The 54,060-nt window shown below is 41.6% G+C and overlaps 4 protein-coding genes across 7 annotated transcripts; 1 reads left to right on the top strand and 3 right to left on the bottom strand.

Moving 5' to 3' along the window:
- Positions 1-6,750: 6,750 nt before the first annotated feature.
- On the bottom strand, positions 6,751-16,972 carry LOC108616870 (sphingomyelin phosphodiesterase). 3 transcript variants are annotated; one of them, XM_089469343.1, is made up of 9 exons: positions 16,491-16,972; positions 10,665-10,820; positions 10,436-10,587; positions 9,071-10,373; positions 8,772-8,980; positions 8,460-8,539; positions 7,997-8,211; positions 7,746-7,931; positions 7,291-7,520 (listed from the first exon to the last, which is right to left on the bottom strand). In XM_089469343.1, exons 3-9 carry the CDS (start codon positions 10,533-10,535, stop codon positions 7,433-7,435), a joined length of 2,181 nt encoding a protein of 726 aa, XP_089325469.1. In that variant the 5' UTR covers positions 10,536-10,587; positions 10,665-10,820; positions 16,491-16,972; the 3' UTR covers positions 7,291-7,432. The 3 variants fall into 3 exon arrangements, with proteins under 3 accessions (XP_017867870.1, XP_089325469.1, XP_017867869.1); XM_018012381.2 differs by lacking the exons at positions 7,291-7,520; positions 10,665-10,820 and adding an exon at positions 6,751-7,248; XM_018012380.2 differs by lacking the exon at positions 10,665-10,820 and having other exon boundaries at positions 16,491-16,971.
- Positions 16,973-17,824: 852 nt separating this feature from the next.
- On the bottom strand, positions 17,825-22,192 carry LOC108615060 (uncharacterized). The gene is made up of 3 exons (XM_018009293.2): positions 20,587-22,192; positions 20,224-20,526; positions 17,825-18,866 (listed from the first exon to the last, which is right to left on the bottom strand). Exons 1-3 carry the CDS (start codon positions 20,881-20,883, stop codon positions 18,033-18,035), a joined length of 1,434 nt encoding a protein of 477 aa, XP_017864782.1. The 5' UTR covers positions 20,884-22,192; the 3' UTR covers positions 17,825-18,032.
- A 748-nt stretch (positions 22,193-22,940) lies between these two features.
- Positions 22,941-38,570, bottom strand: nord (neuron derived neurotrophic factor nord). 2 transcript variants are annotated; one of them, XM_089469344.1, is made up of 8 exons: positions 38,266-38,570; positions 36,490-36,829; positions 26,481-26,566; positions 26,169-26,412; positions 25,103-25,796; positions 24,891-25,024; positions 23,528-23,662; positions 22,941-23,471 (listed from the first exon to the last, which is right to left on the bottom strand). In XM_089469344.1, exons 2-8 carry the CDS (start codon positions 36,750-36,752, stop codon positions 23,294-23,296), a joined length of 1,734 nt encoding a protein of 577 aa, XP_089325470.1. In that variant the 5' UTR covers positions 36,753-36,829; positions 38,266-38,570; the 3' UTR covers positions 22,941-23,293. The 2 variants fall into 2 exon arrangements, with proteins under 2 accessions (XP_089325470.1, XP_017867874.1); XM_018012385.2 differs by having other exon boundaries at positions 38,310-38,570.
- Positions 27,863-32,447, top strand: Ir60a (Ionotropic receptor 60a). The gene is made up of 2 exons (XM_018009040.2): positions 27,863-28,894; positions 30,466-32,447. Exons 1-2 carry the CDS (start codon positions 27,863-27,865, stop codon positions 31,639-31,641), a joined length of 2,208 nt encoding a protein of 735 aa, XP_017864529.2. The 3' UTR covers positions 31,642-32,447.
- Positions 38,571-54,060: the final 15,490 nt, after the last annotated feature.

Raw genomic sequence — 54,060 nt, 5'->3', positions numbered from 1 at the left:
GGGTTGCTGCTGTTCCTGCTCCTCCTCCTGCTGCTGCTGCTGCTGCTGCGGCGGTGGCTGTGGCTGGCAGCAGCTTTGACAGCAAAGGGATCTATGCGTAAGCGAGCCTTTAAGGCATTGCGCATACGCCGTGTACAACGAGTCGTCAATAAATTTTATCAAATATTTGACAATGTTTTTTACAAGCCATAAATAGTGTGTGTGTGAGTGTTAGTGTGAGTGTGTGAATGTGTGTGTATGTGGGCAGCTGCAGCAACACTGACAGCAACATCAGCAGCGCTCGCATCAATTTTTTGTAACATGTTGCCAAACATGGCTAAGCTACGCCCACGACGCCCACTCCTCACAGCTGCGGTGGCCACTTAAATGTCGTTATGTTGTCGGGTCACGCATGGCGCCATGTTCCATGTCCGAGAAAGGGAGCAGCAACAGCAGCAGCAACAGTAACTTTATTGCCGCAGCAATTATGCGTACCTAATAAAAATGTGTGTGTATTTGTGTTTTTATTCATTTATTTTACACAACTATAAGCAGATTTGCCAAGAGAAGCCATCGCCATCCATTCGCTCCTATTGACCTCAACCATCATTGTTAGATAGCATGTGGATTTGTGTGTGTGTGTGTGTGTGTGTGTGTGTGTATGTGTGCATGAGCAGAAAAACATTCAAATCGACTTCGACAGCTTAGCGATTTACGAATGTTAAAATAATTAATGCGTTCGATTATTTCAAAACGTGTTTCGGCATTCAAATGAATTCACGAAATTCGTCGCCTCATGCGGATTAACCCATTGAGGACTAGAACAAACAACAATGCAATATAATGAAGCGAGTTATGCTTTTTATCTTATCATATCCAGATAACATATTATTAGCATAGCATCTCACTAATTATTTCATATTTAATTAGATACTACTCGGAGTGCACTGGCCAATTAGATTTGGTATCGAATCAGCCAATTCGAAACTGAAAGTTTAATTTGATTTGTATTACCAAAGCTCGGAGCAGACGTCGATTAAAGGAAAGTGGAAGGGTTTACGGGAAGGGGGAGCAGTGTCCAAACTGATTTACAAATGGAGAATATACTTTGCTTTTCAATTGATTGCTTACATATGTAAGTATTTACCTTTCATCTCACTTTTCGTCTTTTTCTAATTTCGAGCCACTTTTTATACCCTGAACCCATTTTCAATAGGAAATCAGGGTATAATTGTTTTGTTGAATTGTATGTAACAGGTATATATATTCTTGATCAGGGCGACTAGCTGAGTTGATTTAGCCCTGTACGCCTGTCTGTCTGTCTGTCCGTCTGTCAGTAGGTTTGAATGCGTCGATTTCAGAAGATACAAGAGCTAGAGACCTCAATTTTTTTTTTTTTTTAAATGACCGTGTATACCACTTGGATATCGAGTTTTGCTTTAAAAATCGATAACTTGCCCCATTATTTTTTTATCAATAAAAAAACCTTATCGAAAATCATTATAAAATTATATCTCCTACATTTTTAAAGCTATAGAGCTTGTAGCTTAAAGAGTTTCGATTTTTGTCAATATTTACCCCCCCCACCCCTATATTCACCCTCTCACCAACATATTTGTAAAAAGCGTATTTCAAATACTAGAAACTTGTGCTTTAGCAAATACATGAATATCCATGTTATAATCATATATTATATTATTTATTTATTTTTTATTGAAGTTGTGTGTGAATAAAGCTTTACTCTTGCAATTTATTGTTGATATTTTGCAATCTTGCTGTCTGGTTAACTGTCTGGGTTGACAGTTTACCAGTTTATCTGTTGATTGTCTGCCTGTCTCTGTCTCTGTCTCTCCCCTCTTTTCCCTGTCGCATGTCCAGTTGTCTACCTGTCTAAGCAGGGACAGCATGCTTAAACAAAAAAGTATGTATTTATATGAATACAACTGTTGAATAAGCAAGAATCGCAGTACATAAGGGCTCTGCTGATTGGAGAAAAACCAATTGCAGCTATGAAATCTACATATATGATATGAGGTCTATACAATCAGTTTCATTCATCGGAATCTATAGTTGCCAAAGGGTTAATCTGTGAGCGAGTGTCGCTCTGTCGATTCGCAAATCTATTTTTCAGCAACAACGGCAAACGAGCAAACTGCGCAAACAATGTGGACAACAACAGCAAAACATAATAGAAGAAAGACTGAAAAAAGATGAGAGAAACCAAATATGTTAAGCGCCATTTAAGCGGCATCGTCCTGATGCCTGCTGCCTGCTGCATGAGATAATACCCTGCTCTGAGCTGATGTGTGTTTGTATATTTTTCTAAAAATTTGCACGCATTTCATTGTTGTTGTTGTTGTTGTTATTGCTGCTGTTGCTGTTGTTTGTTTGTTTGTCGCACATGTGTGCGGTTCCCAGCAGCAGCGCCCCAAAAAGTGTGCAAAGCAAAAAAGCGGCGGACGCCACAAACACACCCGCACACCCACTCACACATATACTTATGTACAATTGTGTGAGTGTACTGGAGGGTGAGAAATGTGGGAAATGTAAACGGAATTGTTTTGCTTGCTCAGCGTGTGTATATATATGTGTGTGTGTGTATGTGGGTGTGTGTGGCAAAGGGATAATGACAAGCTAGAGGGGAAGCATACAAACTCCCCCATACACATACATACGCACACACACACATTGCATTGGCAGGCGCAAGGTGATGACGTCGACGCTGACGTCGACTGCGCTACGTTGCGTGTCTTATCTACAATGCGGGAAAACACGCACGGAACCGAAGCAGGCGGGTTGACAACAGCAACAACAAGAACAACAACGAACGGAAAGCTGATTCCTGATGGTCCTTTTGCACTCAGAACGGGCTGCGAGTATGGGCGACTGTTTAGTTGAAGCAATCACAAAGGACTTGCATTGTGGTCGAAAAGTGTTGTGCCATTGGCATTGTCCTTACCGCCTTGGTGTTTGCCATCGCAAATTAACTGAATGTCGAAAGTGTGCATTGTAAATGTGCCTAATAAGACAGATAATGCATGACTCCATCCCCAAAGCACACACACACACGCACACACACATCCAAATTATCCCTCTCTGTCTGCCGTGTCTTGGGGCTCAGTTTTGTTCTTGAACTGAATGGGTGAATGAACAGCAAAGTGGGCATTCCAGTTAGCAGCAATCATTGGGAATAATCTGTACAATTCAAGGATTGATTAATCCTTGTATTTTGGAATTATAAATATAAATGAATGTCCTAAGGGGACTCAGCTTTCATTAGCCCCAATAAAAGCTGACTCGAGTTGCCATACATATGATATAAGATAATACAATGATAAACTAGTTTAACATTTCTAAAGCGTTGAGCTCTGTAAGGTATATCCTTTTTATACCCTGAACCCATTTTCAATGGGAAATCAGGGTATAATGGTTTTGTTGAAATGTATGTAACAGGGAGAAGGAGGCGTGGCAGACCCCACAAAGTATATATATTCTTGATCAGGATGACGAGCTGAGTTGATTTGGCCCTGTCCGTCTGTCTGTCCGTCTGTCCGTCTGTCCGTATGTATGAACGCGTCGATTTCAGAAGATATAAGAGCTAGAGACTTCAAATGGTTTTTGTTAAAATTAACCCCCCACCCTTAAATTCACCCCCTCACCCTCACTTTTGTAAAAAGCGTATTTCAAATACTAGAGACTTGTGCTTTAGCAATTACATGCATATTCATGTTATAATCATAATCTAAAAGTTTCATGAAGATCGTACGTCCACAAAAAAAGTTATTAAGCAATTAAGTTCTCATAGTAAGCGCTCACTGCCGCCCATGCGTGTTTATGCGTGGGTGCTTGTGTGTGTATGTGTTTGTGTATGTGTGTGTATGTGTGTGTTTATGTGTGTGGTATGTGTGTGTGTATGCGTTTGTGTATGTATGCGTGTGTGTGTGTGTATGTGTGTCTGTATGCGTGTGTGTGTATGTATGCCTGTGTGTGCGTACGTGCCTGTGTGTGTGTGTGCGTGTCTCTTGTATAAGCTAAAAGACGCGAAAAATTATTGAAATATCTATTGCTCCAAGGGTTCAGGGGATCTCGTAGTCGAGCAGTCTCGACTTGAGCTTTCTTACTTGTTTTTTTTTTTGTTTTTTTTTTATACCCTGAACCCATTTTCAATGTGAAATCAGGGTATAATGGTTTTGTTGAAATGTATGTAACAGGCAGAAGGAGGCGTGGCAGACCCCACAAAGTATATATATTCTTGATCAGGGTGACGAGCTGAGTTGATTTGGCCCTGTCCGTCTGTCTGTCCGTCTGTCCGTCCGTCCGTCTGTCCGTCTGTCCGTATGTATGAACGCGTCGATTTCAGAAGATATAAGAGCTAGAGACTTCAAATTTTTTTTTAAATGTCCGTAATTATAGCGCGCATATCAAGTTTATCATTAAAAATCGATAACTCATCCCGATCTTTTTTTATCGATAAAAAACCTTATCGAAACCCAGTTATAAAATTATATCTTCAACACCTTTATTGCTAGAGTCTCCAAATTTTTAATGTATGCTTATATGCAATTTATACAATTTCGGTTTTTGTTAAAATTAACCCCCCACCCTTAAATTCACCCCCTCACCCTCACTTTTGTAAAAAGCGTATTTCAAATACTAGAGACTTGTGCTTTAGCAATTACATGCATATTCATGTTATAATCATAATCTAAAAGTTTCATGAAGATCGTACGTTTACAAAAAAAGTTATTAAGCAATTAAGTTCTCATAGTAAGCGCTCACTGCCGCCCATGCGTGTATATGCTTGTATGTGTATATGTATGTAATTGTTTGTGTATGTGTGTGTGTGTGTATGTATGTGTGTGTATGTATGCCCGTGTGTGCGTGCGTGCGCGCGTGTGTGTGTGTGTGTGTGTGTGTGTGTGTGTGTGCGTGTTTCCTGTGTAAGCTGAAAGTCGCGAAAAATTATTGAAATAGCTATTACTCCAAGGGTTCAGGGGATCTCGTAGTCGAGTAGTCTCGACTAGAGCTTTCTTACTTGTTTATATTAATCTGGAAGCTTTCAGATATACATATCTCTCTTCACTCTGTATTCCTTATTAGTATAAAGAGGCCAACAGAAGTGAATCACTGAGTTAGGTGATCCTACGAGGACTATATAAATCAATAACGACTACGACAATTATTCAAACTGGGCAATCGAATAGAATATTACGTTACTGCTTATCACCAAACAGTTTTTCAACTTGATTAATTTATGTTTGATTAGCAGGCAACAATGCCACGAAAACGCAAGGAGGCGTCGAGCACTCAAATCTAGAGGCATGCAGGATGGAAGAGCACAAAGATAAGATGAAGAAAGGCATCAAAGCAATGCAGACATCCGTGTAACCATGGCAAGAAGCACGAGATGAGCCAAACTAGCAAAGACAATTAGGATGAAGAGAAGCGCGCAGATTCGTAGTCAAAAGCCGTAGAGGAATGTACCGACATGTAGGAACGACGTCAACAAGTAAATCGAGTATTTACAGCACATTCCAAAGTGGTCATTGGTACATTGGACAGAAATGCCCGCACTGCCATGCCATCAAATTTAAAAATGAGCCGATCGGGATGTGCTGCTCAGCAGGAAAAGTAATACTCCCAGAAATTGAAACACCGCCGGAACCATTGACGGCTTTTTTATTGGAACTGATCCAAATTCTTCGCTGTTCTTGCAGTCAATTCAATTCATGTTATCAAATGACATCTTTGGAGGAACGGAAATAGTTAAAAATGGTCAACAATTTAATTCCACATTCAAAATCAAAGGCCAATCGCGGGCATGCCCGTTGCAACTATAATAACTTCAATTCACCTTTTGCAACGCGCATCGTCAGCGAGCTGGACTCTCTGTTCGATGAGCACAATGATTTGTTCAGACCTACGCGACCTGCACACAAAATTTCGTGAGAATCGGTCGAACCGTTTCGGAGGAGTTTGGCAACAAACACCGCGACACGAGAATTTTATAAATTGTATAAGATAAAATATACTCCGGTTGCTTGCAACGGTTTCGACTATAACTGCATCCCCACACACTTATAGTTAATGAGATATTTTGTATTTAAGTACAAAATATCCCCTCGAAATAATGGATAGGGCAAAGCAACGTTTGCCGGGTTAGCTAGTCTAATATAATCTATTCAAAGGACGTTCAAAGCGAAAGATTACCCAAAAATGCACGTCTATGTGCTTCAGTTCCAAGCATTTGAGCTCGATATTTCTTGGCGGTCCGCCAGCAAATTCATCGAGTTGGAATACTCAGCTGATTGGCCGTCAAGGTTTTACTCATTTTGGCACTGTAAGTATAAATCTCTAATTTGCCTAATATTCAAATGTATAGGTTATGAAAATTGTTTCTAGTAACGGCAAAATTGAGATCTCTTTCAAAAATACATTAATTTAGAATTTATACGTACTGGAAATTTTTTGCCTAGCGGAATTATAGTCAATCACAGCTCACAATTGCCTTAACAGAGAGCTTTTAATTTACAACAAGCAACTGCTGCTGTTGAAGCAGTGCTGTTATGCTGCTCAGCTGATTCTGTAAACCACTAAAACTGGCTTTTACAACACTGCATTCATTCAAAATACATTTTCGTTAGCATTTAAAACCAGTGCCAGTGGCTTTTGTTTTGGTTTGAATCAATTTTATTAATATTGATTAAATTGATGAAGCAGTAAACATATTAATTTTGTGTACAATATTATAGGGCAGTAAAACAAGAAATGTGTGGATATTATTGAAATAATTGCACTTTATTTACTTATTGTGAACTAGTGGAATATATGGACTATATCTAATACAACGGCCACGCCCACTATTAAGGACGGCAGCAGTGATGATGCGATATTGATATTGATATTGATGCGACTAATTTAATGACTATTGTTTATTGACTCAGTTAAGAAGCGGAAGAACGGGCTGTTATATATATATATATATATATATATATATATATATATATATATATATATATATATATATATATATATATATATATATTTCTGTGTGGGTGTATGATACGGCAGGGACAAGTAGAATATGTTGCTAACTTAGTTTAAGTACTAATTATCACATAGTAACCTTTCTGTGTAGGCGTTGAAATTTGCACTGATTTGCGCTTTGACTTTGCACTTGACTCGACTTTGACCTGGCCAAGAGGCATAGGTCAGCCATAGCCCAGCAGGTACTTGGGCAGGTAGGTGATGGACGTAATCAGACTGTAGCTGTGGGAAAAGAAGCAAAGCCACAAAACCGAAGTTTGCGTATTCTTTTAATGTTACCAAATTTTATTTTCATAGCTGATTTTACAGTATATTCACCAGTAACCAGTTCAGTCGGCTTAAATACTATATATAGTTATGTGTTGTTAGATACAATATTTACAGAGTTTGATGTGTTTGTTTGGCCTCAACCGAATACACCATAAACCACATCAGTGAAACCCAAGGCATTTGACTCTATGCCTTCCCGCTCCTCGGTGTGTTGCTCCCCAGTGCTGCCATTGAAATATGCCAAAGCAGAGAGAATGAGAGTGTATATACAGTTATATTGGGTACTGTGTATATTACAATTACAACAACAATATGACATCAATATAACAAAAATGAACACCAAATGCTAGACAATGAATCATCGCATGATCATCGCATAAGCAGCGCATGAGCATCGAGCCAACACCAAGCAGAACAAACAGTTAGCAAACTACATTAGCGATACATACGAGTTGGTGAGTCCTCGATAGAACCACGACTTCCACGACTTAGAGGACCCCTCATCGATTTTCGACTCGACATCCGCACAGAAGTGCCGGCGATCGTGGGAGCGTCCACTTTTGCAGTCGCACAACATCCGCTTCTTGCACTCCGCATCGCACGTGGGTCGCGCCGGAGAGTTTTTCCAGTAGTTCCTGAATAAAAACAAATAAATATATATGTATACATTTGTATAATGATATTTTACATCTATACTCACTTATAGTAAATTTCGAAAAGCTCCTGGTTGTCCGTCAGATCGTTGAGCAGCTTGTCCCAGTCGCTTGGTCGCAGAGCCTTCATATTGTACGCAGCCCTGGCTGTATATAGCTTATACCAAATCGGATAGCCGTAGAGATTTGCCTCCTTCAAGTTCATTATCCATGATTCATGGTCGATGACAAGACGAGTCGTTGTATCATGATCACCATCCACCTAGGGATTACATTGTACGACGAGTCATTAGTACATATACTAACTTAAGTAACTCTAGGGCTCCCTCAATAGTTTATACTGTCAAAAGAACATGTTTTACATAAAACCTCAACAAGGTTGGAATTGGCAATTTATAGTGCCAAGGAATATTGATTATAATAATAAAAGATAATAAATTATATATCTTAATTTACTTTATCGCTTGTAGTCATATTTTTCGTCAAGAGTTTCTATTTAAAATTACTTACATAGTAAATACGATATCCCGGATTTAGATCATAGTAGGGTGACACGGAGGGTCCAATATAGGCAATGCTATTTGAATGTGCTGAGGGAACACAGAAAATAATTTAAGTTTTTGTATTAAGTTTCAATTATGAATATTCCGTGTTAATAAATAGAGGAAGACATCATTGTTAGATGATATTTTTGACAGATGATATTATATTATTTTTGGTTAACATCCTCCAAGTAGACTTGTAAGAGCCGCATATATATATACATATATTACATTAAGTCGGACAGAACATGCTGACTAAAAAATAACTCCATAAACATACTCAAATCATGGGGATCGTAGAACATTTCGAACTCGTCGAAGTGGGTGTGGCCATAGAATTGGGCGGTAATGGTGCTCTCATAGCGCGAGATGATCTTATAAAAATTGCGTGACCAGACCTTCAGGCAGTCCGAATGACCCGGCGGAATGTGTCCAATTACATGAACCTTCTCATTGGAAAACTCGGCGCTCTGCAGCTCATAGATGAACCTAAATAGGATAAGAGTTTCGATTGATCAATCAATCAAATCAAATCGAGTCGAAAATATATCTAAATCGGTAGTTTCAACTCGAACTCACCACTGCAACTCCGTTGCGGGATCTGTGGAGTTGAGGAGCAGCCACCAGTTCTTGTTGTTGCAGTAGTTCATGTTGAGTGAAATGATGCGGAAGCCGGGGCGCACAAGGACCGAGTAGAAGGCGCCACGCCGTACCGTGTGCGAGACGCTCTGCGGCAGCCAGCGACGCCACTGGACGTCGAGCTCGTCGTAGAGCCAGTTGATGGAGATATCGACCTGGTTGACATACGGAGGCGGGAAGCTGTTAACGGGCGCGCTCTCGTGGTTGCCCAAGGCCGGAAAGATTGGCACTCCGGGGAACTTCTCGGTCATTTGCTTGACCGTCTCTTTGATGATCTCGAGGTTCTCCTGCTTCGTTTGGTTCCACACATCGTGCGGCGGCAGGTCACCCGTCCAGAGGATGTAGTCAATGTCCTTGTGGGTGTCTGCAATGTGGGCGAGCATGTTGTCCACCGTCCGCTTCGGCGTGTCGCACTTGCGGTAGTCGCCCCACTTCCCGGCAGCGGCGTTGGGGCTGGCAGGCCGCCCGCTGCTCAGTCGGCAGCACAGCGGCTCATTGCAGTCCGCGTTCGCGCCCTCGACGTAGTGCGGATCGTAGTGGGTGTCGGAGATGTGGAGCACCTTAAAGAACGGGGCCGCCTCCAGCGGCACGGGCAGCTCAGGGAGACGCGGAGGCTTGGGCACCGGCGGGAAAATGACCTCCCACTCGTGGTACGGGTTGTAAACATCGCCGCAACCGTCGCCTATGATGAAGCTACACAGCTCGTCGGGGCCCAGGTTGACGCGCTGCAGCACGTAGATGACTTCGCTACCAAAGAGCTGGGCCACCCCCTCGCAAACGCGCGGGCTCTGGATGCTCAGGTTCGTGCAGTATTGCGCAATCATCTTCATGAGCTCTGCGTCGGTCTTGCCGCTCTTGATGTAGTGCTGGAGCAGACCGGCTCCCGCCTTGCACGCGGTGCAGGAGACCTTGGACAGGACGCTGTTCTCGATCTCGAAGGCTACCTGCTTCAGATTAAACAGCTTCAGCGCTTTGTCCACGAATGGGGGATACGTGAGTCCATCGCCAGCTGCCGCATCGTACCACAGCATTCGCGCAGAGCTGTGGTTCTGGCGCAGAGCCCGCAGGCGCTCCAGAAACTCCTCATCGCTGTCGGCGGTCTCGGTGCTAGTGCGGTTCGCGTGATACTTGAGCTCCACGTGCGGCACCACGCTGCGTGGCTGCACCTCAACCTTCCAGTCGTCCAGCTGCGGCTGCGTCCAGTTGATGGGCGCCCGCGCATTCGTGTAAAGAAAAGGTAGAGCTGCCCCAAGAGCGCATAATAGTAAAAAGGGTTCTGCTTTCGGGTGCATTTGCTCCACTTACCATCGCTCGCCGCCAGCCCGGCCACGGCCAGAGCCGCCATGAGCCAGCAAATGTGCCGACTCGGCCTGGGCCACGTCTGCTGCGACGTCGTCTGTGTCATAACTGTCGCTCAGCCACCACTAGCACCACCAGCGGCTGCCTGTCCACTTGACCTACAAAAGTCCAATCAAAAAGAAAATATGTACAGTCATTATTATGTTCAACTTGTTTCAAGTGCAAATACACATACAAACAATGTGGTCTTTACGTATGCGCAAGATATGGGTGCGTGCTCTTCTTCTTATTGCTCAGTCATCGGACTGCGTTTCACGGATACTGAGACATAATTTGGGACACATTTAGGGCACAGAATAAATTGTACGGCTTTTCGTTGTTTATTTCCAGCCTATTATCGAATTTTATATAACTTTCATTATTAAAAAACAGTACAAAAATTGTTCATTTGTATTGAAAGTACTCAAGACATGAATGAACAAGAGTCAAAACGAGTTTTCAGAGCAGAGGGGCATTAAAATATATAAAAGTAGATGTATCGATTACTTTCTGAGGTTTTCATAATGATTCGAATATGCGCTTGTAGAATTTTTTGATGAAATGAAATCCAATTTATTTTAGTAACAGTAAAAACAAGTAAGAAAGCTCTAGTCGAGACTGACCGACAACGAGATCCCCTGACAAAAATCTAAATTCTATAAAGTACATATTAATCTACATTAAAAAATCGACTCTAAATAGTGAATCAAGACAGGATTGATGCTGGGATTTAAACTGCCAATTAAGATCTCAACCTTATATTTTTCCTGCTATCAGGTTGTACTCCTCATCTTGGCTTATCAAGTTTTTATACAGATCATGTTTCGAATTCCACCAATGCGCATTTTAATCACAAAATATTGCTGATAACAGTTAATTGGCTGATAACACTTTAAGCATAAGTAGAACAGCAAAATCAAACTGAAAATATTTCAAATGAAACGGAATAGATTTAAAAAACAAACATGTTTTTCATTTGATGTGAGGATCCAGTCTACGCTGCTGTGCGGTAAATGACACTAAAAAGACGCCGAAAATAGCCAAAAAAAAAAAAAAAAAAAAGTTTAATAAATATATATAAATAAGCCCGCAAGACAAAACTAAATAAGGCTGCTCGACTAAGAGATTCCCTGGACATATGAAGCTTGTTAAAATAATTAACGCCGCAGAATCCCTGAGTTGATATTCCTAAGCAAAGGATCTAGGAATTTTAATTAAAAATAGGAAATACGCGTTCCACGCGGTGCTGTCACTTATTAGACTTTCTGACGGATTTTCACAAAATATCAGCAAGTATAATTCTTAAACGAAAAACAAATCTCTCATTTAACATCAATTTCGTAACTTTATTTACCGTAATTAAAAGATTGCATTATAACATGACTAGTTATTGCTATTTTACAACAAATTCGATTTGCACGTGTTGGGCTAAATAAATTATTTCTGACAGTTGTGCAACGTTCTTACTTTACGGTCTATTTGTAAAGGAAGGTTTCTTCTTGAAGCTAACGGATCGAATTATCGCTTCTGAGCTCTGCATCATAATTTATCGGCATCATAATTTACAAGTCCCACTCTTAGGGTTAAGCTGACACAGATTGAAAAAAATAATTTAATAATTCACCACAGAGACAATATTACGTGCTCTTTTCCGTATTTGCATTCAACGTAAACATGGCACCTATTGTCACACATTGTAGTTCCTAATCACCTAGTACTCCAATGTGCTTTTGTTTATCGATCGGACAGCTATAAACAAACCCTCAGCTTACATTTTCTCTCAATAATAACTGTATACAATGCTGGCTTTGATTTGCATTAACCCCAGTACTATCAAAATTCGAGCAAATTGAATCACAGAACATTTAAACCTTTTGTGAATCAATATTTACATATCAATTTGTCCATTCTTGGACTCTGCGAGTGCATCCCAAAACTGACGGCACTTAAAAAGTCGTTAACTGTAAAATGTATACCATGTTTAAGCGCCCACAGTACACTAGTCAACGTTGTGTCTGTGTGTGTGTATGTGAGTGGAAGCTGTCAACTGTTAGTGGCCATTAGAGGCAACAGCACCTGCAACAGCAACTGCAACAACTAATTAACGCGATTTATCTTCGACTGTTGTTCATTGGTATACCCTGAACCTATTGAAAATGGAGAATCGTGGTATAATAATATAATGAAGGGGCAGCAGGAGACCTGGGAAATCCCATAAAGCACATAAATCATATATATATATATATATATATATATATATATATACAAATATACAAATGTATAAAGTGTATTTACATATATATGTATATGAAGTATGGGATTCGTTTGTTTTGGCATCTGGCGGTTAACCTTAAGACCGTTTGTGTGTGCCCATTATGCATAAATTCAATGTAGTCACCGATAAAGTGGGGCCATCGTGGGGCCCGGTCGACTGGGGCTAGCAGCGGGTGTTGATGGTTGGCGCGCTGCTCAATGCCGCGCAGCATTTGCGCAGCTCGCATGGTAATTGCTAATTGGTTGCTCATCGCAGTTGCGTTATGCCTAACGGACTGGACACAGACACAGAAAGAGAAAGGGGGAGGGAGGCGGGATGGTGTTTTAAAGAGGGAAAAGAGATACGCCAGTACATTGGCCCCTTCACAGACGGAGACTCGTAGACTCTGAGGCACGCAGACTCGCAGTGAAATCGTCAACGAGATGGCGTGTATTGAGAAATAAATAAGTAAGTAGGGTTTGCCGGCAGAGAAAAAGAGGAAAATCACAAGATGAACAACAACAGCGGGCTGAAAAGAAAATGAACCGTATCTGTTATTGTTGCAAATTGTAAACTGTGTTTTGCTGTTCATGTTGTGATTTCGATTTATGCGAAAATCGAAAGTGTCTGCGGCAAAACAAAGCTAAATACAAAGCCAAGTTCAGTGGGCTCCGTGAAAAACGTAAGATTTCCACAAACAAAAGCATCAATATATATATAAAACCAGTTTGAACTTTGAATATATTTTTTTGAGTAAGGTTATGGCCTCCAGTTCAAAGAGTTTCTTTAGCAGGGCAAACCTCTGACAAATGTGTATTAAGGTTGGTTCCGTTCCTCTCCAACTCTTGCTCCCTAACCGTTTGCATTCCCCTCTTTGTCTTCAGATTTTCATTATTAATTCAAAGTACTCGACTTTGAAGCTCAGGCAATTACTCACAAAAATCCCATTGAGCCCACAAAGACCCTCTAAAAGGCCGCAACGCTATCAAATAACTTGCGCGCCCCATAAAAAGAAGCCAACACCAAAAACTTTCACTTTCTTCAGAAATTATATACACATATATATAAATACATTTTTTCTTTCCAAAATATGTTTTGGAGAAATGTGCTAAATACCTATATAACCCAGTGCCAGACTCTCTCGATTATGCAGCCGTCTTATCATCATTATTATTATTTTTGTTTTTGTTTTTACTTTTGTTTTGTTGCTATTAAATAACGGTGCAGTCGTCACGCTGCTTGTCAAAGCATTTTCTTGGTTTATAATTATGAAGAGCCAGTGAAAAGGAAAGTGATTTCCGTGGTGTGGGGGATGCTCAGCATAATGTGCCTCTCCTTAACTAGAAATGCATTCTCTAACATTAATTTTATTTTCACATATTATGAAATCAGATACATACATACTTATGATATTCGTATTCAGATCGACAAAAGTAAACATCCCACAAAAGAAGGTTATTGATGTACATTAAGAATTCTACCGAAAAAATATAAATGTATATTTATATATTTATGAGCGTAAAAATTTAAAATTATTGAGTTATCCCTATTATATTGTTCAAATGTTCAAAATGTTATTTGTATACCAAAAAAGGTTAATCTAGTAATTCTAAACAAAAATATATTAATATAATAATTCTCAACTTATTCGGAAATCGCAAAGAAATAAAGTTGTTTAATACATATTTATTTTAGTTTTGTTTGAAATTACAAAAAAAAACCTCCCGCATTTATTTAAACAGAAAAAAGTGTTATATTTTAAAAGTCGCAGCAGATAATTGATAATTGAAACTCACAACTCAGCCCAGTTGTGTAAAAAAATATATATAAGTGATAGATTATTTAAAAAAGCATCTCTAATATTTAATTTGAATTCTCACCTATGAATCTAATAAGCTTATTAAAGATGTAAGAGTCCAACAGTGTAACGTGTCAGTAATGCATAAAAACTTGTAAGTGGCTCGTATAATGAGGTTAAACTATTCAGGCTTAAAGTTTTTATTTAAGAGTACACAGACGTAATAGCATTAGTCCCCATCAGACATTCTTTATATATTTGATATTTGACTCACGTATTGTAGACTTTATACTCTACAATCTATAGTCTACACTCTGCAATTTACAGTATAAAAACAAGCAAGAATGCTCGACCAGAAGATACCCTAAACCCTCTAATCATTCTGCACTTCTTCTATGCAAAAATACAAACACATGCATCTACACGCACGCATAAGCCCGCGCTGGTCTGCAGTGCGGGCAATACTATGAGAATTTACTTGTTGAATAGTTTCTCCTGTAGTGGGACTATCTTTATGAAACTTTTAGAGCGTGATCATGATATTCAAATGTATGTATATTCCGAAGCACAAGTCTGTAGTACTTGAAATACAAATTGGGAGCGAAGGGAATTCTGTAAATACAAAATCTTCGTATTCATCAAATGTATATACGCAGTAATTGTTAAGTCTCTAGCTCTAATAGTATTTATATTGAAACAACACAGCCAAAAGCTGAGAAACCAAAATCAATTTATCGCTTATTCTCGATAAAAACGTTATCGGATGAGTTATCGAAAAAATAAGGTAAATTTAAAAAACTTCAGCTCTCTAACTCGTATATCTTTTGAGGTCGGCTTGCTCATACGGACAAACGTACGGACGTACGGACGGACAGACAGACGGACAGGGCTATATCGGCTCAGCTTGTCGTCCCGATCTGGAATATATGGGGTCTGCGATGCTTCCTTCTGCCTGTTATATACTTTTCCGCAATATACAGTAAGAATTTCCAATAATATACAGTAAGAATATATATGGGCTTTTGTTCCTATAAAAATATGTAAAGCATAGAGGACGTGGAAAGCCTTACAAGTGTATAGCTTTCACGATTTTCTAGTTATTAGCTTAAAAATACCCCTTCGTTTATAGATTGTTGAAATTTCGTTTGGGTGGCCGATTCTTTAAAAAATCGGATGGTTGAGTTAGTGCAAACTCCTTCTCGACGTATATTCAAACGTGTCTTGAAGGAGTATTATGCAGTCAGTAGCTGTCGACTGTAATCGTTTCTGATATAGTTGATTTCAGTTAGCATCAGCTAATTATGCAGGCGGCCACTGAAAGAGAAGTAACACACGGCTGATATAGAAAGAGAAACAGAAACGGAAAAATGAAAACAGAAAATAAATCGAGAGACAGACGGCAACTGACCGAAATGCCAAAGGCGGCTAAAACAAATGAAAGCGCTGCGTAACCAGGCCCGAAGACGTCTTGCGTACGCTTTGTACGCTGCATGACAAACGGCACTTGGCTGGCAGAGTACCGTGCGAGTGAGAGCGAGAGGGCGCGAGGAAGCTTTAGAATGTCAAGCCAAACAATACGGTTGTTTGACAGCCAAAGAAGAAAAGTGAAACAGTTGCAGCAGCAGCTACCATAGCTTCGCGACGCCAGTGCCTCTGCCGCTGTTAACATCGCCGTCGCCGTCGACGTCGACGTCGGCATACCGTAATTCAGATTTTGCAAGGCGTCGCCAGCGCTAAAAAGTTTCGGCACGACAGCTGCGCATGCGTGTGGCTGGGTCGGCAGGCATTGGCCAAGTGAAACGCGGGAACGTGTTTTGGTTTTATTACTTCTTTTTTGATTTTTTGTTTTTACTTATTCGGACCATGTTTTATTTTGTTGCACTGACAAAATGTGAATCAAACGCAACTGGTTTGTGCTTTGATTGGGGTTCACGCTTGCAGAAGTGGCTTACTTGAATTGGGTATTTTACCTGACACAAATTGAATTGAATTCAATTTGATAATTGAATGCCGCGAGCTTTCGTCGCTTTTCGTTCTCGTTCTCGTTCCTCAGGCTTTGTTTTTCTTCCTTTGTTTTTCTTTCCTTGGTTAGCCCCCTCTTGGGTATTTATAAACTGGTGTGTGCCATAATACGCGAATCTCTTTTGTCGTCTGGCCCTATTTATTCTCATTTACATTTCGCTTTGTTTGATTTTGTATTATTTATTATACTATTTTCTCACTAATTTTCGTACACTTTTAGCATGCATTCAAATAGCGAACGATGAACACCGATTAAAGAAGACACGGCAAGTTCACCGTTGTTGTTGTTATTATTATTGCTATTGTTGTCGTCGTCGTTGATTTCACCCGACTGGCTGCCTTTTATCTGTCAACGGTCTAAGCGCGCCAAAGATTCGTACCAACTGCTCAACCCGAGACGCCATCAACAACTGAGCAAGAGAACTGATGCAGCTTTTGAGTCGAGCTTGCGAGCAGCACAAGCAGCTGTTCACAGCGACCAACAGAGAGAGTGAGAGAGAGAAAGAAAGAGAGAGCAAGACCAAGAGAGAGCGCGAGCTTTTGTTATGCTCTTGCATTGAATTCACAATAGGAGCGTGATAGATCGTTTTGCAGCTTGTGTTCGCTTTTTGACATTAATTAGAGTGATGTTATCTAGAAACAAACCCAGAGCCGCATTGTTCTAAAACGGAAATCGTATTAAATGGAGATGTATATGCACGTACAATTATATTAATTAATCAGTTATATTGGGAATATAATTTGGCTGAGACAAAATACAGAGTCACAACCAAACTGAGTTAAATTTGTTTCTAAAAGTAACTCTTTATTTAACTTTTGCTATTTGTGCAACTTACTTTCATCTAGAATAGATATTCAATAGTTCAATATTGCACTTGTTTGCAAACTCAATTAGATTAATTGGGAAGCATAATTTGTCAGAGCTAAGATATACATATTCTTGAGACGTGTATGGGGTGACATAAGGGTTCTACAAATAATTCTATTTATTTATTGTAATATATAAATTTAATAATATGCAAGAGCTATTTTCATATATTATGTGCATGGAATATATGAATTCAATTTTACTCAATATATACTCATTCACTAAGTGAAAAGATTATATACAAGATTTTGTAAAATATCAATTTTGATGACATGGTTAGCTTGAGCTAGAATAATTATGTTTATATTATTTAAATAAATAAATTTTCCAAGAATTAAAGCTGTTAGCATCATACAATATATGTAACACAGTTTACCCCTCATATTGAGCCCCTCACATTGAAAATACGTGCACTTCAAGTGCTGTATCAGTAGCTTTATTTAAAATTTATTACAATTGCCGAAGTACGAGCTTGCGTTAAGGCATATCAGCAGAATGAATGATCTCTGGCACCCTTCGAGCTGTCAGCAACAGTTCATTGCCTGGCCTCATATATGTAAAATCAAATATGTAAATTAATCAATACACCATTACCATCAGGCCACATTTGATTGATGACGCCTCAGCCTAGAGATTTTATGGACACTGGCGATGGAAGCGAGAGCCCATGGGAGATGCTGAGGTCCTTGAAGACTTCCTTAGAGAGGCTGCTGCTGGCAATGGATGGCAGCTCTATGATAGAGACTGGCTCTTTGGCTGCGGGTACCGTCTGCTGCGTCCTCAACTTCAGTTGGCAGCGCCAGGTGACGTGGAGGCCAAAGCAAAGACCACGAGCCGCCTGCTCTGGCGCCTCGCTGGGCATGGGAGCGTCCGACTCCAAGTTTGCGGCACGTCCGCAGCAGAGTAGCCAGCAGAGCATGAGCTTGAGCTGCGACAGCACTCGAAGCGTCTGGGGCAGAAAGGTGTAGAAGAGCGGATTCAGGGCGCAGCTGGTCAAATTGAGCAGCCCGAAGCTGAAGTAGAACAGCCAGGACAAGGGCGAGGAGAACGACCCGTACACGCGCATCATCAGGAAGATCCAGGCGGGCAGGCGCAGGCAGATGAAGGCGCCCATCATTAGCAGCACGACCTTCACCATGCGACGATGCCGCGCCACACGTGCCACAGCCGCAGGAGTCATCTTTCTCTCTTGCTGCGGCTGCTGCGTCATCTGCGCGGCGCTCGTGTGAACGCAGGCTGCCACGCTGAAGGCGCTCATTACGGCGTAGGCGGTCTCCCGGTTACCCAGTGGGTAGTCAAGCCACATCGACTGCTGCTGCTGCCTTTTCAAGCTGCGCAGCTGATGGCGGCGCTGCCACAGCTGCTGCGCAATCGTCACGTGAAGAAAGATGAAAGCCACAATGCAGGGCACAAAGACGAGGCTAAGCGAGACTCCGTTGTAGATGCCGACCTGAGTCTGGGGGCACGAGCAAATGGAAATTAATGAAAGTGAATCAATAGATTGTCCGATTAGATAGGAAACACATGTAAACAGCATGCAAGGCAAGTACGCAGATCAGATAATAAAAGCACGCCAATGAGTAGACGGCGCTGCTACACCTACATTTATGGCTAGCAACTGTCGAACATCTGTTCTAGACTGTGAATTTCAGGGTGTTTAATATATATATATATATATATATATATAAACACCCTGAAATTCACAGTCTATATATATATATATATATAGTAGGGTATACGTTTTAGTTGAATTCTTCAGTACTGCGATAGGATAGCAATAATCTAATATATATACATATATTCATTTTGGATGTAATATGGTTTTGTACTTTTCGTGGAACCTCTTGAAAGATTATATATGTATAAATAGTTATATATTGTATATTGTTCACTTCAGCTGTTTATACTCTGAAGCTATAGAAAATGGCAGAAAAAGGAGTGACAGATCCCATTGAGTCTATATATTCCTGATAATGGCCTGTTTCACTTTTTTTTATACCCTGAACCCATTGAAATCATATCGAGTTTTTCTCCCAAAATCGATAACTACTCCCGATGTTTGGTTATCGATTAAAAGCCTTATCGAAAACTAGTTTTTTAATTATATCTTATACCTTTGGAGCTACAGTCTCCGAGCTTGAAATGTATACTTATATGTATTTAATACAATTTCAATTTTTTGAAATTTAACACCCACCCCCTCACCATCGTATTTGTAAATGGCGTATTTCAAATATTATGTTATGATCACGATCTACAAGTTTCATGGAAGTAATCCAGACAAGAAAAGTTATTAAACAATTAAATTCCCATGCGTGTTTATGCGTGCATGCCTATGTGTGTGTTTCTTGTGTAAGCAACTTGTTTACTATTTTATTGTTATCGACTAATGTTAAGATTTAGATTTGCAAATTTATTTATATAGGTACTCTATATATAGAAAATCCCCATAACTCGGTATGGGGCTCGGCTCTATTATTAATTTACCTTCCTTGTGTTGTTATGGTTATAGTTTTGATGTACCGGTTATACATTTAATAAATATATATATATATAAAAAAAAAAAAAAAACCCCAATACTCTCTCATACTATAGTAAACAAAATAGTTGAAGCGAAGTCGGTGAATGTGTGTGTGTGCATGTCTTATTACTTGTGTATGCACAAAACAAATGAAGACTTATTAGAATATTAGAGGAGTTCAGTGGATCTCGCAGTCGAGCAGTCTCGGCTACAGCGCTCTCACATTTATTATTTGGAATTATTCTGCCGCGTTGCATAGCCGATATTTTTTATTATTTTAAGTCTCACTCACCCTTCTGCCCACGCACATCGTCACCTGCTGTATTTCGCTGACTATCAGCTCGTCCGTGGTCTGTATGTAAACGCGGATCGGCTTGTAGATGAAGAAGAGAGGGACTGCCACGCCCATGCAGGCCAGCCAAATGCCACCGATGCAGAGTACGCAGAGTAGCCAGTGGGGAGTCCAGATGCCAACAGCCGCGCGCCTTATCGACATATAGCGATCCAGCGCAATGACCACGAGCATAAAGCTGCTGCACAGCACTGTGGTAGTGTTGACAAACGGGATAAGGTAGCACATGAAGGGGCCAAGGATCTAAAACGGAAACATTCAGTCGAATTTCGGAGAGGATTCAATGGGAGCTAAGGGTCGCACCCAGTACTCAAGGTAGTCCGCCCTGAATAACGCTATGTTGGAAGTGGTGAAGTTGATGCAGTACATGAGGTCGCTGCAGGCCAGCGAGATGAGGCAGGCGCGGAAGAAGGGCCTCAGCTTCCTGCTCGAATTCACATACAGCGCACTTAGGTTGCCCACAAGGGTGCACACGAAGAGTACCGAGACCAGGAACAGGAAGATGTAGCGTGGCGTGCTGTGTATCTGGCACAGGTCGCTTGCATTCAGCAGCGGATGGAACTCGTCCGATGTGTCGATGATTAGCATTCGCGATGCCATTTAAGTTCCGCCCGAAAGTATGCAACACAAACGGTTCAGCTGCCCGTGCGTCAATCAGGGCGATTGCTCAGGGACTGACAACTGAAATATCTGACAGCAATCCGCCTTGTGGCAGACCCCTGCCACCTGCTACTAGTGTGTGTTGAGCGTTTAGCTAATATTATCACCAGCTATCGTCGACCGCTATCAGTCGCTTAGCAGCGCAGTTGATTGCTATCGGCTGTCGCAAAGGTTCGCATCGCCGGAACCCACACGCGAGCGACTGACCACGCTGATATTGCGCCAGATGTCAAATTAATTTATGTGCATAATAACGCATATCTTGACATAAATACTTATACGTATATAAATAAATATAATAGCCTGCGGCTCATTCGCTTGGTTCACATTGTAAATAATTGGGCAATCAAACTGATACCATCGCAAATCACATTGCAATGCATTGCAATGGTCAACAACTGCTAAAATAAAAGCGCGGTGTTTTATTATTCTGCCGAACACAAAATGAATAAGAGAATATTTGATTTGTGGGCACGATACCTTCGGACTTCTAGCGCTAGACTGCTGGATGAGGCTTTCCAATAAAAAGCCGGACAAAATTCAGGAGTTAACTTCGATTTTTCAATATAAACTTTAGCTTTTCATTCACATAGATCAAAAACAGACGCAATGGCGAAAAGGCTGTGCACATTGCTCAGTAATTTATATGTGCCTTAGAGGTTTACAGTAACTTCTCTTATACAGTCATCATTATACTCTTTCAAGAAGGTAAAAGGAGTATATTGTCTTGGTTCAATGTCCGCTTTGCTGTCCGTGTGTCCGTATGAACGCAAGGCAGACTTCAAATTTAAAACAAATACTAGAGTAGATTTTTTATTTTCACGGTTCCCCCACAAATGGATTTGGCTGCGTTTGAGCTGTGAATGAGTATTCTGTAGTCAGTACGCCCGACTGCACCCTTATTACTTGCATTCTGTTAATATTGGCTGATCACATTAGACCCTAAATAAGGATAAAATGGAATTTTTAAAACGCTGCAAGATGCTCAAATAAAGTGTCGATCTAGTAATGAGCTTTGCACTACCCCAATTCTACTCTAATTCGGATTAGATTTGCGGGCTTCGAGCTTTCCGCATAACTTACACAGAAGGCAGTTAGCTTGACAAAAATGCTTTTCGATGACAAATTTTTCCGTTCGTTAGTGAATATTGAAAATTGATTGAAATTAAATTTAATAAAAGTCTAAACGACTACTCTAAAACTATCAAGTGTATAATATTATATAATATACTATTGGCACAACTGTAAACCTATACATTAGTGAGTTGACATATCCTAAGAGGGCCGCATTCCTCAGCTAAACATTTATGGGAGAACACAATCAATCGAGCTCATTTTCTTCAGTTCATATTCGGACGAGAGAGAGAGAGAGAAAGAGAGAAAGAGAGAAAGAGAGAGAGAGAGAGAGAGAGAGAGAGAGAGAGAGAGTTAAACCCTTGTTGATACTAAAGTACTTATTTATCTATCTACATTTTTGCGAGACTAAGACTCAGATATCGTTACTCGCCATTAAAGTGGCGAAAGTGTGCTTAGCTTATGCATATATTGGAATTACTTACATTTGTATCTCAATCTAAATATATAAATATTTGCTTTAAAGTTTTGTTTTCACTGATTTCTTTATTCATACAATATAATTCGGCGAATATTTCGAATATGCATTGGCGAATTGTATAACTACTTAGCACTTTTTATTGTCCATTAGTGTATAGTTTGCTTTATAAAGGTTTTTTGTTTTTAATCATGAGTTCGTGATTCGCTCAAGTCACTTCAAAAATACATAGCGTACATTTATGGCCATTATTTGTATATATAGAGATTCTTCGTATATTTATGCTTACCTAAATTATAATTAGTATACATTAAAAGTATGTAACGGTAAACTTAACTTAACATCAAGAGCTTATGCATCAATCTAAGCTAAATTAAAAAATTATTGCAAGGCTTTTAAACAATGAACATCGTAAACAATCGTAATTAAAACAAAAAAAAAAATGTTTTTTGTAAACAATAATTAAACTTTAATTAGGAAAACATGATAGAAAATATAGTTAAAATACTTGGAATTTGTGGGCACAAAGGTATCCACGGCCACGCCCACTCACACACACTCTTATCTTTGTTTGCCTAAATTATAGTCTTTTAAGCTTATCGCAAAAACCCGCATAGTTATAGTAAAGTATGGTATTGCATAACTTCATTTAGTGTAATTTAGTTTAGTTTAGTTCTGTTTTGTTTAGTGAATTAGGTAGCTTTATAACGACGGATAGTTTTCCATTTGTTTCTTTATGTATATCGATAGGCGCATTGCGCATACGCACAGTTAAGCCATAGCCAAGCACGTGTGGCGCTACTCGTACTCGGACTGCTCCTGCGAGTCCAGCTCCAAGCACTGACTGCCCATGTGCACGGTCAGCGTCTGATACGGCAGCGGTTTGCCTATGCTCAGGTTGGCGGTGACATAGATCAAGTAGCTGTCGCCGGGCGTCAGGCTGAGTATCGTCTCTGTCTCTAGCTTGTCCACATTGCTGGGATTGAAATAAAAATACAAGTTAGGCCATCTAAGTGTCATTCGACTGCTTACCTCGGCAGCTTCTCGCGGCAACGAATGTACTTAAAGCTCTTGTGCTGCGTTACCCGCACCGCTCCAAAGTCCATGCAGTAGTTGGTGAACTCCGCAACGCTTCGCTGCGGCAGACTAAACACAATCACGCAGTAGCTATCGCACATGATAATACAGATACATGTCATGAACACGTTAAATAATATTGTAAGAAATTATTCAATATAATAACAAAGCAAGCGTTAAAGAACGGGCCTCTTAGCTTTCCCATAGCACCGTATTCCGACAGCGTAGAGTGCCTCGGTTTTCACGCTTCATTTGAGTGAACCTATCTAGGCAAGTGTTACGAATCAGTACAAAGGTAGAGCAAGTACAAATTTGATAAGCATATTTCATTTCATTTAATTATTATATATATATTGTGGCGAGGGCCAAATTAAAACAAAAACCGAAATTCTATAAAATACTTATAAATCTACATTTAAAATTTGGAGATTATATCTTAAAAGATGTGGGAAATATAATTAAATAACTTATTTTCGATAAGGTTTTCAATCGATAAGAAATATCGGGAGTAGTTATCGATTTTTGGAGATAAGCTCAAAAGGCACGTGATTCACACAGACCGTGAAAAAAATTTGAAGCCTGAACACGTTTAGGCCTGGAAACGTTCGTTGTATATAAAGTTAATGAATACAAAGATTTTGTGTTTTACAGATTTTGGTTATCACGCCCCCTTCGCCACCAATTTGTAAAAAACGTATTTCTAGTACTAGAGACTTGTGCTGTGGAATGCATACACATTCTGGCCATATAAGTTAAAAGTTATTCAACAAATAAATTCTCCTAATATTGTCCACACTGCAGCGCAGCCCAGGCGCAGTCGCTGCTTACTGCGCAGTTGGCAGAGCGCGTGCTTATACGTACGTGTGGAAGCATGTGTATGTATGTGTGTATAAAAGAAGTGTAGAATGAGTAGAATATCAGTTTGGAGGGCTTAGGGTATTTTCTAGTCGACCAGTCTCGACTGAAGCCTTCTTACTTGTTTTGATTAACTCCATTGAGATTAAGTCAACGACTGAAAAAATCTGTGCAAATATTTCTGCTGCTGTTAATTTGCCAGTCAAAAAACCTATATACGATTAGGTGAACATGCTCATGAATAATATTCCCATATATGTTTTCGAATAAGAAAGACAAAGTATTCGAGAGTGCGCTCCCTGTCCCGCAGGAGTTGATCGCGGCATATTTATTTGAAATAGGAGAAAAACAGTACTTGTATTCTAGAAAGCAGTTCTACCCAATTCCTTCAGGAGCCAATGACTCTACCGGATATCTCAACTTTGAAAATTTGTATACTCTATCAGAAATCAGCTGGACCTACCTCAGGGCGCGTTCGTCTGGCGATCCGTGCCATGCAATTGTTGCGCTGGTGCAGCGCGTTCGGACATTAAATACCGTTATGTTATCTGGCAGTTCCGGCAGGTCGCGGAAAAGGCGGTCCGTGCTGATAGCCAGCTGCAAGGGGTAGAAGAGAAGGAAATGAACATAATGACAACTCTGGGCCCTTTCGGGCATCGGATGCTGACGACATACGCGAACTTTCTGGGCTCGCAGCGCCTCGTCCTCGTTGCTGGGTTGGAAGCGCATCAGATAGCGCTCGCCGGGCTGCACGCCCTCTAGCTTGATGTAGGTGGGCGAGTAGATGTTGCCCACGTTGGCCACCTGTCGGTGCTGGCGCAGAAGCTTCACTCGTATCTCGCTGCCGGCACAGGGCAGCAGCAGGTAGCGCATGAAACTGGGCGGTGGTGTGGTCGCGGGCACCTTATAGCTGTACACCTGGACGCCATGCAGACCCCCGATCTTGAGCAGCGCCAGCGCGTGCTGTCGCAGCTCCGTTGGATGGGTGCGGTTGAAGTGCACCTGGACGCTGGCCAGGCCCAGCGTCAGGTTCTGCAGTCGCTGGTGCACGCCGAACAGCTGCAGTCTGTAGCTGCTGTTCGGCTGCAGTCCGCGCAGCTGCTGCTGTGTCCGGGCGCCGGTGCAGACAATGTGCAGCCGGTGCTGCGGATTCAGGTGACGCGCTCGCTTCGGCGCCCTTGACCATACCAGGTCCCAGCTGCTGCTGGCGCCCGGGCACGGCCCGGCAGTGCCTCGCGAGTGCGCCTGCTGCTGCCGCGTGTAGGCGTATACGGCTTCGCAGAAGCTGTCAAAGTCCTGGCCGGAGGTGGTGGCGCTGTTGACTCGCTGAACCACCAGGCAGTAGTGCATGGCATGGTAATCAAATTTGCTGTGAAGATTGTGAAAGTGACAGAAAAACTGGTTCAGAACTCAGAATTCGATTTACATCTTTGCATATCATCATAAGAGACTACGTCATATAATATATGGTAGGGTAACATGCTATAATATTATAATATAACATATTTGCATATTAAAATACAATTCAGCTATAATATCACCATAGGAGACTACTTAATATACAGTACTTATATGAAATACTTAATATTGACTACTTATTATACAACACTCATAGGTCTAGCTGTGCATGAAGTTATCTACATAAATTAGTAAATCAATAGCGGTCAATAGGTCAACTGAATTATCTTGTGCAATGTGTGCGGATAATCCTTTCCCTTTCTCAGCGCTATGCTTGACCCACCTGCGCTCCCATTTGACGATCAGCTGACGCTTGCGCACTCGGTTCTGGGTGCGGATGGCGATGCGATGTGTGTGATTGAGCAGGGGCCACGACTGGTGTGGGTGCCTGGCCTGGGCCTCCAGCTTGAGGGCGCCGGCCTGGCGTGCCTGCACGAAGAGATCGTATTGACCGCGCAGGGCGCAGGGCAGGACCAGCCGGCCCATGGTGGGGCCCTTGGCGGGCGCGGCGAGGCGCAGCAAGTTTGCTGCGAATGCAAATGCGGAGATCGATGCAGATGGCAGAGGATGGACGGATGGGAAGATGCAAGCTTACCTGTCTGATTGTAGAAGAGCTGACGTGCCACGGGCATCGAGAAGAGAATCGTCAGCGGCGTCGAGTTGTTCAGCTGCAGCACAAATCTGCAAAACAAGACGCAAAACGAGCGGGTGAAGTGGTGCCGAGTGCTGCCAAGTGGGCCGGAGTGGGGCCGAGTGGGGCGGAGTAAGTGAGCTGTTGACGCCCTTTGTCAAAAATCATGACACTAAATTATCGCATGCAATTTGTCTCGCCTGTGTCCGAGCGAGTGAGTCAGCGCCTTTGGCAGCCGGCGCTGCAACAAAGTTGACGTCGCGGCATGCAACTTTCTGCAGCTACAACATGCATGTACACACATATATTACGTATAATACATACATATGTATATACTTATTCCGTTCCAGCGGCTGCCACAGCCCATTCCCTGGCCATTCGATGTGCCAAAAGCCTTGCTTTGTAATTAAGTGCTTAATTTATGAGCAATATTTCTAATGACAAAGGACCAAGACAAATGAGCCACAGTTATGGGACTCCCACACACACAGACACACTCACACACACACGTACATATACAAAGAGTCGAGAGGAATCTCGATTGCGGCCAAGTGACTCATTGACTTGGCTTATGGCCGGCCATCTCAAGTTTTATGAGCAGCTACTTCCGGCTAACGCCACTTGCCAATGCAGCCACGCCCCCGCTCGCCCGCCGACATGCTCACACATGGCCGGCCAGTTGATGGAGTGCTTTAATGCACTCCATTGTTGGCGGCCATTTTCGACTGGCGACGCGGCGACTGCACAAATATTTGCTTTAATTTGCGCCTTGCATGTTTCAGCTGCAGTTGCAGTTGCAGTTTCAGTTGCAGTTGCACTTGCCCTGGCACTTGCAGTGGCAGTGGCAGTGGCAGAGGCAATCGCAGGCCTTTCGTGCTGTTATTGCAATCACTGCTGTTGGTATTGCTGCTGCCTGCCGATGACAGCGGTCAATTATATAACGCAAACTTCATGCTGTGAAAGCCGAGTCCTTCGAGCTCTGGTCGAAGTCAGAATGCTCTAATCGAGCGTGGAGCTATATTATATTATAGATACATTGGTATGTCGTTTCAATTTGCGATCCTGATCTGAGCAACAATTAAAATTAATTCTGCAAACGGCTCATGTTTTTTTAGAGAATTTTAAATATTTATATTTATATATAATGCAAATGGAGAGTGCAAAGGTATTTGATTATAGCAATTACATATGCATCCATATATGACTGTTAGCAAGAGTCTTCAAGGTTGTACAGTACGGTGTTGGAGTCTGGAACTGTGGAATATATAGGGTATTTTCGAATGCCAGAGCGTCAAGGGTTTCGAGTTTCGAGCATAGGTATACAAATACGTACGATTACAGGGCACATGCACGTCGATATGGCTGCAGCTGGTCAGCCCACAGCAAACAAACCACCATGCAAAGAGTTGGCTTGGCTCAGTTGGTTGTCCATCGTTCAGTCAGACGAACACAGAATGCGGCCAAATGTTCCGAAAGTGGCGCAACGGCGACTGCACTTGCTGATGTGGCTGCTGCTGCTGCCAATTGGTGGTCAGGGCATAGTAAATCCGTCGAATGAGTCAGCCAATATGGTTGTCTACATGCTGCCCGCGAGGGATGTGGGCCCGCGCACCTGGCAGGTGGGCGTCGACTGCCTGGACAGCTTCTCGCAAATCTTCTTTTACCGGAACCCGCTGGAACGCTTCACGCGCTCCTACAACCTGATGCTGACGAATGTGTTCAACATGTCCCTGCCCGCCGATCTCATACAGCAGGGCTTCAGCCAGCGCATCAACGAGGCCATCAGTGACCCGGAGCCGCAGCCCGGTAGGCAGCTCTTCCAGCTGCGAGTCATCTCCGATCACTTCAACACCACGAAGTTCTTCGGCGAGCTGCTGCTGGCGGACAACTACGTGATTGTCGTGGACAGTGTGGAGCGGTTGCACAGGCTGATGAGTCACCACGTGAGCAAGAGCCGCTCGTGGAACCCTGGAGCCCGCTTCCTGGTGCTCTTCAACAATGCCCAGATGTGGGAGAGGCCCTGGACAGTCGCCTCGCAGATCTTCAACGATCTGATGAGCAACTTCTACGTGCACCGTGTCGCTCTCATCTTCTCCGACTCCCCCTCCAACTACAACCTCCTGGTGAACGACTACTACAGCAACGTCGATTGCCGCGTGTTGAGTGTCCAGAGCGTGGGCCAGTGCAAGGACGGCCAGCTGTTCCCTTCGGCCCATGCTGTCCACGTCGCTATGTCCGACTACATCAGTGGCTTCAGCCCGAAGAATTGCACCTTCTACGTATGCGCCGCCATCGCGGCGCCCTTCGTCGAGGAAGACTGCATCTTAGGCATCGAGATGCGAATCCTGGGCTTCATGCGGAACCGCTTACAGTTCTTGGTGGGTAACCAATTGTTATCATCTGGATATACTCACACTCCTCCTCACTCTATGCGCACTAAGGGTATTACTGCCTAATATAATTTCCTCAATAATCTCGAACGATAGCTTATTTCAAAGTGAATTTGATCTATTTGAAAAAAAATGTAAGATCCAATCAACAATTCAAAAAATTCGTATATTTCAGCAACAATGCGATTCAGTTTAAGGGCATTCGAAAATATTTGTGCAGGATGGGGACACCAGGGAAACATTTAAAACTAAAAGAATAAACATTTTCAATGAAATACGCCATGCTCTAAACGGGTATAAATTCACCTCAGAGTTCAGCAAGTTGCTATTCATCTGGCCCTTCTATACACTCTAAGTATCCTCCACTACTGGAGGAGATACTCAGAGAAACTGCCTGAGCCTCCTACATGCACAACACTTTATTTCCTTTATGCCAACATCCACATTTAGATCATACAATTAAGAATATCTATATAATATTGACATATTATATAGAGCTTGCTAAGAGCAAACAAGTAAGAAGGCTCCAGTCGAGACTGCTCGACTAGGAGATACCCTGAACCCTCCAAGCTGATATTGTAATCATTCTGCACGTCTTCTATGCACACATACATACACATGCATCCAGATGCACGTAAAACACGCGCCCTGCTGACTGCGCAGCGACTGTGCTTGGGCTGCGTTGCAGTGTGGGCAAAATTATGAGAATTTATTAGTTGAATACTTTCTTTATGAAACATTCAGAGCATGTTCATATGGTTAAAATGTGTGTACATGCCAAAGCTCAAGTCTCTAGTAATTGAAATGCGTTTTTTATAAATTGAGGGCGTAGTATCCAGAATTTGAAAATTCAAAACCTTTGTAGCCATTAACTTTATATACAACGCAAGTTTGAAGTCTCCAGGTCTAAAAGTGTTAATATTAGGCTGGAAAAACCAAGTCGATTTTTCGTTTATTTTCGATAAAAAGTTATCGGATGAGTTATCGAAAAAAAAACTTGTACTGCATATGGTATACACGAGTATACATTCCAAATTTCAGCTCTCTAGCTCTTATAACTTCTGAGATCGGACGGACGGAAGGACAAGGCTATAACGACTCAGCTCGTCGCCCTGATCAAGAATATAAATACTTTATGGGGTTTGCGATGAATCCTTCTGCCAGTTACATACTTTTCACAAAACCATTAGACCCTGATTTCCCATTTTCAATGGGTTCAGGGTATAAAAACTTGTAGCAAAAAAAAAAAAAAAAATTGGAAGAAAATTAATATTTTGAATTTATGATGAATACGAAACTCCTTCCTATGCTTTTCACATATGCTTTCTTCTTTACGAATTCAGTGAAATTAAAGGCTTATTGTCTCTAATGTAGAATTATGTGCTCGATTCCTTCACACAAACGGACAATTGCTTGATTATCGTGTTTATATGCACTTTGTATAATTACAAATTGTCTATTCATATGCATATTCTCTACTAGCAGGATGGACATTGCGCAAAACCAATATACTCTCCATTTTTCAGAATGAGCATTGAGAATCGCACGTTTCGTTGTAGGTGAATCAAACATGCACTCGAGACACGCGAGGCGAGGTGGATGAGGTCGGCAAATGGAATGGCCTGCTGGGCAAATTGGAGGACGGAGAGTGCGACTTTATCATGGGCGGCTTCTACCCGGACAACGAGGTGGTGGGCATCTTCTGGGGCAGTGACTGCTACCTGCAGGACGCGCACACGTGGTTCACCAAGCTGGCGGACCGTCGGCCCGCCTGGCAGGCCATGGTCGGCATCTTCAGGCCGTACACCTGGATATGCTTTCTGCTGGTTCTGCTGCTGAGCTGGCTCTGCTGGTACGCGCTAGTATGCCTCCTGCCAGAGCCGCAGTACTTCCAGCCGCTCAGCTTGACGGGCATCAATGCCTTGGCGGTGTCCATATGCATAGCAGTGCAGGAGCGACCCGTGTGCGAGTCGACGCGCGTGTTCTTCGTGATACTAACGCTCTACGGAGTGAATGTGGTGGCCATATACACCTCGAAGATGATATCTACGTTCCAGGACCCAGGCCACCTGCACCAGATGGACACGCTGCAGGAGGTGGTGGCTGCGGGCATACCCTTTGGCGGCGAGGAGGAGAGTCGCGACTGGTTCGAGAACGAGGACGACCTGTGGATATTCAAGGCATACAACTCCTCGCCCGAGTTCAGGCCGCGCACCCAGAACCTGAAGTTCGTGCAGCAGGGCCAGCGCTGCATTCTGAGCAGCCGCATGTACATAATGCAGAACCTCTATGCGGACGACATCTACGCCTTTCCCCAGAACGTCTTCGTCAGCCCCATGCAGCTGATCATGAAGGCGGGCTTCCCCTTCCTCTACGAGATGAACATGATCATTCGCTATATGCGTGACGTAGGCATCATTCAGAAGATCGACTCGGACTTCCGCTATAACAACACCTATCTGAACCGCATCTCCAAGATGCGCCCGGACTTTGCAGCCACCGTCATCGTCTTGACCACGGAGCATTTGAAAGGTCCTTTTGGCATCCTGATCGTGGGAATCTGCAGCGCCATGCTGACCTTTCTCGGCGAACTGCTCTGCGGCTACAGAAGCCACAGGCGTCGACAGCGATGCACCAGGCGACGCAGCAAGTGGCGCAGGGAGCGGCAGCAGCTGCACCGAGCGGTGGCTCCGGTGGTGCGCTTCACGCCCGTTAAGCGCCGCAAAGTCCTGTAAGCAAGGAGCCGCCCAGGCAGACAAAACAAGCCAACTAGCTTCGCCATAAAAATTTACTCAATTCACATAAATTTGCAATTTGCAATTGAAGGAACTCAGTGACAGCATCAACAACGACCACGACTACGACGACGACTACGTCAATGTGGCTATGACTCTTGGGGTCGTCGTTGTCTTCTTTGTCGCGCAGTTGCAGTTGTTGTTGTTGTTGTTGTTCTTGTTGTTGTTGTTGTTGTTGCTTCCTTGTCTGGTCTGGTCGCGTCTGGTAGTTGTAGTTTTCACGCGAAATACTTAAAATCTGAGACAAAATCCTATTTTTGCAACTATCAAAAGCGACGGCATGAAAAACAAGGAGACAGTCAGGCAGGCAGTCAGTTGGTCTGTTGGTCTGTTGGTCTCCGGTCTTCGGTCTGGCTCCCGCTTCTCGCTTCCTTTTCTCCCTCTCTGCACAAATTGACAATCAGCTCTGAATGAATGAATCTGCCAGTGCAAATAAACCGCGCGCTCTACTGTCGCTGATAATATTGTTATAAGTAGCATATTTACCCACTCCTGGCCCAGTCAGAGTCAACTACCAAAATAAAGTTCGCAAAATACTGCTGGCAAAATAATGAGAACCATAAAAGCTGAAGACCAAAACTTTGCGCTTACAACTTTACCACTTCACGATTTTTATCCAATGCGTACAGATTAGCGATAGAGCGACAAAAAATGCAAATAAAAGTAAATTAAATATATTAAATTAGAGATAAAATAATGAAATGATTTCACGCAACATCAACAACAAATCAGCTTAGAATTAAAAATTAAATCACTCGGAACTTTTTTTTTTTTATCATACTCCGCTTCACTTACGGCTCTTAACTTAACTGATTAACTGATTCAAGAAGAGCTGAATATTTTCAGTAAGACTCCTAGGCATAGACGAGCAACCATGGGTAATCGGTCAATGTTTGTAGAGCTTGTTTCAGGAACCCTTTCAAGGGCAGCCATGAGCCCAAACTCAATGAAAAATCAAGGCAGGACTTTGAGCAGGACTAACTCTGGGTTCCCCCTAAGATTGGGGCCAATCAGATCCAGTTGCTGATTCTGGTTCATTTAATATTCATTTCCGTTATAAATGGATCAAAAGTATTTCTAATTTAAAATGTGCAAAATAAAATTATTAAACTGCGAGAATAAAAATTAATGAAATTATTCTTAGAATTTGCTGTGAGTGGCCACAACTTGTGCTACGTGTGAATGATTCAAGCAATGCGCATCGTCCGAACTCTGAAATAAACATTCACATTCGTATTCGTATTTGCGTTCACATTCACATTCACATTCACACTTACTCGATTACTCACAGAACACTCGCAAAATGGGCACAGCACGCACTTAGTGACTCTCTCTGTATGTGTGTGTGTGTGTGCATGTGTGTTCATTTGAGTTTTCGTGAAATTGTAGACTATTGAACTATGGCGTTTCGAGCAGCGTCTGATGGGCTGACTAAGCGACTAACTGCGTCTGTCTCGCCAGGCCGCGACGCCCAACTGTCTGTCTGTGACGCAGATGCAGATGCAGTTGGGGATGCTGATGTTGATGCTGATGCAGTTGCCGTGGCAGTTGCAGTAGCTGCTGCGACAAGTCTTGGGCTAAAAATACGAAACTATGAGTTTATTTGAGGCAAGGCGAAAAAGTCGTCAAATGAAGGTCTGCGCAGTGCGCAGTTTGCTGGCTAAGAATTATGCAGCGGTTTTTATGATCAAAACAATTTTTAGTCGCTGTTGCTGTTGCTGTTGCTGTTGCTCTGGCTGCGGCTGCGACTGCTGCTGCTGCTGATGTTGCTGTTGTTGCTGTTGTTGTTGCTATTTTATTGTTTCTTCTTTGATATGCTTACAAATAAATAGTTTCACGCCATAAAGCAGCGCATAGGATGGAAGCGTTGGCCATAAAAGTTGTTTACAACTTGAGCCTGCGGCGTACATAAAAATGCACCAACAACATCAATAACAGCACCACTACAACACATTAACAACAATTTGTTGTTTCGCAGTTTGTTTTGATTTTCGGGCCACTGGCGAATTGTGCGTATGGGCTACAGGTGGTCAATGGTCCGCAACTGCGTGGCCCAGTCCTAGATCCCGTTCCCACTTGCCAGTTCCCAGTGCCCACTTTGAGTTTATCACTCATATGCTCTATACGTATGTATATGTATTATATATTTGTTTGTGTGTGTGTATCGAATTAAGCCGTTAAATTAATATTTACGATTTGTTTGTACAGAGCAATATTAACAAGCAACTGCAGTTGCGCCTTGATTGCGCCTGCGCAGGAATCGGCAACTAGCTCGCGTTTTAGCTCCTCCTCCTGCTCCAGCCCTCCTCCAGATTGTGTGTGAGAGAGGTAGAGAGAGATCACTTAATTCTTGCCAAACTCTTAATGACTGCACGCGCCATAAATTTGTAGCACACATTTCGCTCCTTTTCACACGCTCCGCGAGCATCGAGCATCGAGAGGAACACGAGAAGCGACACTGGATCCAGCTGGCTGCAGCCGTTGCTCGCAGCAATCGGAGCACTTGCAACTCTTGGGGCTATAGCGGCTTTTAGAACTGTGGGAGCTTGTCGCGCGACAATAAAACCAACAGAGCAATCTCGCATAGAGCAGCAAGCGCTCACATTTATTTGAATGCTTGACATTCTATGCCAGCAGTGATCAAAGTTATTCGAACACGGCTCACACTGCCAACAGGCAACAGCCGAACATAAAAAGAAGTAAGACTACTGTGGTCGAGTGCTACCGACTGCCCAATACATATTCAAATCGGTCCGAAATCAACTCGATATTTGCTAACACTTAAAACAGTAGGGACTCGGCAGAAACTGAACTGATCTATTTGGATTAGGAATATAGAGGACCTCAATACGATCCACTCCCTCAATAGGTTAGATCATCTTAGGTTTGGCTTATCTATATATGGAGTCCACACTAATGGAACTATTCAATTTATGATCTCAGGCTCTAAATATATACTGCATACTTTTTAAACGGAGTTTTTATTCACGAGTATATTCACAAAAGATGGTCGTTGCCCAAAACTAATATACTCTTTCAGTTCAAGAATGAGTTTAACAAAACCAACGAGTTTGCACGTTCTCAAACGAAATAAAAGCCAGAAATGTTTCAAGAAATTAGAGAGGAAAATTTTATTTCTGTATCGAATTTCGCATACTCTAGGCCAATCAGCTAAGAGGCCATTAAATTTAACTGTTGTAGTTTCTTTACACTGTGATAGAGCTGGATACTATAAAGCATTGTTTAATAAGAAATGGAATTTGATAAGCGCCTATTTATATATGAGAAATCACTTTAAAAGAAACTAGGCCGATTTTTCGTTTGGGCTTAAAATAGTTTTATTAGAATGCATGCAAGGACGTCTGGAATATATAAAGTAAATATATTCTTGATCACGGCGACCAGTGATTGGATGTGGCTTCAGAGCGTCAGAGCTTAAAAGTGCTAGAGACTTACTTTAAGTTCCTATCAATCCAAGATTGGACTTTTACCACAATTCAATCATCAAATTATATCTACTACATCTTTAGAGCTAGAGTCAATTTTATTTTCTTTACTTTAAGGTCCCGGGAATATCATAGTCGGACACCGCAAATAACGATTCCTTACTTGTTTCGAGTTCAATGATTTCACTCTTATAATCTTTATATATTACTTATAAACTGCCTGACTATGTTAATATGCCCAACGACAAGTAAGAGTATGTTAGTCGAGAAGACAAAATGCCTGCCAAGCGCGTGCTGAGCGAAAACGTGACAGCCTCTCTTGACCCAGGCCCAGACTCAAACAATTGCGAAATACGATAGCTCTAGTGGGGAGGGCCCGACTAGGAGATACTTTGGACGCCGATCTATCCGAGTTTTTAAGCTTGCATCTACACATATGGTAGTGCTGTATATTTTATAGTACGTGAATATAAATATCACTGAATCGATAAAATATGCAATTTAAATTCTCATTTCTACAATCAAACAAGTAATAGAATAATTTATATTTGAAGCAAAGATGACAGGACTTCAGTGCCTCTTCGGGAGGAAGCAGCTTCGACTCAGAAGATCCGGCTATCTATTTGAGAAAAACTCTACCAATTTGTATAATGAAAAACTCTCTCTACGATACTTAATGCATTCCGGATAATGGATATCTGCTAATGAAAATAAAAAATGGATATATTGAAAATGAACTTCAATCGAAACTTGTGGATGGATATCAGATCAGAGATCAGAGCTATTTGTAAGTACAGCTCAACAAAATCAGCATACCCCGAATACTTACTTACAATGTGTTCGGCAAATAAAAAACCAGCCACATAACAAAAAACTTGAAAAAGTTGCTCATACGCCACGTGCAACGCGACCACAGCTGTGGGCCTAGAAGAAGCACAAACACAAATACAAACGTGCACGCACACAACTTTGACGAAGAGGCACACACACACATATATATACGGCTCACACACATGACACACGCACATTGGCAATATTTATGGCAACTGTAAAAATCTGGCGCTGGTTTTTGTTTGGCCAGCCACACGTCGTGGTTATAAATTATTTTTGTTGGTTTCTATATTTTTCTTTCGCTAAATTCGCATACACCTCGCTCCCCTGGAGCTGGCTTGGAGATTGGAGTCTGGCTGGACGCGTCCTACTCGTCCTCTGGCTGGCGCATTTCGTTATTGTTTAGACATAATTTGATTTGTGTGACAGGCGGCGTCGCCAGCGCACTTAGGCGCATTACTCGGATTGCGGGCATACATAGGACATACGACTCCTGGCTGGTGGGACTTACCGCTTCTTCTGGCGCTGCTCGAGTGCAATGTGTATGGGCACGTCCACATAGAGATCCTCGACGTCCTCGATGCTGCCCAGCATCTTTTCGTAGGCCAGGCGCTGCGGGCAGCTGGACGGCGGCGGGACATACGAGTCCTGGCTGATGCGATTGCTGGCCAGCGGCGTATGCGCAATCTCTGCACTCAGCTGCACGAAGTCCTGCAGGAACAGCAACACCAGCGCCAGCACTTGCCCAACCACAGGTCCCGACTGCCGTCGCATGTTTTATGTTCTCTCGCGTCTGTTACTTGATAATTTGGCTCTTAAGTTTTATGGCCCGTTAACGGTTCGTAATTGCCCTAAATTGAATTAGTTAAGAAATGTACTTGTTAGTTTCGGCTTTCAGTTGAGATTCAGTATCTGTTTCAGTTTCAGTGTGTGTGTGCGGAATCATAAATTCAATTGTGAATTTAGCTTTACTTTTAGTATACTCTGCATTATCTACTTTCAGATGTATTAAAATCTTTTCGATTTATAAACTCAAAATTTCGTCACATTTTACTTTTGTTGATATTCCAGTGGTGTGCAACTTTATTAAACCACAATGATTTAACTGTCTTGGAAATATGTATATTTATTCATGAATTACTGTAGAATGACTGGATCTTAAAATATATGAACAAATGAGACAGCAAATAGTTAAATACCAAATGAAAATGTAAATTGTTCTAATACCCAAAGATCTCCCTGCATTTGAAGTCGGGATATTAGAATTAAATGGTTTTATATATTGAACATCTGTTGTCGTGAGCCTAAACACAATTAACATAATTAACAGTTATTTCTTTACACAGAAGAAAATAGAAATTGAGCTCTAAAAAATTCACCGGCACTCGGAATTTTAATAATAAAAAATAATTTCTATCTGCTAAGTATACAAATTCGAAGGTCGAACTAAGGAATCGAATTTAAGGAGTATAATATAAAAGTTGGGGTTCCGCGATTCTCTTTTTAGGGTTTATTTGCCATACCTTATCTACCCTTTTACCCTATCTATATAGCTTTTAAGCTGTTGCTAAAGTCAAAGCCTAACCCAAATGAACTCCATTTCTTGCTATAAATCATTCCTGTTGACTTTGCTAATCCCCCAAGGCTAAGCAATTGTTTTTGTTTTTTACCCGGCGGCTTTAACTCTTCTGCTTGGTCACTTCGACATCTTTGGGACCCCCATCAGAACAGCTTGACAAAACCAATGCCAGCTCCTCCTCTCGCTACTGCTGCTGCCTACTGTCTGCTGCCTCTTCTTCTTCTTGCTACAATTAAGGCCTGTCAAACCTTTGACACACGTCGCTGCTGCTAAGGCCATTGCCATTGCCTCTGCTTGTGACAACTTCTTTAGCTGACTGAAATAACTAAACAAAAAATAAAGGAAATCATTTTTGGCAGCGCAGCGCGGCAGCTTTTCAAGTGTTTGGCGTCGAGTGTTTTCTCCCTGCATTTAGTTCATCGCATGGGGCAGCCAATTAATTTCTTGGCTGCACTGAATCAATTCCTGGAACTGTTAGATTTTGATAATTGCGGTCCACACGCCCCCTACGCAACATCTTCTTCTTGCTGGGGCTGTGCCTCGCGGCAATTAATGTTCTGCGAACTCGCGTGCGGCGCAGCAAGTGGGCAACGCTATCAAAGGCTGCCCGAGAGGAGTTGCCACCTGTTGTTGCCGTGCTGAGCAATTAACGACACATGCGTCCAATAAACACAGGAACACACACGCATAGAGCACCCGCGCACTCACCTACACACACATGCACATTCATAGCCACAAACAGAAACACTCACTTTGCTACAGTTTGGTGTTGGCAATTTTTTGAGCGCGCATCGTTTGTCTCGCACTGTGTTTTGTTTGTCCCGTTAGCAGCAGGGTTTGTATTTGCAGACGGTATGGCAAAGCTTTGCCTCTGCTTTTGCTACACACACATGTGCAAGGACACACTGGGACACACATACACGCACTAGAAAGCTCAGGCACGCGCGTATTTCGGAAGCTGAGGCAGATGCTTCCGTCTGCCTTGACGAGCAAACTCAAAATGAGAGTCGTGCGCAAAGCAAACGAAAATCCGAGCGCATCTGACGCCAGCTGCGCCGCCAACAGCGGCAGCGCCCTCTGCGACTGCGGGCAGCATTGCCGAAGATGCCGCCCCAATCGCACGAAGACATTAACCGAAGTGGCCAGCTGCGCTTCAAGCAGGCGCACACATGCATGCACGCTTCCCCTGCATGTATTTGTGTGCTTGTCTGTTTATATATAGCTTCTTATGTTTTTCTTTTTTATTTTTTATTTTTTATTTTGGTTTTGTTTTTTCTGTTTTTTGCTCTTTTTGCCTTAATTAATGTGCCTGCTTCGGGGGCTGCCCCATTGATGAGGCTGCCAACTTCGACTCATGCCTTGCTCTCTTGCCTACGCCCTTCTGCCCATTAATCCTTCAACTATGCTGCTCTGCCTGTGTTTGTTTTTGGCTTTTCATTTGCTTTTGTTTTAGTCGCGCCAATGTTTTCGATTTTTGAATTTTAAATTCATTGAAAGCAGCAACAACAACAAGCAAAACATTAAATGCGTTTGTTTAATGCATGGCACGTGACTTTCAATCAAACACAAAATAAAAATAAGAAAATTATAAATAAAGCAAAAGCCGAGCGCCACTCAGCCGCAACATCTTCAGCTCTGAGTCAAATGTAATCCGAGTGGAGCCATGAAAAAACACGGAAGACAAACAATTGACTCAGACGCTGGCTCAGCCGCCAAATGCAGGCGCTCAGCCGCTGCTTGGTCCACGTCTGCTGCTAGACACGGCCTCTGGACTCTCGATTTCAATGCACTTGCAGATCGTGTCCATGTCTCAGTTTCGCTTTCAGCCTCTTTCAGTCATTTCCTCCGTCCACTCCCCACTCGCCGCCCCTTGGCCCTTCACTCCCCAACTTAAAAACCAAAACATTGTGAAATTCACACACGGCTCTCGAGTTGTGAATTTTGCTGATGGCAACGATTTAGGTACATGTGTTTTAATTCCACTCTGTTCTTTGCTTGTTTGTTTTTATTTACTTTTTCTGTTTTCGTATATATATATATAAGCACTGGGGAGAACTACAATATGACCATTTCATTCAGTTCGAGCCCTTGGCATATATACATACATATGTATAAATATCATATCAAACTTTGTTGATAGAATTGCTTTCAAATATAATATAAGTATATACATAGAATTCTACTTGTAATCATTATATTCACCTGAATCGCATGACAAGGGCGTTTATTAATAATGCATGAAATAATAATATCTAATATATGATATATAATCTAAAAATTATATATTGCAAATTAAATGATATTTTATGTATGATGTTTAATAGACATATAATAGACATTATACTTTATTTGCAATATTATTATCTTAAAAATTTAGGCAATTAAGAGTCGTACTTAATCTTTATTTGTCTTAAGCTCGTATGGGCTGCATTAAATGAACCAACTATATTACATATGGACTGATATACTTTTGTTAGAGTATTTAAGTACTTTGCTGACTATTTATTGCTGATATTCTCAGTTGGGGGATTTGTTGCGTTACTTAATAGCATATTTCGTTACGTTATGCATTCAGTATTATTTCCACAAAGTGATTATAGAATGCTGACGTTGACTTAAAATCAATTCGCTCAGTCTGTCGGTTAGTTTGTCTGTCTGCTTGGTGGTCTGTCGGTCTGTCGGTCTGTCTGGTTTAGCCAAGTAGCCAAACTGGCTGTGCAATTTGTGTTTGCCTGTTGTTTCGGTGGGGTGTTCCCGGAATTCTGACAACGCCAAAAAGCTGTTGCGTATGCGCTGCGGCGGGCAGGAAATGAACTTTTTTGGGGCCCGGCTGCAGCTCGTAGCTGCAAATGAACAGCCAAATTAGTTAGAAAAGCAGTGAAAAATGTAAGCGACTTAATCAGCCAGACAACGTCGCCCAAGCCGCCAGCAGCTCAGCACGGCCGAGCAAGGCAAGGTGCTGGAGGCAGTGGAGGAGGGGGAAGGGGTCAACCTTGGAGGCGCCCCTAAAGCGCATAACTCAAGGGCCACGCGGAAAACAGACAGATCCCAACTAGGCCCCGTTCCGGCTAGCCCCAGCCAGGCAACGAGGAGAGCCCCACCAAGCCAAGTCAGACTCATGCATAATGCAAGGCGCTGCTCGGCCTGTCAGCCCCGACTTTGGCTCTGGTGGTGGCCCAGCGGCGTTGCGTTGCATTTTTCAACAATTTAATTATTGACAAAAAGGTGGAATGAGTGACTGACAGAATGAGTATTTGAGTGCATATGTGCGTGTGAGTGAGTGTGTGTGTGTATGTCTTTTATGTCTGCGGGATGGGAACATTGATTGAAAATGAAAGAATAATCATTCCTTTAAAGTGATATTTTACATATAGGGAAATCGAATAATGTGGGAGCATTTTTTAGATACTCCTTGATAGACAGTCTGCTTTCATATTTGTCTCCTTCATCAGCTTCTACTTTTGCTATGTCTCGGTAGTGAATGACCATTATCTATTATCTACTGTAAAATTCCTCTTCATTTTAAGATTTTACGCTCGGAGGGATTTAGTTTTGCCTTCACTATAAATCTCGATTGTCTTTTTTTTTTTTTTTTTTTTTTAACTGGGGTTAATTCCCCTGGATCAGGTAGATCATTCACTTTGGCCTCTGAACTCTCAGCTTCTACAACTACATTTTCTGCTGCACACTATTTCAATTCCAATTTCATTCTTGTCAAGTTCCTCTATTGTCCCTGCTACTCGAACTCCTTCTGCTGCTCCAGATTGCATTCGCGCTGCTACTCCAACTACGTCCGCTACACTTTTTGGTCGCATCCAACTTATTGGTACAACATTTTTGCCTCACACTCGCACTTCATCAACGCGAAATGATTGGCATGCCAACGTCAATGACTGTAGTAAGGCGGGAGCAGCAGGAGGAGCAGCAGAAGTAGCAGCAGAAAGGGCATCAGGAGGAGTAGCAGCGGGAGCAAAGACTGCTGACTGCTGGATGCAGCGGCGACAGCCTCCGACATGTGTAAAAGAATCGTTTAAAATAAATGACAGCCGAGCCCCCTGTGCGCAGCCTTCTCTGCCTCACTTGCTCGCTCTCGCCCTCTCTTTTACGCTCTAGCTGCTTCTTCAGCTTGCCTGCATAATTACCCACAGAGCCGAAGCCCACGGCAGATCACAATAATCAATACGGCGATGTAGTATGCCACAGCAGCCTGGCCGAGTTTTTATACTTTCTGATTTTAAATTTTCTTTGCCTTCCTGTCTGAATGCCCTGTAAAGCTTCGACCAGTTAAATGTAAAAGTGTATAAGAGCGTAGAGAACTACAAAAGAAAGTGTCGAATATTTTAAATTCTTAATTCTTAATTAAAGATACCATTTTTATACCCTGAACCCAATGAATATGGGAAGTCAGGGTCTAATGGTTTTGTGAAAAGTATGTAACAGGCAGAAGGAATCATCAATCATATGCCCATAGAGTATATATATTCTTGATCAGGTCGACGAGCTGAGTCGATATAGTCCTGTCCGTCTGTTCGTCCGTCCGTATGAGCAGGCGGATCTCAGAAGATATAAGAACTAGAGGGCTGAAATTTGTCATGCATACTCGTGTATACCATACGCTGCACAAGGTTATCTTATTTTTTCGATAGCTTTTTATCGAGAATAATCGAAAAATCGACTTTGTTTTTTCAGCCTAATTTGATTACTTTTAGACGTAGAGACTCCATATTGTATTTACTGTGTATATACACTTGATCGATACGAAGATTTTGTAATTTACAGACTTTGGATACCACGCCCCTTCGCTCCCAATATGTAAAAACGCATTTCCAGCAATAGAGACTTGTGCTTCGAAATGTACACACATTTTAAGTATATGATCACATCCAAAAAGTTTCATAAAGATAGTGCATCTACAAAAGAAACTATTCAATAAATAAATTCTCATAATATTGCCCACAACGCAGCGCAGCCCAACCGCAGTCGCTGCTTATTGCGCACTTAGCTGTGCGCGGGCTTATGCATGTGTTTGTATTTTTGCATAGAAGAATTGCAGAATGATTAGAATATCAGCTTAGAGGGTTCAGGGCATCTCCCAGTCAAGTAATCTCGACTGGAGACTTCTTACTTGCTAATTTTTATTTACATATTAAAGTATACAAATTTATATATTTTGCAGTTGATATCCGCTCATAGTCATTTTTCTATTGATTTAGGGCTTTGGTGGACTCTATTCATTATGAGTGGACTCCACCAGAAACTTGAAGGATATCTTCAAGTCGATCAATATCACCTTAGGCACTCATTGTTTTTTTTTTTTTTTTACCTCTCAGTGAGTGTGTGTGGTCCAGTGTTTCGCATGTTTTCGGTTGCTTCGTTTGAACTGAGCCCTGGACCTAGAGACTCCGTGTCCATCTTTCAGCTACCAGTTTCTAGCTCGGTTCTTTCTAGCTTCCAGTTGCCATGTCCACATTCCCAGCTGGCAGGCGTGCCTAGATTATTTGTTTACACGCATCCATTGAGCGATGCAAATCCATCATTCATCATTCTGCGTATGCACTAAGCATCGACCCAAACCTAGGGCGCGGCGGGGACAGCGGAGTCTTTAGCGCATTACAACACCTTCTTTGCCGAAAGAGCGCCCCAGGGCCCCTCAAGAAAGTGTTGCAAACACGCCAAGGCAGGCCTGAAACACCTGGCCACGGGACGGGCCTAGAGACAACTGTTGCGGCCGGTTGGCCGCCTACCCCCGGCTACCCCCGGCCACCTGCTGCCTGCCTCGCTGGCTGACGGATAGCTGGGCGTCGCACGAGCAGTGGGCAAAGTCGATGTGGGGCGGAAAACTTTAGCCTCGTCCTGCTAAGCGACTTTGTCCTTGGCCCTTCGCAAGTTGAGAGGACGCGAATAGAAGGAAGGGAAACAAATTGTCAACTTGGCACGCATTTTATTAAATGAAAGAATGTTTTAAACTGAAGCAAGTGGGGACAGTGAGCAGGGCTCAGCTGCTGTCAAACTTATTCCAAGCAAATCGAAAGAGCACGCGCTCACACACACATTTATACATATATACAACCCCTTATACAATGTCGACAAAGTGAAAATTTTTTAATTGCATTTTTGCCAACTGTCGCTGCAGATTATTGGCATTGGGAAAGCGATTCATTCCGCTGGAAATTGCAGCGGAAAATTTTATGCGCTTTGCGCAACAAGAAACTTGCATTAGGCAGGAATCAGGAAGCAGAAGACGCAGATGAAGGCAGAGGAAGTGAAAGGGTGGAGAGACGTGGTGGGCAGCACAGACAAGGGCAACTTGTATTCTTAGGGAATGTAACGACAGAAAGGATATTGGATATGGATGCTTATGCCAGTGAGCATTTGCTACAGAAACAGCAGCTATAGAAAAATCACACGAACAGCTTTTAATTGAAGGTGTACATACTTATATACATATATAAATCTATGTATGTATATATGTAAATATCTGTGTATTAGAGCCAACACAGCCAAGGATATGGAATCCTGGAAATTGGAATTGATTCGAGATTTATATACAGAGTTTTAGAATTATATCTAATCTTTCATTGCAATCAGTTTTATCTTCATATGATGATTTTTTATTTTATTTTATTTTTTATTAATTATACCCTGAACCCATTTTCAATGGGAAATCAGGGTATAATGGTTTTGTAAAAAGTATGTAACAGGCAGAAGGAAACATCGCAGACCCCATAAAGTATATATATTCTTGATCAGGACGACGAGCTGAGTTTCAATTGTTATTTTCAATTGTATACTTATTCTAATCTCTAATCAATATAAAGTATCTTTGTCAGGGCGACGAGCTGAGTTAATTTAGTCTTGTCCGTCTGTCTGTCTGTCCGTCCGTCCGTCTGTACGTCTGTCCGTCTATCTGTCTGTCCGTCCGTCCGTCTGTCCGTCTGTCCGTCCATCTGTCCATCTGTCCGTCTGTCTGTATGTTTGAACGCGTCCATTTCAGAAGATACAAGACCTAGAGACCTCAATTTGTTGTAAAATGTCCGTGTATACCACGCGGATATCGAGTTTTGCTTTACAAAATCGATAACTACCCCCGATATTTTTATCGATAAAAAGCCTAATCGAAAATCGGTTATAAAATTATATCTCCTTCATCTTTAAAGATAGTCTCCATGCATTTTATACGATTTACGATATTAAACAATTGAGTTCTTATAGTAAGCGCACACTGCAGCCCATGCATGTTTACATGTGTGTTTGTGTATGAGTGTGTATGTGTGTATGTGTGTGCGTGTGTCTTGTGTAAGCAGATAGACGCTCAATGATTGAAATAGCCATTGATCGAAGGGTTCAGGGGATCTCGTAGTCGAGCTGTCTCGACTTGAGCTTTCTTACTTGTTATTTATTATATTTTTTAATATACCCTGAACCCATTGAAAATTGGAAATCAGGGTCCGTCCTTCCGTCCGTATGAGCAAAAGGATCTCAGAAGATATAAGAGCTAGAGAGCTGAAATTTGGCATGTATACTCGTGTATACCATAGGCAGTACAAGTTTATCATATTTTTTCGATAACTCATCCGATAACTTTTTATCGAGAATAATCGAAAAATTGGCATTATTTTTCAGCATAATTTGAACACTTTTAGACCTGGAGACTTCAAATTTGCGTTGTATACATATTAAGTTAATGGATATAAAGATAATGGATTAATGGATTTTGTAATTTACAGATTTTGGATACCACGCCCCCTTCGCCCACAATTTGTAAAAAAGTACTAGAGACTTGTGCTTTGGAATGTACACACATTTTAACTATATGATTACGCTCTGAAAGTTTCATTAAGATTGTATGTCTACAATTGAAATTATTCAACAAATAAATTCTCATAATATTGCCCACTGCAGCGCAGCCCAAGCGCTGTCGCTGCTAACTGCGCAGTCAGCAGAGCGCGTGATTATACGTGCGTGTGTATGCATGGTGTGCATAAAAGAAGTGCATAATGAGTAGAATATCGGCTTAGAGGGTGCAGGGTATCTCCTAGTCGAGCAGTCTCGACTCGAGCCGTCTTACGTGTTTATTATATAAAATAAACAACAGTATTCAGGGTACAGACATTGCTAAAATACACCTATACTAGGACATTGAATAGCTTTCACAAAATAAGATCAATGAGCATCCCAAATATATTTAATTTCAAGACAAATAAATATATATAATCTGATTAATTATTATAAGCAATGGAGGAGTAATTAAAGTGTTACAAAGTTTACTACAGTATTGGTGAAAATACCAAATCTTAAATACTTTATTTATTTTGATATAAAATGTTTTATTTATTAGATCAATTCACAGCGAAACAATAAAAGTATTTAACATATATGTTTTCTTTTCTTGAGTTGAAATGAAAAACAAATTGTATTAATTATATTGTTGCGGCTTAACTATATTACTAATATTTATTTTATTTATTAAATAATAATTATCTCATACAAGTTAAATAATAATCGAAGTCTCAACTGAATGAAGAATAGGAGCATGAACATCTCATTGTTGATTTTTAGGTTAGTAGCCACGCGTAATCATCTTTTCATTGTAATAAAAAACTCTTATTTTGGGCGAATCAAATCGTGTTGTTGCTCCAAGGGAGCCCCATCATATATATATAGAACAGACCAACAATTTTAGCTGTATTTATTTTTTGGCAATTCGTTTTTGTTGCTGTTGACGCCGCCACCTCCACAACTGCTTGTTTGCTGGGTGCTCTTTCTTTTTATACCCAGAACCCATTGAAAATGGCAAATCAGGGTATAAAGGTTTTGTGAAAAAGTATGAAACGGGCAGAAAGAGGCATGGCAGACCCCATAAAGTGTATATATTCTTGATCAGAGCGACGAGCTGAGTCGATATAGCGCTGTCCGTGTGTCCGTCCGTCCGTCCGTCCGTCTGTATGAGTGCGTCGATTTCAGAAGATACAAAAGCTAGAGAGCTAAAATTTGGCATGCATACTCGTGTATACCACACGCAGCACAAGTTTATCTTATTTTTTCGATAACTTATCCGATAACTTTTTTTATCGATATAATCGAAAAATCGACTTTGTTTTTTCAGCCTCATTGGAATACTTTTAGACCTAGAGATATACATATGATGAATACAAACATTTTGTAATTTAAAGATTTTGGATACCGCGCCCCCTTCGCAGTCGCTGCTTACTGCGGAGTTCGCAGTTAAATGATGTACAGAGTGATTAGAATATCTGATTGGTGTGTTCAGGGTATCTCCTAGTCGAGCAGTCTCGACTAGAGCCTTCTTACTTGTTTTTTTTTTTTTTTGCTTTTTTTTTTTTTTTGTTGTTGCTTAAACGTTTCGGCTTGTCATGCGATGAAAAAACTTTTGTATCTGTATTTGTGAATGTGTGTATTCTCTGTCTGTGCGCATATGTGCGTGTGTGTCTGTGTGCGTGTGAGTTGTGAGCTGTTACGCGTCGCCACCCAGAAGCTCAAGTTTATAAGAGCCTACATATTCCATCATCATCATCAACATCGTCATTGGCGGCATAATCATCCTGCTCCTCATCAGGTTGTTGTTATTATTGTTGCACAACTTGATGTGTGGGTTTTCAATAAGTTGTTGCTGCCACGCAACAGCAGCAGCAGCACCAACTAACAAGGGATAGCGATCATGAGGATGTCATGATGAAGTTGATCATGATGATTGTGGTAATGATGATGATCGATGCCGTTGCCAAAACAAAAACCAATGCCGAACGGCAATAGTCAGCGCCAACAGCAGCAGCAGCAACAACATTGGGGACGGCGGCGTTTGATTTGCTTGGCCTGCTACGCAGCCCATTAAAAGTACAATGACCAGAAAATAACGTTATAAAGCGAGCGCCTTGGCCAGGCACAAAACCCAAAAACTTCGGAATCAAAACAAAACAACCAAGAATTGCCCAAGACACGCACACAGATCACAGCCAGACGCGAACACCCAGTGTCCAGGTTCCGGTATATGAGAAACGAGAACGAGACTGGAGATTGAGATGGTTAAAGATCCCAGTTTCGATTCTCAACTCTTGCTCGAGGCCCGATCGAAAGCGAAAACGTTGGAGGTCCGCCGCATAAACAAACTCAAGGCAGCAACAGCAGCAACCAAGAGAAGAAGAAGATGTCAGAGGAAGCATGCACTTGATTGAAAGCTACCCTGCAAATAATCATTTATATTGTCGAATATGAGATGCCTTAGAACATGTGGTGAGTCTATAATATAATATAGAATGTATGATGTATATCATATATGGACTGAGATCCAGTTCAAGACTAGACAAATTCATGAATCGGATTTGAAGTCTCTCGAGCCAATAGCTCTTAAAATGTAGCACTATACCTATTTATGTATTGAACCAAGCCATGTGCAATGCTTATTAAAGCCTGGTATTCTTCCATAAAACATAGCCGACATAGTCGACATAGCCAGTGTGGCAGCCCCTTAGGGTATAACTAAAAAACATTCACTAACAATTTTTATTTCATTCTTCTTGATTGCTGGACTAACTGTTTATCACATGACTCCCGGCTAATTGGCTGACTCTTTTGAGTTGGGTTAGTTTTGATTAGAAGTCAGCACGACTTCAGCAACAACAGCAGCAACAACAGCAGCAACAGAAGCAACAACAACAACAACAACAGCAACTGCTGCTGCTGCTGCTGTCCGACAAACAAGTCAAATTACATAGTTGAACAGTGTCGAAGCCCCCGACAGGACAATGGGTCGTCAGGGCAATTGTCAGCAATGCAGCAGCCACTCGAATCAGGGGCCCAAATTGCAGTTGCCCAAAAGGCGGCCAACTGCAAAATAGTTCTCTGTGACTGTGGCTTAAAATTGATTGAAATTATCAGCTTTGGGCTTTGCCATGTCAACTGTGAGCGTGTGCATGTGTGTGTGTGCGTATCTGTGTGCGTGTGTGTGTGTGTGTATCAGACATTTAATGGGTTAAACGAGCCAATGTGTCGTCGATGTCGCTTGCCAAGTGGCTTACGCTTGTTACTTAATTGGATCTGGGTTAAGGCATAAAATTGCAGCTCACATAGCGCACAATAACACTAAACACATCCATTTGGGTTAGTGTGTGTTTAATTTAACTTTATTAAAATAATAATCAAACAAAATGAAAATACAGGCAGAGCGAGCAGAGGAGAAGCAGAATCTTTATCGGGCGAGTCAGCTGTTCTCCTATATAATTAATGTCAACAATCAAGTAGTAGCCACAATTGAAGCATTGGAAATGTCACAGGACTATTCATATACATGCACAAATATTTTGATTATAATTCAGCTTTCGTATATTGCTTAAGAGTTCTCTTTTTGGGCCAAAACTAATTTATATGACTAAAAAAAATTACCGAAATGAATTTATAGTCTTACGCTGATTCTACAGTTGGGCACATAAAGATCTACACTGAAATTACAGCTGCTCATAAAATTCGAATTTATAACTGAAAACAATAGTCATTTGGAATATCTGGACTTAGTAAGTTAGTGGGCGATTAGGCATTTTCCCAAAATAAAAGACCAGATATCCGATTCATGTCACTCACGCAATTCGTTAGTCGAATCTGGTGTCAACTGTACGTGCGCGCTGGCAATTGCGCGTGAATTATAAATAAATAGATATAAATATATATATAAATATTTTAAGATCAAAACCGAAATAAACAACTAGTTGCGGCCACATTTACTGTCACATGCCGCAGACTGGCAATAATGTGTGCAATTACTGGGGCGCACGTTTCGTGGCTGCTCTGGTTTACATAGAACACTCTATATGTGCTTTAAACAATGAACACTCAGCACTAATTCATGTGGGAATAGATTTTAAATAGCTGGCTCGGCGCCAGCGAAAAGTACCTCTCTAATAATTTAGATTAATTGATGCGTGTTTGTTATGTTTTTTCACACACATACATACGTATATAAATGTACATGCGAAAACAAAATATATATGTCGATACAGTTATTTCCGGATAATATGAATATTTCTAGACCCTGCCAAATATTATCGAGTGCGATTTTAGCATGTGAGAAAGAAAACTGATATATTTGAGAAAATTCCTGCTCGCATGATTCACTTGTGTTCAATCTTGAACATTCTTAACATGTGTACAACAGAGGTGATTAAAATAACTCTCATGGAATGCTAGTTGAGAAGATCAAAAAGATGCCGAGTCGAAGAACTCAAGCAGATTTTAATGAGTACTTAAACTTCAGTATATGTGTATCTTATTATTAATATTCAATTGATTTTAACAACATTTCAGAGCAAAAGAAAATATAAAAACTGTTGATCAATATCAAAATTAAATTTTTTTTTTTATTTATTTCTTTTTTTTTTATTAGACTTTCTTGAATCAAAGCATAATCAACATTGATCATCATTCCAGTGCAATGAAAGAGCACCCTCGATAAGAGTCCCCACGCACTTGGAGTTGCTGCGTTTTTCGCTGTTTTCCAGTTGACATTCGAAACACAGCTAACGCTTCCAACTTGAAATCCTGACATGCTATTTACATTTCTAACATGACTTGCCTCAACTGGGGTTCCAATTCAACTTTCAACTGAATTTACCATTGTTGTTGTTCTGTCTCTGTGGCTGTTGCTGCTGTTGTTGTTGTTGTTGTGCCCTGCAACATGTTAGCATTGCATCCGCCATCGTTGACATCGCCTCCTTTCCATCTGTCATACTTTCTTGTACGACAACTGTCAGTTTATATATATGTATACACACACACACACACACGCGCGTACACAGACAGACATATTTCGGGGTCTTTTATATCGGCATGAGGAAGGAATGTACACTGCACTCATGCTTAAACACTCACTTAATGCAGAATTGGAACTTCTACGTTAGGTTAAGCAACAATTCTACTTGAAAAGTTAAATTGTGTATTATTCTGTGATATCGTATCTAACATATTTATATGAGCTGCCTGTGAGTCTTTATTCAAAGTTGAATTGCTTTGAGCTAATACGGCACATACAAACGTGCTTATGGACGGACAGGAAGACGCAGAATAGTAAGTGATTATAGAATTAATAATAATTACAAGTTAAGAAAATAAACATGTAGAGTCCGGAGATACCGGTGCTCAATGCACCGTCGCTATATCCGGAAAACGCTGTTTAAGTTAGCTGGCGATTATAATTTGCATCTCAGTAACCATAAGGATACTATAAACAGAATCGTTGATGGAGCACCCCAAATCACTATATTGACTTATATGTTTAGTTCTTTCAGCTGGGTTAATAGTCCTTACATACCACAACATCTGCAAAGGGAGTTAGGAGAGTAGAAGTACTAAAGCGAAAGGGCATACCTGCTTGCGCATAGCACATCTATCTAACACATGTATTGTTTTTCTCTCTCATCTATTCTATTTTTGTATCTATTCCTATTCCAATTCCCTCTTTTTTTTTATTGTGCTCGGTAGCAACATATTCCACTGCATAATTTCATAGTTGTGCTCGTAACGCATGCAAAACACAAGAGAACCCCCACAGTGGGAGCAGCGAACTAAAACTTGGCATGGGGACAGTCGTAGCCGCTGCCGTAGACGGAGCCGTAGCAGTAGCCGGTGTCGTCTAACTGACAGTTGTCGTTGTTGTTGTTGTTGTCGGGGGCACTGCCTTGTTATCATTTTTTAATAACATTCTTGCGCAGAGCAGCGAATTTGCATAAAGCACTAACAGAGACACAGCGGAGGCAGCGCCGGCCAACGCGTGGTATGAGTAATTTTTTCTTAAGCACAAGACAATGACACGCGCGTGCATTAAGTATGTGTGACTGGGCGAGTGTAGTGCGTGTTACTTAAAATAAAACAATTTTCATAGGAATTCCGTGAATTTGCATAAATTTCACAAGATTTCAGAGACGTCAGACTCTAGTGCCACGCCACGCTGATCCTGTCATGACGCGACACAGCTGACAGCATCAGTAGCAACTGCTGCAGAAGCAACAGCAACAATTGCAACAAGAGTAACGAAGGCATCAAAGCGTGACATTTGGCCAAGTGCATAACCCGTGGTTGGCAAAAAACTTTTGTGGGCAAATTTTTTGTCTTTTGTCTTTTTTCGGCAGTAATCATAAAATTTCATTGCATATAAAACAAAAACCAAGAGTTTGGGCAAGAAAAAAAAGGGACTTATATACATACTGGAGACGAGAACGCGTGATTGCAACATAAAAGCGTCATTTACATGACGTCGTTGTTGTTATTGTTGCTGTTGCTCCCTTGGCTGCTGGCAATATGGTCAGGGGTGCTGCGCCTGCGCCGCAAACTTTTCCGTTTGCCATTTGCCGCTTCAATAGTTTGTAACGACCTCCAACCTCGCCTCCTGCTAGCCACCTAACCCCCCCTCTCCCCTCCACCAACATCCTTTCTGGCAACGGCCAACGGCTTTATTGAGGTTTTGTTTAAGCTTTTAGCGTACTTTTCTTTTCCCAGTGCAAAGTTGGGCTGTTCCGTATGTGTGTGTGTGTGAGTGCTCATATGTTTGCCCGGCAGCATTTTTGCAATTAGGCAACAGTTTTGGGTTTTTTTTTTGTGCTGGTAAATGCAATGGAACTTTTCAGTTTCGGCTACAGTTGCAGAGTTTTCATTGCTAACAGCGTTCGACACATACAAAAATGCTGCGTAATTGAGACTGATAGTGGATGAGGGGGCGCATGAGAGATTGGGGAACGTGGGGAGCTGGAGGTAGAGCTCGGTAGTGGAGGAGCCGGGACGTGGAGAGCCGCTTGTAGCTGCTTTATGAAAAAGTTGAGTCCTGTACGGCATTTGAAGCGAATTTGGCATTCCGTCTCCACACTTACACACCCACACTCCCACACACACACACTCATCTATATCAAGTGCGTTCTATGCGTGACTATGTGCGATGAACGAGTTGAAAGTATCGAGTAAAAAACTTATATATGTAACACATCGGGCTAAGAGCATGAACCAATATTAGTGACAGAAATTATTTTATCATTTGTACGTTTAACGAAATAACTTCGCAGTCAATCTTTTTCTTCTTTTGTGCTAATGGCAAAAGCGAACTAGTTGACTTATCATAAATGAAATATATCAGACTGTAATTTAACATTATAAATTGTGTGATTTACGAGATAGTAGCGCTCATAAGAACTCCAAGTCTCACCTCTCGAACTGGGAATAAATAGTTAAAAGTTGAAAGTGTACACTTTCACCAGATCATAACTTCATTCGCAAATTCAAGTAGACTTATTGGTTGCTGTCTGTCCATGTAATAATCTCGCCTCTATTGAACATAGACACTTCGAATTCTGAATACATGCTCCATTTGAAATACCAGAAGCCCTACTACCTATCGATTTTCTATGCTAAGATTCCTGTCTTAAAGTTTTATAAAGATATTGTATAAGATATGCTCATGAAAAACCACTCGTGTTGATGCGGATCTTTAATACCCAACGCTCGCAGCCAGATGAGAACCTTATCATTTCATAGACCAGCGCAATTTACTTGGAGACAGGTTATTAGATAGAAGAAGGCAATCACAGTATTGAATTGAAACTCAAGCACTTATCACGTGAGTGTATTTATAGCTTAGTGAATGAAAATGTGCAGTAAATAATATATGTATTAATGTAAATAAGTTCTACATTCACCGCTCAGAAATTTATCTAGAGTTAAATTCTATTTAGGTTAGCCTTTGGTTTGCAGTCTCTGCAATGAACAGCACAATAATATCTACCTCAATAATATCTACCTCAAATTATTATTAATGCTTCCTATTAATATTTTAACCACATTTGTATTAATATTGAGATTTCGAAATAAATCTCCAATCTCACCTCCGCAAATACTGCTGAGTAGCAGAAAATTCACTTCAACTAATTTCAGGAAGAAGTGCTCAGGTGTTCATTTGAGAATGCATTCGTCTGCTGCTCTGCCCAGGGCCTAGAACGCAATTATCTGAATGTGAAACGTTCGGCACTTCATTTAATTTAGCACCCATGAGCTGAGTTGAGGGCCGGAGGTCTAGCAAAAAGCTACAAGAGGCAGATGAACGGAAGTGCACAAATATGGCAAAGCCTAGGTATAAAGATAATCTTGGACGAACTTATCTCTGGGCCTATCCTGCTGAAAGCAGGAGGAATGGCCTCAAATATTTCTGGACCCAAGAAATCGACAGGCGAACAAAAACGTGCGTGAAAAAAGAACAAAAATAAATAAATAAAGGACTGTCGGACGGTCGGACTGTCGGCTGTGTCGGATTGCCAGACTGCCGAACTGCCGGACTGCCCACCCTCCAAGTCACGAATAACATACAAAAATATTGACCACGTTGACAGCTTAACGTACAAAATTAATGTGACAATCTAGCTAAATGCGTGTGTGTGCGTCGAACATAAATATTCGAGTATATAGCATACATATGTATTTGCGCATTGAGGCAGATAAACATGTTGCCAAAATGAC

This window comes from Drosophila arizonae, chromosome 5, assembly GCF_054131065.1.
Source record: "Drosophila arizonae isolate 15081-1271.41 chromosome 5, UAZ_ARI_1.0, whole genome shotgun sequence".
Lineage (NCBI taxonomy): Eukaryota > Metazoa > Arthropoda > Insecta > Diptera > Drosophilidae > Drosophila > Drosophila arizonae.
Note: the sequence above shows the minus strand (reverse complement) of the source record. Positions and strands in the feature narration are given on the sequence as shown.

Excerpts from the sequence above, each read along its gene's own strand:
- LOC108616870 (XM_089469343.1), bottom strand. The coding sequence starts at position 10,535 with ATGACACAGACGACGTCGCAGCAGACGTGGCCCAGGCCGAGTCGGCAC. Across the intron at positions 8,212-8,459 it reads CGGGATATCGTATTTACTAT|GTGGATGGTGATCATGATAC; the intron begins GTAAGTAATTTT and ends TGTAATCCCTAG. Across the intron at positions 7,521-7,745 it reads TATCGAGGACTCACCAACTC|CACTGGGGAGCAACACACCG; the intron begins GTATGTATCGCT and ends TTTCAATGGCAG.
- LOC108615060 (XM_018009293.2), bottom strand. The coding sequence starts at position 20,883 with ATGGCATCGCGAATGCTAATCATCGACACATCGGACGAGTTCCATCCG. Across the intron at positions 20,527-20,586 it reads CGGACTACCTTGAGTACTGG|ATCCTTGGCCCCTTCATGTG; the intron begins GTGCGACCCTTA and ends TTTCCGTTTTAG. Across the intron at positions 18,867-20,223 it reads CGATGTGCGTGGGCAGAAGG|ACTCAGGTCGGCATCTACAA; the intron begins GTGAGTGAGACT and ends TCGTGCCCCCAG.
- Ir60a (XM_018009040.2), top strand. The coding sequence starts at position 27,863 with ATGCACGTCGATATGGCTGCAGCTGGTCAGCCCACAGCAAACAAACCA. Across the intron at positions 28,895-30,465 it reads GGAACCGCTTACAGTTCTTG|GTGAATCAAACATGCACTCG; the intron begins GTGGGTAACCAA and ends GTTTCGTTGTAG.
- nord (XM_089469344.1), bottom strand. The coding sequence starts at position 36,752 with ATGCGACGGCAGTCGGGACCTGTGGTTGGGCAAGTGCTGGCGCTGGTG. Across the intron at positions 26,413-26,480 it reads GCTCTTCTACAATCAGACAG|CAAACTTGCTGCGCCTCGCC; the intron begins GTAAGCTTGCAT and ends TTGCATTCGCAG. Across the intron at positions 25,797-26,168 it reads ATCGTCAAATGGGAGCGCAG|CAAATTTGATTACCATGCCA; the intron begins GTGGGTCAAGCA and ends CAATCTTCACAG.